General features: G+C 35.8%; 1 long non-coding RNA gene across 3 annotated transcripts; it reads right to left on the reverse strand.

Moving 5' to 3' along the window:
- Positions 1–24,352: 24,352 nt before the first annotated feature.
- On the reverse strand, positions 24,353–35,758 carry LOC131037189 (uncharacterized). Of its 3 annotated transcripts, XR_009358954.1 has the most exons (6): positions 35,354–35,757; positions 29,784–30,116; positions 29,592–29,683; positions 29,213–29,419; positions 28,924–29,103; positions 24,353–24,867 (listed from the first exon to the last, which is right to left on the reverse strand). It is a non-coding gene; the product is annotated as an uncharacterized LOC131037189 (long non-coding RNA). The 3 variants fall into 3 exon arrangements; XR_009104188.2 differs by having other exon boundaries at positions 28,924–29,133; positions 29,213–29,683; positions 35,354–35,758; XR_009104186.2 differs by having other exon boundaries at positions 29,213–29,683.
- Between the last annotated feature and the right edge of the window lie 36,331 nt (positions 35,759–72,089).

Here is a 72,089-nt window from a genome sequence, read left to right on the forward strand (position 1 = left end):
AGAGTGAATTGGCAATTCCTTTTCAGAATTATGAAAGCTTTTGGGTTTGGGGAAAAAGTGATTCAGCTCTACTCCCAGCTGATGGAAACTTCCTCCTCTGCTGTTATTGTTAACGGATCCCCTTCCAATTTTTTCAAAAGCTCTAGAGGTTTAAGACAGGGGGATCCCATCTCCCCTATCTTGTTTACTATTTTGGCTGAAAGTTTGGGCAGATTTATTATAAAAAATGTGAAAGAAGGTAATCTCAAAGGCCTGAAACCTTCATCCTCCAACTTAACTTGTACTCATGAACAGTTTGTTGTTGATTTGATTACTATGGGAGAAGCTACTATTAGGGAAGCAAGAAATATGAAAAATGTTATGGACACTTATGAATCTGCTTCCGACAAATATTTAATTGGGATAAGAGCTCTTTATTCTTCATCAATACCCCTATTGAAAGACAAATAAGGATTGAAAGAATCCTTGGATGTAAAATTGTTGAGTTTCCCTCTACTTATTTGGGGCTTCCTCTTTGTATTAAGCATTCCAAGAATTTCTGGATGAAGCTAGTTGATAGATTCAACTCTAAATTGGCTAGTTGGAAAGGAGATATTCTTAGTCAAGTGGGTAAGGTAACGCTGCTCAAAGCTACTCTTCAAAATTTGCCTATTTATGCCCTTAGTCTGTTTAAAATCCCTATAAAGTTTGCAAAGGTAATTGAAAGAATCCAAAAAAAGTTCCTTTGGTCGGGAGTGGAAGATAAGAATAGAATTCCCCTTATTGCTTGGAACAAAATTTGTTCTCCTAAGGCTTCTGGGGGGCTGGGTTTAAGGAATATTACTTCTATGAATAATACCTTCTTAGCTAAACAAATCTGGAGAATGAAAGGGGAGGAAAGAGAATGGAATTTATGCTAGAAAAAGAAATATCTCTATATGCAACCTTCTGAGGAAGAATTTCTGGATAACTCTTTTTCTATTGAAGGCTCTGCAATTTGGAATGCAATTCAAATGGCTAAAAGTTGGGCTACTGCTGGAAGAATGTGGAAATTGGGGAATGGAAGAATTATCAGATTTTGGGAAGACAAATGGCTATTGGATAAACCTTTGGAGGATATTCCAATCCTTAAGGAATGGAAAGATTGGTTCAAAAATAGGTATGGTGGTTCTGTTAGAGACTATTGGAGAAATGGGAAATGGACTGAGTTCAACCAGCAATGTCTGGGATTAAAGTTTCTTGAGATTCTGCTCTCTTCAAAAATTTTGAGGGACAATAAAGAGGATAGTGTGATTTGGAGGGAGACTTCAGATGGGAATTAATCTGTGTCTTTAGCAGTGGCTATCCACAACAAAGTTTTGGAAGAGATTCCTATTTGGGCTAAAGTGTGGATAAAGAAGTTAATACCCAAAGTTAATGTCTTCTTTTGGATTTTTATCCAAAACAAGGAGCTGACTCTTAATAACCTCCAAAAGCGTGGATTTGTTTTTCCTAATAGGTGTTCTCTTTGTTGCAGGGAAGAGAAGTCTTCTTGTCACATCCTCTACCAATGCACTTTCAACCAGGAAATTTGGAAAATTATTTTTAGTAGATGGAAGCTAAGCTGGGTTTTCCTGAACTCTTTGGGGGAGTTCTAGCAGCAATGGTACTATCCTAATTCCAACTCTAAGAATGTTGAGCTATGGAAACTTACTCTCCCTAATATTATTTGGAATATCTTGAAGGAGCGTAACAATAGGATTTTTAGGGATAAAGTGCTAACCCTGAAGTTGTGGTGGATAAAATCTATAGAGGAATATTTGAATGTTTAAATGGAACTGATCATGGTTTAGCTACTAAAGAAGACTTTGATGATAGATGGAACCTTTCTAATATCAAATCAATTAAGGATAAGGGTAGGGATGGTCTTGTGTGGTGCTTTTGAGCTCAGGGATGTATTAAGGCCAATTTTGATGGGGTGCCTAAGGGGAATCCGGGTAAAGCTGGTTATGGAGGCATTGTCAGGAATTTTGCTGGAAGTTGCCTTGTGGCAGTCACTGGCCCTCTAGGTAATCAAACTAGTCATTATGCAGAAACCTTTGCAGCTTTGAATACTTTGATTATTGCTAAAAACCTAAATCATGATAACTTATGGCTAGAGGGAGACTCTCTAAACATTATCAAGTGCCTGAAGGGTGAAACAGAGCCATCGTGGTCTATTGAAAATATAATTTTTAAAGCTAGAGAAATTATTGCTAGCTTTAAAGTTATTATAATTAAACATGCCTTTAGGGAAAAAAATTGGGTTGTGGATGGCTTGGCAAACCTAGGCGTTAATTCTAAAGCTCAAAGTATTTGGTACGGGGAAGGTAATATTAATTTTAATGTTAAAGATCTTCTAAGAAAAGACAGATTCATGGGGAAAGATGGATCACACAATCAATTATGAAAGTTGTAATGAGTAATGTACACATTTATAGAAAGGTTATGATTCCTTGGCAAAGTGGCAGAATCCTAATCAGAGATAATAATCCTCCGCATACTTTGTGGGTTAACATTTTCAAAATTTTGAGAGGCAACTGGAAGGAAGCTTTGAAACTACAAAATAACAGAGCTAGTATTTTGAACTTGAAAATGGGAGGGGATCTAAGGAGAGAGGAACCAGATAACATCTCTAGATGGAAGGAAATGACAAAGGTATGGACTAAGCTGGAAAAAGGGTTCATGACGAATTTCATGGAGAAGCTGGTCGATTATGATAAAGGTAGGGTTAATCTTGCAGTCACCAAAATCACTGAAAACTGTATTAACGGGTCATTCAAATTTCATGGTGTGAGGTTTAAGTTGGATGCGGACCTCATAGCGATAGTAACAGGTATGCCCCACTCAAGTCTTAATGTTTTTAGAGATTTGAAAGTTTCTAATAATGCGGTCAAGCTTTTTCCGTGCAAAGAGAAGGAGAGGGCAAAAGTTGGTAAAGCTACAGGGGGATATTATGATGCTTCCAACATTAAGAAAATTTGGGCCTCTGTGTTGAATGCTATCATGGAATACATTACAGTGGAGGGTCATTTCACTAGGGCCCACACATACCACTTTGTGTTGTTAAATCATTTCAGGCATGAGAAAAGAATTTCTCTACCCTACTATCTCTTCAGGTCTCTGTCGAGCTCTCTTAACAAGCACAACACGAATCCTTCAAATCCGGTGCTTCATTGTGGCCTCATTTTGCTCATCTATGAGCACTGCAAAATCCTTGCTATCCAGGAAAATAAGAGATTGTTTGTGTCTCCAGGGAAAGGCAAGAGAAAGGTGGAGGAAGGCGGGCCCAACAAGGAAGAGTCGACTCAGCAAAAAGAGCAAAAGTGCTAATAGGATGATAATTCAAGAGGACAAGAATGATTCAGAGGATACCAGAAAAGATGGTAGTGAGATGGAAATGGATGAGTCTGGAGGGGAGGAAATTTGGAAAGAAGGGGATGTGGGGGAAGAGGAAGGAGAAGTGGAGGATGTGTCCGACCAAGATAGTCCTACCCACAGTGTTAGTTTAGGCCACGACAATAGCCAGCCAATGGAGGAGAAGGATGATAAGATTAATGAGGAAAAAGAAATGGATATTGAGAAGGAGAAGAATAAGGAATTTGAGCCAGAACTGGACAAAGAGAATCCAAGCAAGGATAAGGAGTATGCTAGAGAAGGGTTATTTCTGGATAATCTCAAAAACCTATCTGAGGCCAGATTGGGTTTTGACAAGTGGACTTATGAAGTTATTAAGAATCTGGAAAAAAAATGGGAAGCAGTTGGAAGAGAAAAGGAAGAAAGATGAAAGGGACCAGAAGAAATGGAAGCAGGACATGGAGGAAAAAGCTAAGAAAATGGAAGCTCGGATTGATAATCTGAAGGAAGGAAAAACTGCTATGAAAAACCTGTTGGTTATGATTCCGGATATCTTGATAGCTGTTACTAAGAACCTAGAGGAAATCTCTAAGGTCCTTGAAAGCTCCAACACTCCCAAACCTGTCGTGGACCTTGATATTGATGAAGATGCCATCAAGATTGGGACTGCGGAAAGTGATCTTGGTGGAGCGGCAAAGAGAACAAGAGCGAGCATGAAGAAAGTTGTTGTGGCCTCTTCTAAGGAAATCCCTAAACTTAGGGATAATATTAAAGAATTGTATGGGATTAGCGAAAATTTGGCTAATGCCCTGAAAAACATTAAGTAGTTCCTTTTCTGTGTTTTGTTTATTTTGGTTGGTCGTTGTTGGTTCTGTGGGGCTTTTTTGCTAGATTTTGCTAGTATCTTTGCTGGTTTTTTAGCTGTTTGTTCCTTCCTATTTCTTAATGCTCTTTTTTCTTAAGCATCTTTTGTAAAGGGTTTCGAGGCCCCTTCAAAACTTGCTTTTACTGTAATCAAAAACATAAGCATGAAACAACCTAATAGCTTCAATTCTTGCCACCAAAGCAAAAGTCTCCTCAAAGTCAATTCCCTCCATCTGAGAATATTCCTTACAAACAAGTCTTGCTTTGTTCCTAACAACTTCACCTTGTTCATTCAATTTGTTTCTGAAGACCCATTTGGTTCCAATTATATTTTTATCCTTAGGTCTGGGAACAAGCATCCATGTATTATTCTTCTCAACCTGGTTCAATTCTTCTTCCATTGCTTTAACCCAATTTTCACATTTGCATGCTTCATTAACATCTTTAGATTTAACCTTAGAAATCAAGTAATATTCTTCAACAATTATTCTTCTAGTCATCACACCTTTATTCTTATCTCCTATGATCTGATTTTCTAAATGATTCAACCTCACATACCTAGGAGTCTTACTAGGTTTTTCTTGATTTTCAGACTCTTAAGTTCATTTTTCTGCACTAGCACTAGTCTCTCCTTGATTTTTTGGCTTTTCTGGATTGGTCTTAATTTAATTATGGGTTTTCACTTGCTTTCCTTTATTGAAGCTATTATTTTGATCATCAAAATCATATTCGCGAGATCTTATCTATCTCACATTGCCTTCATCAACCTTCACATTAGCACTCTCAGCTATCTTTCTTAATCTCTTATTATAACACTAGTAGGCCTTGCTCTTAGTAGAATAACCAAGAAAAATTCCTTCATCATATCTAGCATCAAACTTCCCTAGATTTTTATCTGTTTTGATATAGCATTTACTTCCAAAAAAATTGAAATATCTAATTGTAGGAAAATGACCAAACTATAGCTCATAAGGAGTCTTACCGGTATCACCTTTGATATGCACCCGGTTAAGAGTGTATACAACAATACTCACAGTTTCTCTCCAATAGATATGTAGAACATTTTGGTTCGAGCAGCTTCCTAAATTGGTCTATTCTTCCTCTCCGTAATGCCATTCTACTAAGGATTTCTAGGTGCAAATAATTGTCTCTTCCCTCCATGCTCTTCACAAAATGCATTAAACTCATCGGAAGTGAATTCACCACCTCTTTCAGATCTCAGACACTTTAGCTTTAATCCCGTCTTGATCTCAACTATAGATTTGAAAATCTTGAACTTCTCCAAGGCTTCAGACTTCTCCCTTAAGAAAGTAACCCACATCATCCTTCAATAGTCACCAATCAGCAACATGAAATACATGTCTCCTTGCAAACTTCTTACTCTAGAAGGACCACATAGATCAGTATGCACAAGATCCAATAATCCATTAGGACAATACTATTTTCTTTTAAAAGTAACTCTTGTGTGCTTCCCTAACTGACATTCTTTGCAAACCAGATTAGTAGGCTTTACCAACTTAGGAATATCTCTCACTGCTTGAGTAGAACTTATCTTAACCATGCAATCAAAATTCACATGAAACATCCTCCTATGACATAACCAACTTTCATCAATCTAAGAAATCAAACAACTTTTACCACCAGTATTCAAGTGAAAGATATTACCTTTAGTCTTTGTCCCTAATGCAATCTCAATTCCGGAACCACTTAAGATTCTACACTTGTCATTCTTGAATTGTAAATCATATCTCTTGTCAACCATCTATCCAACACTCAAAATATTGTGCTTTAGACCTTCTAAATATAAGACATGTCATCAGTATTATGCTTACCATAAAGATAAATGGAACCTCTACCACAGATTATACCAGCAGAAAACAACAACAAAAATGAAAATGCAAAAACAAGTAATGCAAATATGACTTAAGAGCATAGACACGAAAATATGTCACCCAGACGCAATTTCAGAGAATTGAACCTGCAGAAAACTAACAAAAAACACAGACGCAAAGACAAACAACTTAGATGAGAAATAAAAGCGCAGACGCAAAAAGAAATGTCGCAAACGTGCAATAACCTGAAATCATTGTTGATCCGACCTACAATTAACAAAAAAGATAGAAAAAAAATAGCCAACAAAAGAAACAAAGGGACAAGAGTCCCACCAGACATGATGATGACAAACTATTGCGGAAAAAAAAAGATCCAACCACAAATAATCTTAGTTCTACAATAAAACATTCACCATACACCAATGAAGAAACCTAAGAACATGCAAATCAACAAATTAAACAACAATACCATTCACATGCCAATTAGAGTTTGATCTTCATTGTCTCCTATCTCTATTGATCTTTTTTGATATATTTGCTCTCAGATTTCGTATGTGCACAAGAGCTCAACAAAGAACGGATTGTGATTGTGAAGTCGCTTGATTGCATAAAGTATTGATTAGGGTTGATAATGATAACACCGTCTTATATAGAAGACACTTTAGAAAATGGAGGGATATGATTAAGAGGTGAAAAGATAAATGGCCGGCTAGGATTAAAGGGTAGGTAGAAGAAATAATAAAATAATGAAGGGGATAGGTAGAGGAAAATTAAGAGATAAATGACATGTGTCATAGAGGAAAAATATAATGAATTAATTAAATAAATAAAGATTTATTTAATTAATAGAATACTTAGGATAAAATAATTAAATAAATAAATTTTTTATTTAATTAGGGTAGGACAATTTTAGGTGTCTACATTTTGCCCCTCTTTGAGACAATGCAGCTTGTCACGTTGTTTCAAAGAAGATAGAATAAACTGATACAAAGTTGGCCCAAGACGGGAATTATATACCCCCTCAAGAGATTGGATGGAAATATTATAGACAATCCCTCTCGATAAGAAAGAAAAGATAGAAAGGACCGATAAGATAGGGTGACAAGGTCAGATGGGAAAAAGCTTGACTCAGGAGGGAAGAAACTGACATGGCAGACTAGGGTTAGGCAACCTATATATGTAGAATAAAAGAAAAACATCCTCATTTTCATCCATAGCACTCAGGAGATCAGAGAACTTAGAGCACATAGAGAGAAGTTAGCAGTACAAGAGATATGGCAGAGAGAATCCATTGATTCGATCGCCTCTGACGATTCCAACGACCAGATGACATGGGTGTGTTGGTAAGTACCCTGACCTTGCTTCGTATGTTTTTGTATTTATTGCATATTTAATACATTTTAGAAGTAGATTAGCAAAAACGTGAAAGTGGTGTTTTTAGGTTAAAACGCGTCTAGGATTATTTTGAACACATCTGTGATAAACAGTCATGTTTAGGTTAAATATGAATCTAATCACGTCTATGTGCACTTTTTGGCGTGTTTGTGATGAATAGGCATGTGTGTGTCTGAAAAGAGCGTCTATGCAAAGTAGCATTGCATCTATGTTGGTAAAGAACATCTGTGGTACCAAACTATGCATAAGCTAGGTAAAATTGTGCCTATGTTGCAGAAACACGTCTATGTCTAGAAAAAGGCCAAAATTGCATACACTGTCAATTGGATAAATTGTTGAGAGGACTCACTCAAATAGGTGCCCTAGTGAAGACAAACTGGAAACAAGGCTCGAACTAACAATTTTGTGATTAGCAAAAGTTACCAATTGGATAAGCTGCTAAGAGGATTCACTTAACAGGTGCCCTAAAACATATAGGTTTGTTAAGCCGATTATAGGATAAGTTGTTGAATTGATAAAATCTAGCGAGTGATCTAGCAAAAAAAGATCAAGTGCAATGTGATAAACACATACACTAGGACACAACACCATGTGATAAACATAAGCACTAGGATAGATAGGATATGACACGTAGCACTATGTGGTGAACATGAGTACCACTAGGATTGACACGATTTGTTCGATTGGATGCAGGACTTGCCCTAGCTAGAGTCACGAGAGAGATTCCCATTGACTTGGGGATTACAACCAAAGTTGACTGACGATGATCATGTCGCTATTGATGCTATAAGACTAAGGCATGCTATGTTTATGCTAGAGATTCAAACAAACACAAGACTGTTGACTGCTCTTGGAGAGAGGTGGCACTCTGAGACATTTACATTCATTTGCCAACTGGAAAGATGTCAGTCACATTAGAAGATGTATACAAGATACTATGGGTACCGATTCATGGAGATCTAGTAGTATATGACTAGGAGGGAGATAGGGATGCGCTCTAATGAGTCTTTGGAGACCCAAAGCTAGAGCTGAAACCAGGACACTTGAGCTGGGATGTCATGTATTCCAGTGGACAGACATTGGCAACAGTGTTAGGGGGTATGATCAACAGATATCTATGTCTCGATAGAGTGACACACAGACTAGCCATCGGATGGGGGAGGACACTAGGGATCATACTCACTGAGAGGATGAGATTGGCATGGGGGCCTTGTATACTAGCCCATCTATAACATGAGCTAATTAGTTTGTATGGCTCGGTGGTTGTGGGTTAGGGTGTGGTATGACATTACTTCAGGTATGGTCCTATGAGCATATCATTGTGATGAGGCCTATCCATTTCTGATTCAGAGGGTATGGGCAAGCATATGTCCATTATTATAGCATGATTACTTCTCAACCGTGGATTGGGAAGTTAAGAGTACTAGCGGCGCGTTATCGATGACATAGACAGTGTTACACGGTGGTCGTACATTGATTGTGAGGCAGATATCTCATTGGGAGGACTCCATATATTTTGGATAGGCATTTGATAGACACGGTCACTTGACAGTTCGATAGGAGATAGTGGATTCCATGGAGGTCGAGAGAGTTTGCTTGGACAGTCAGAGAGTAGGCACATTGGGGGCCAATTTTTTCATACGATGTAATAGTTACCCACTTTTAAGAGATGGTACCTATGCCATGGGATATGCTACTAGATGTAGTTGACATGGGGATGGATGATGAGTATACAACATATTTTGAAGCACATCCTTTTCCTAGGTTGATAGATCTAGGGAAGCCGATACCACCTGTAGAGGATGATGATGATGATGAGGATGGAGGTGGCCAATAAAGGAGGTGGAGGAGAGGAGGAACAAGGAGGATTATCCGGGGGAGAGGAGGACATAGAGATGGAGGGAGGGTAGAGGGAGAAAATGGAGGTAGAGAGGGAGGTAGACCACTAAGGCCACTCAGGGGTAGGGGAGGACAACTATTACGGGTTCTAGCTTAGGCACATGGATAGGTATAGATTGGATAGAGGCAAGGACAAAGATAGGGTGCACTAGAGTAGGGTGGACAAGTAGAGGGAGCCCAGGGAGGAGACAAGGAGGAGGATGAGCTTCTCATGCTTTGAGAGGTCACATAGGGTCAGGTCGATGAGCTTGACGATCTCAAGAGAGAGGTGACTCGATTGAGGTGATAGTTTGGAGAGATGTTGAGCGAGAGGGACTAGGCCATACAGAGATACACAGATGCAGATGAGGCACTGAGGGAAACACAAGCTACAACGTCAAGAGACTCAAGGGAAAGGTTTGAATATTGCATCAGAGCAAAAGAGGAGTGTTGACTTTAAAATTTACTTTGAAAGCAAACAACCTTATGGGAAATTCAATGATGGGGGACAAATTGTGCAATACTCACTGAATAACCTCCAAGTTTAAGAAGTTGGCTCTTCCTTATGGTTTTGAGAAAAGGGGAAGAAGAAAAATTAAAACAACAAGATCTAAACTACTGAGACGATACGCCAGAGTATTTTGTAAAAGAATTAACAACATATAAAACCCAAAGACATGTGGTTTTAAAGCCCATTCAACAATCTACATATCCGAACAGAGCCACAATTAAGATACAATTAAGGTTCCTTCGCAACATAAAGAAATATCAATCATGCATCTACCAGATAACAAGTGCAAAACATATTTTAATCAGCAAAGTCTTAGATATATATTTCTAAAGTCAACAAAATTACAGGGAAAAGCACAGAGAACCATCAAAGCATACTAAAAAGAGGCATCACAAAGGTCGCAGGCACAATTTGATTAACCTTTTTCAGGAAAACAGTAACAACTAAAAGGCTGAAATTCTATCTATGAAAACTTAATTGTTCTTCTTGAAAGTTTTGAACCCCTCAAACAGGGAAAAAAAATGCATAAATAGAGCCCACGGCCCTACTAACAGCTCAAACATCCGCCAGCCATGTGCAACCACCCCTGAAACAGAAAAACCATGTCGTGGCATTTCGCAGGAACACACCCAGCAAAATGGCCCCCGAGGTTGTTACTCCCACTCGGCTGCGACGATCTTCATACCTGCCTGAACAAAAAATTATGTGCTAAGCACAACCTAACAAACAACACACCCTGAAGAACACATGGAAGCTCAGAGGAACCTTCACAGAAAAGCATCCCAACATAAATATTACCCACAATGTGGAGATGCCATGTGTCTCCATCTTTCTCAAGCTACAGGGTGGGGTCCAAAAGAAATGTCAAGTCACCAAAACCGATCCATTTGTCACCTTTGCGCTCCTTCAGACTTCAAACATAATACATGGGTCGTCAGGGGAAACGCCGAGATGACATTTGGCCCGTATGTTGAGCACAGCTGGAAACTTAAAGAAGGAAAAAGGCACCCCAATCAAAATTTCTCCTGTGGACTTTAACTGAAAATAATGTGAACAAGGAGATAGAGTATTGGAGGAACTTATATCATGCAACAATTCCTCCACCTCTCAGAGCAGACAACTGTTGGATATTACTATTGCTAGGATATGTTGTTGTCATTGATGTCAACATATTCTTATGTTTTGGTGTTGTAGAGAGCTATTTGGTGATACAGTGATTGCACTGAGTTGATCTGGTTGGTTTATCTATTTTCTATGTTGAATCAACTAGATATACTTCATTATTTATTGATTTCATGATTCTATGTGGTGATTTGATCGAGTTGTGGATTCCGGTATGGAGATTGGTTTTTCAGTGTATAGTGTTGCAGTGTTCTGGTGTTTGATTCGTTGTGCTCCGATATGATTATATCTTGTTTTGCAGATTTGGGAGAGTGTTTGGGATGTTCGTGTGTATATTCATTTTAGATGGTTCATGATTTAGTGCTCCACAAGTTATCTTTCTTGTCTGAGTTGCTTGTGTTGAGTGTTCTTGAGTGTTAGCTTGTTGATCAATGAAGATTTGATTAAGTGGTGTAGGTGTAGCTATTATGGATGGTTCTAACGTTCTTGTTGGTGTTTCCTAATCATGTCCTATTTGTTTTGGTGGTCCGCATTGATATTTGTGCGTGTTATTGAAGATTTTTTGGGTCCAATGATATTCTTCATGTTATGCGGTATTTTCGGTGGTGTAACATGTTGCGGTTGATGTTGGCGAGATTTTTGTGGTGGTGCGTGTTCTAGGAGTTGATTTGGGTCCATTCTATGTCATCTATAATATTGTATTGGTCTGGTGATTGATTTATGTATTGTGTGATGTGATTTTATAATTATGTGTTGAGGGTTTGGCCGACGTTGTAGTCAAGGTTGATGATTTGTATAAATAGGTGTTATATTCATGTAATTTGGGTATGGTGTTGAGTTTGCATTATCAGAGAGTGGTGTATGTGCGAATAAGAGAATTTATCTCTTAGTGTGATGTATTGAGAAGAGTGTGTTGCAGGGCAGACAATTGAGGTTAACCAAAACTGTCATCAAGCATTAGGAAATGTTATTATTTCAGTTCTTCTTAACCAGATTGTACTCTGAATATTGTTGTAAGGTAGTGAACCTTCCCTGAGGGTTGTAGCCTTCTGGATCATCATATTTTGAGCAGTGAACTCTAGGCAGTGTGAATGAATGAATGTGCATTCCCTATTGTAATATTTACACATACTACTACAGAGTATCATTTCGCACCATGGTTTTTCCCTTGACCGGGTTTTCCACGTCAAAAATCTTGGTGTTATGTGTGTTGTTGTTATTGTGTTTATCTTTATTCTATTGGCATGATGATGATGATTTTTTTGTAAGAGGTTGATTGATGAATTGGTGTGTTGTCATTGATGGCAACCTTGTTTTGTCAATCATCTAAGTCATTTAGTCCAACCAGTAAAGCCTAACCAGCAGAAGAAGCAGTTAAACAATGAACCGGTAAAATAGTGACAGAGCTATGATCAAGCAACTGGTACAGAAGATTGTTGAAGAGTTAATTGTTGCGGTTTGAAACACATGTTCATGACATTGGCAGGATTCTATGACCAGAACCGCATCAGTAGATTCAATGGAATGGGCGAGTTAAGATGTTCTGAGCAATCAATCAAGAAGAACAGTTAACCGGTAGAGCAGAGTCACTTAGATAGGTAAACCAATAGACATAATGTTTTATTTTTGAGTTAAGTTGTTTGTGGCCGACATCAGGAAAGTGTAATGTGCAAGATTGACTAGATACAATGTACCTAGGAAATTGTTCCAAGGATTCTTAGCTAACTTAGCAAAGCTGTTTATAAATAGGAGTATATTATGTGATGATGTATGAGACATGAGATCTATAGTACGAATTTGATTATGCAATGAAAGAAGAAGCTCTATATTAATGTTTAGTCAGTGTTAGAAGCATATTTGAAGCGGATCTAATCAGGCACAGAGGTGCTAACAACAAATCATTCACTTTTTGTTCCCTAACAGTTGCAGCAAGATAAAATCCTCTAACAAGGTGAATCCTAACAGGGTGTGGTAGGATCCTCACAGGTCCGAAGTTTAAATCCCTTAACAAGGTCACAAATTAACTTGTGCTATTTAAATCCCATTGTTAGGAGCTAATAGGGCTGGTCCTAACAGGCCTTATTGTAATAGCTCTTAACCAGGCTAAGACACTTTTAACCGGTTGTGCTCATAACAGAGCATTTGTAAAACCTTAACCGGCCAGATCCCTATTTTGCAGATAGTTGATCTTATGGGTACCAATTCCCACCATAGTTTTTCCTATTTGGGTTTCCACATGAAAAACATTGTGTTATGAGTTGCATGCTTTATTAGGTGTTAGCTTATGTGGTTATTTTTCTTGCATGCTTGTTAAGTTTCAAATTGATAAAAATGGTGATCATGTTTGTGTTGTTGTTTTTTCTTTCCCTGATTCACCCCCCTTCTCAGTGCCTTATAAGTTTATCAATTGCTATCATAGCCTAATTCCTCTAAGGCTTAACCACTTGGGAAGGATCCTTAAGGCTATCATGGGGGATATGAGTTATAGAGAGCTTTCTAACTGGCTTGCAGAATACAAAGAAGCCCTGGGTGAATTAAGGGCCAAGTATAAAGCTTCATTGGCTAAAAGGAGAGAGTTAGCTGAACAATTATATGAAATCAGTGAAAACAGCTCATCTGAAGAAGCTAACATTGATGCATTGGCTAATGAGGTGGAAAATCTGAATGATGAAATGATGATAAGTCAAAAGTGAGGAGAGAGATGGAAGCCCTAACTATCAAGATGAATCAAGAGTTGGAAGCCAGGAGGGCTACTGAAGACAAGATCAGAGAGAGAAGGATGATGAGATCTCTAAGCTGAATTAGGAGATTGGTACTCTGCATTCACATCTTCATGAGGAAAAAGAAGAAAAATAAGAAATACAGGTTGATCTAGACATGGCTATGTCTCTTAGAGAAACTCTTATGAAGAAGAATGAAGATCTTATTAAGGATTTGGTTGATGCTAATGAGATCCTAGCTAAATAAACCAAGAGCTCTACTATGCTTGATGAGCAAATCTAGTCATAGAGGTAGAATGGAGATACACATGGCTTGGGATACACTAACTTTGAGAAAGAATAGACTTCCGGTACTAAGGACATCATGCATGAAGGAAAATTTGCACCTAAGACAAAGAAGAACATCGGTAAGAAACCCTACAAACCAGTATGTTTTAATTGTCATAAGCTAGGTCATACTGCTAATGTTTGTAGAAGAAGATTTAGTTCTTCTTATGGTTATAGATCTATTACTTATGAAGGATATAAGCCTAGAACTTTTGATGGCTATTGTTACACTTGCAACAACTATGGCCATAGAGTTGTTGAGTGCAAGTCTGGAGCAAACATTCAGAGACCTTACATGAATCAAAGATCTAATGGTGAATGTCAGAGATCTTTCAATAACCAGAGAAAACCTACTTGGCAGAGACCTTATGTGAACCGGTCCAATCCTTATGAGATGGAGTATAGACAAAATGTGACTTGTTCAATTTGTCACAAATTTGGATATGTTTCTTTGAACTATCGGAGAAGAACTAGTAGAGGCAATGTTGGACCCTGGAGAGTATCTGGAATGGCTTGTTTTCATTGTCACAAACCGGGACACCTTGCAAAGTTTTGTAGAGCAAGAATGAACCAACCATTTAATTAGTCTGCTGACCAGAAAGGTAAGAAGAAGGTTAATGTGGAGGAAACCGGAGAAGAGGTGAACAAGATCTAGAGAAAGAAAAGTTATGAGAAAACTGAAGACAAATCACCTGAAGATTCCCATTCTTCACCTAATGTGGAGAATGCATCACCGGTAAACTAAGCTGTTATAAATCTTAGGGGGAACCTATTGTCAGATCTATTTGTGGACCCCTAAATGACCGTGCGGTAAGATAAATCTTCATATTGTGATGCTTTATAATGTTTTGAAGTGATTTTGTGATCAAACTAGTAGATTTGATGTGATATGAGAATTGGTAGTGATTTTTAGGGTTGAATGAAGTTTAGGGTTTGTTCAACCGGGTATAGCATTTAATGTTGTTGGTAAAAGGTAAATACAAGGATGTTTTTCAATTTCATCTATTACCTTGCATTTTAGAGAGTATTTGGAGAGTGATTGAGGCAGAGAAGAGATTTTGATTACTGCATTGGCAAAGATTAATAGTGGATTGAGAAGATTTGTGGATTTATGAATCGGTGAAGTGCATTCAAATCGGAAAGTGCAGAAACCCTAGCTACGAAGGAGGAAATTATTTGGAATTTGTATCTATGTTTTATATTTTAAGATGGATACACCACACTTTTTTGATATAACTGAAAGGCCTTGACCAAAATTCAAGAGGCATCCACTCAAGTCAATTGAAACCGATCCTGCTAGAGCCCTATCCAGTGTACCGTATGGTGTGTTGCATGTTGAAGATGTTAGATCTCGCATGCATTGCAAACTGGAATATTTGGGAACGCTTGCAATCTTCAACCAACTCCGAACAATGTGTGACAAACAAGGTTTTTTGAAGGATCAATTCCGAAGGGTTGTCGACAAGGGTTTTCACCATGCATTAAATTTTCTTGATGAATTTGAAGAAGACCATATCAGATATGTGTTGAGAAAAATACATGATCATTTTATGTGGCTTGATCGACCACATGAGATTACAAAGGATGCTATTGATGTTGTCACCGGACTGTGTGCAATCAATGAAGTTTTTGTGCTGAGGTCAATCCTGAAGAATGATGTAACTAAACTGACAAAGTCTAAATGGGATGGACATGCTACGTCAATAAATGAAATTGAAGACCCTGAGGTGAAATATGCATCTATGGTGATCAGATACAGGGTTTATCATTCTAGAAGAACAAATAGTATTCCCAGAGCTGTGATTCATACTGCCTACCAAATGTTGAAGGGCAATGCAGACTATGATCTTTCAAAAGCATTAAGAACCCAATTGGTACTGAACCTTGAATCAATTAAGAAGGATAAAAGGCAAAAATTCAAGTTTGGATAGTTGATCATAGGTTTGTTTCTACTTTCAGAACTGCTTTCCCAGTATCGATGATATACAATGGTCAAAAGATACACCGACAATGTCACAAATCAAGAACAACATCAAGATGATCGATAATGAATTTGATAAGGTCGTGTGGGGATACTTTAAATACTTTCATAAGAGGATGCATGAAAGAGAAAGAATACCGGAATACGTTGTTAAAAGATATGAAGATTCTATTTGTTTCATGGTGGCTACTGACACATGTCAGATGGAGGCACCAGACCCTAGGAAATCATGAGTGATACAAATGGGTTATGAAGTTGAAGCTGATTTACTAATTGCTTATGCTGACCATCTCCTAGCTCAATTGGTAGACCCTAATGCAACAAGGTTTGGAACATATAAGGATAAATGTATTGAGGTGCATTCTGAGCTTGCCAGACCATTCATTTCATAGAAAGTTAGAAAAGAGGTGGAAGAATTTGTTGTTTCACATGGATTTACTAAAGAGGTGATTGTTGAGGCTAGAGCTAAGTTCGAAGCAAAGAAGGTTACTGAATCCTCTAGTGCCCCAACCAGTACTAGTAATGATAGACAAACAAGAAGTACAACTACTAACGAGAAACCTTCTAAAATTCAATTCAAGAGAAAGGGGAAATAAATCAAGCCCCCTGCACCTAAAGAACCGGTAGTCACCGGTAAGAGGAAGAAGGAGCAGGCAAAGAGAGTTGTATATGAAAAAGAAACAAAGTTTGAAGGAGAGAAGAAAGAGATGAAAGCCAGTGGTAAGAAATCAAAGGTTGTTGGAGCATCTATTGTAAAATTAGTTAAGAAACCAGTAACTAAACTTACTCCTTTTAAAAAATTTGTGTTACACATTAAGGAGTATGGTATATTAGGTGGTTTGAATAAACTTTATGACAAATTCAGTGAAAAAGAACAAAGGCAAATTGAAGATGCAGTAGTTTTGTTAATGAATAAGTTCAATAAAGCTCTAATTGAATTGCAAGGGCAAATACCAAATTCTTTGTACAGTAAATAAGATGCAAGATGGCAAGCTGCAATAAAACAAGATAGGGAAATTATTGAATTTGTTCTTGTAAGTTTACAACCGAAAGCCTCAAAAGAGGAATTGGAAAATATCTTTTTGAATTCAAAACCATTCTTTAGATCAAAGAAAAGGCTTACACGATTACTTGTTGGAGAATCCTAGTCGGTACAAGATGAGACTGAGGAGATTTTGAAAAAAAATTTAGGACTTATTCCTGAAGAAGAGGAACCAGAGAGATTAAAGGGAGAAGATATCCCTAACAATGTGAATATTCATGAAATCATACCAGATGAGATTGTTTTTGCTGACACAACAGTTGATACACACACTGAGCAAGAAACAATCACTATCACTGATGATAAGATAGTATTATTGGAAGTGAATCTAACCGGTACATGTAAAGAAGATGCAAAGAAGGCTCAAAATCAAGATGAAGAAATGACAAAGCAACCATTGAATGAGCAAACAAAAAATGTACAACCCACTGTGCAACTGGACAAGACAGAAGCACAAGCGCCACTAGTATTTACACAAATAGACGATATGCAAACCACTGCACCATCGGTGAAGGACAAGGAGAAGGAAGAGGAGAAATCTGAAGAGATGGCAGAGGAACATGAGAAGGATGAAGAAAAACAGAAGGCAGTGCAAGAACAAAAAGTGACACCTTGGTCACTTACACCAAAGAAGATAATTGATGAAGATGAGGAAGATGACACTGTGAGCATACAAGGACCAATAAACATGCATATGTTGAGTCCTAATGAGTTGATGGAGATTGCATCTTCCATGCAATCTAAGGCACAAAAAAAGATAAAGAAGGCTCAGAGAAAAGAAGCACAAACTATTCAAAGTGCAATAGATATACTTTCCAGTATATTACCAGAGACTAATATTGATAGTCTTCCTACACCTATTGACAAACTAGAACATTTGGTTACATCAGCAGGTGAGCAAATGAAGAGCCTGGAAGAAGCTGCAATCAAGAATGCTGAGAAGGAATATGAGAAGAGAAGGATTGCAATTTTGATCACGGAAATTGATAGAGATAGGGTAGGTCTTTGTGATAATATGGAGCAGATAAAAGATGCACTCTAGACCAAATGTAAAATACTGTCTACAATTTGTAGTTTTTCATTATTTCTTGATGATATAGGGAAGAAGATCAAGGCAAAACAACATGCAATAAAGGTTATGAGTGAATCATTTGATCCTCTAAATGATTCAGCTATAATTTTTGGCCGTTCTATTGTAAGTATACAACATAAGTTGAAGTCATATGAGGTAGAAAAGGTTAAGAGGACTGCAACTCTACATGAGTTACAAACACATATAGTTCCCAAGTTACAAATTTTGCAAAGAGGCTACAAGGAAACATGGACAATCTTACTGACATCGGAGATGAGCACTCTAGACGCCATGGAGGAACTTGCATACCATATCCGGACACACATTGAGATCACATCCTCTCTTTTGGCAACATGGGATAATGACTTGGAGGTTTTGAAGATTAATTTTGATGACATTTTTTCAAAAATGTAATACGCAACCTGTTGATTCTTATACACTTTGCATCGCTAATACAAATTTTGGTCTATTGTATTCATTTTGTTTCATATGTATTTGCTTACCTTTGTCATTGTTGTCAAAGGGGGAGTAGTATATTGGTCAGTTAAATTTTTTTAATAGCATGTAATTTCTAAGGTGGAGTTTTGAGTTTTGAGTTTTGAGTTGTCTCATTTTTGTAATGTGTCACTTAGACAAAAAATTTCCTAAGTGTTGCCATCAATGCCAAAGGGGGAGATCGTTGGCTTGATGATGATTCAATTTTGTTGTAAGAGGTTGATTGATGACTTGTTTTGTGTTGTCATTGATGGCAACCATGTTTTGTCAATCATCTAAGTCATTTAGTCCAACCGATAGAGGAAGCAGTTAAACAGTGAACCAGTAAAACAATGACAGAGATATGATCAAGCGATCGGTATGGAAGATTAATGAATAGTTAAGTGTTGAATTTTGAAACACATGTTCATGAAATTGGCAGGAGTCTATGAACGGAACCGTATCGGTAGATTCGACGGAATGAGTGAGTTAAGATGTTATGAGCAGTCAATCGGGAAGAACAGTTAACCGGTAGAGCATAGTCACTTAGATTGGTAAACCGGTAGACATAATGTTTTATTTTTTAGTTAAGTTGTTTGTGGCCGACATGAGGAAAGTGTGATGTGCAAGATTGACTAGATACAATGTACCTAGGAAATTGTTCCAAGGATTCTTAGCCGACTTAGCAGAGCTGTTTATAAAAAGGAGTATATTGTGTGATGATGTATGAGACATGAGATCTATAGTTCGAATTTGATTGTGTGGTGAAAGAAGAAGCTCTATATTGATGTTTAGTAAGTGTTAGAAGAAGATCTGAAGCGGATCTAATCAGGCACATAGGTGCTAATAGCAGATCAATCACTTGTTGTTCCCTAATAGTTGCAGCAAGATAAAATCCCCTAACAAGGTGAATCCTAACAGGGTGTGGTAGGATCCTCATAGGTCCGAAGGTTAAATCCCTTAATAGGGTCACACATTAACTTGTGTTGTTTAAATTCCATATCTAGGTAGCTCCTAACAGGCCTTATTGTAATAGCTCTTAACCAGGCTAAGACACTCTTAACCGGGTGTGCTCCTAACAGAGCAGTTGTAAGACCTTAATCGGTCAAATCCCTATTTTGCAGATAGTTGATCTTGTGGATACCAATTCCCACCACAGTTTTTCCCATTTGGGTTTTCACGTGAAAAACATTGTGTTATGAGTTGCATGCTTTATTGGGTGTTATCTTATGTGGTTATTTTCCTTGCATGCTTGTTAAGTTTCAAATTGATAAAAGTGGTGATCAAATTTGTGTTGTTGTTTTTGCTTGCACTGATTCACCCCCCCCCACCCCTCTTAGTGCCTTATAAGTTTATCATATTCTTGTTGCAGCTGATCAGATCTAAGATTGTGCTTAAATTGTTTAATCCGGTGAAAACTTATTCACCCCCCTCTCAGTTTTCCTTCATTGTTGTTGCCAACAATTGGTATCAGAGCTAGATCCTCTGAAGAAGCTTGACTACTTGAGGAGATCTAGGATAGCAACCTATGTGTTCAAAAAAAAGAGTTCGAGATTTGATGGAAATAATTACACTGTATGGAAGGATCAAATGGAAGTTAATTTGAAGTGTATTGGAGAAGATTATTGGAAGATTACAAAGAATATCTACAATGTTCCTCAAAATGGTCCGGTTACTGTTGCTAAAATCAAGGATGTTAAACATAACATAAGAGCTAAGGAAGCATTGTTGAGTGCCTTGACCGATTCAGAGATGACTAATGTGATGGGTCTACAGACTGCATGAGAGAACTAAAGAAAGTTATAGACCTTGTATGAAGGAGATGCACAAGTTAAAGTTACTAAGTTGCAGAGTTTGAAAGGAAAGTATGAGACAGTAAAGATGGGAGAAGATGATAACATAACATCCTTTATGGCTAAAGTGAATGAACTTGTTATGAACATCAAATGTGCCAGTGGAACTCTTGAAGAAGATGAGATTGTTGCTAAGGTGTTGAGATTCTTGTCTCGTTCTTACAAAGCTAAAGTTGTTGCTATTGATGAGATCCAAAGTGTGACTACTGTGACAAGAGACATGTTGGTTGGTAAGCTAGTTGCATTTGAGTTGAGTGAATTTAGTGAATCACATGGTAAGTCTAATAATGCATTTAAATCCTTCATATTCATGAAGTTAAAGTATGATCCGAGAGAGAGTTCATCTAGGGTTTCAAGATATGAAAGAGAAATGAGAGAGATGGAAGAACAAGAAAAAGAGTTGGATGAGCTTGAAGCACTTATTACTTGGAAATTTCCTAAGGGAGACAGTAAGTACAATGGAAAGTTACCTTTGAAATGTTTCTCTTGTAATAAGATAGGACATTTTGCTTTTAGGTGTCCTACAAGAATGTCTAGGTATGATAAGCGTGAAAGACATGATAAATTTGATGAGCATGATAGATATGAGAACATGATAAGTATGATAAGCCCTATAAGTCTAACCAGAAGTACAAATATCAGAAGAGATGTTATTATGTTGTTGATGAAGGTGCGACAGATGAGGAATCTGAGAATGGGAATTCAGAAGATGAATTTGTATTTATTTCTATCAAGGAAGATGATCCGGTACTAGTGAATTCTACAAGCTGCATTGTTGAGGAGAAAGCTTTGGTTGCAAAGATTTAAGAAAAATATGAATGAGTAATTGACAACGGTTGTTCACATCATATGACAGGTGATAAAAATAAATTTATGAATATGGAGAGGTATGATGGTGGTATAATAAGGTTTGGAGATGAGAAAGCTTGTGTGATTTGTGGTAGAGGTTCTATCTCTTTTGATGGTAAGCATAATACTAATGATGTCTTATATGTTGAAGGTTTGAAGCATAATATTTTGAGTGTTGGACAGATGGTTGATAAGGGATATGGTTTGCAATTCAAGAATGGTAAATGCAAGATTCTGAATGCCTCCTTTATAGAGATTGCATCAAGGATAAATAATAAAGGTAATATCTTTCACTTGAATGTCGGTGAGAAAATTTGTTTGATTGCTCAGATTAATGAAAGTTGGTTGTGGCATAGAAGGATGTGTCATTTTAATTTTGACTGCATGATAAGGATAATTTCTACTCAAACTGTTAGATATTTAACGAATATTGTGAACCCTTCTAATTCGGTATGTAAATAATTTCAGTTGGGAAAGAAAACAAGAATTTCATTTAAGAGTAAGTTGTATACATCTAATGGATTATTAGATCTTGTGCATACTAACTTGTGTGATCCTACAAGAGTGAGAAGCATGCAGGGTGATAGATATTTCATGTTGTTGATTGATGATTACTCTAGAATGATGTGGGTTACCTTTTTAAGGGAGAAATCAGAAGCACTAGAGAAGTTCAAGATATTCAAAGATAAGGTGGAGAGAGAGTTAGGGTTGAAGCTTAAGTGTCTAAGATCTGATAGAGGAGGAGAATTCACATCCGGTGAGTTTGATTCATTTTGTGAGAGGAATGAAATTAAAAGACAGTTATCTACTCCTAGAATCCCTCAGTAGAATGGAGTTGTTGAAAGAAAGAACAAAACTATTTTGGATGTTGTAAGGACTATGATGATTGAAGGAAATGTTTCACAAACCTTTTGGAGAGAAGTTGTTAGCATTGTTGTTTACACATTCAACCGAGTGCATATAAGAGGTGATTCTGATAAGACTCCTTATGAGCTATGGTTTGGTCATGCTCCTACAATTTAATATTTTAGATTTTTTGGAAGAAAATGTTATATCAAAAGAGATGAGGATATAAGGAAGTTTGATGCAAGATATGATGAAAGAATCTTCTTGGGATATTCTACTAAGAGCAAGGCCTATCGGTATTACAATAAGAGATTGAAGAAGATAGTCGAAAGTGCAAATGTGAAGGTTGATGAATGTCATGAGAAGAAGATCAGAGCATGCAGATATGAGTTTGATGATCAAGATGTTATTTCAAAGCCAATACAGACTGAGATCCTAAAGTAGAATGCTCTGGTAGAGACAATTACTCTTGATATTGTTGTTGGTGAAGAAATTCAAGAGATTGAGAATCAGAACAATCAAAAGACTTTGAGGTATGTGAAATTGAATCATTCAAAAAATCATATTATTAGTGATAAAATCAAAGGTGTGATGACTAGGAGAAGGATTGTTGCTGAGGAGATATGCCTGATTTTCAAGATTGAACCTAAATATGTTGCTGAAGCTTGTAAGGAATTGTACCTGTTTGCATAGAGATCAGATAGTCACAAACAAGGAATGCCCCAATTCACACTAGACTCACAATGTCCTCATATCTTTGGACAAGTCATAGTATTACTAAGAAACAATCCACAACCAGCAAAATAGGTGAACATACCCCATCATCGCCTTTCTAGTTAAAGACAACTCGAAGATAGAATATCTAGTCAGAGACATCCTGAAAAAGATAAAAGGCGTGTCACCAAAAGATAAAATCAAAAGGAAACCAAGAATTGACACCAATATCTAATGAAATCCTCGAATTATTTGTGTTTCTTGCCACATATGTTAACATGTTTGATTTGGTCACAATGTTGTTTTCCTGATAAAGGACTAATATTACTCAAAAACCAATGTTGTTGCCAAAGTCTACTAAAAGATTTGATTTGTTGAAAGCCCACTGCTGATTGTGTCTCACCTGAAACTGACTGAATCCATGAAACTGATACTTTTATTGTGGAGAAGAATGAAACTTTATTGCAGATCGGCAGTGCAAATGATTTTTTATTGTGGATTGTGCACGAAAATAAGGAGGAATGAAAAGACGATGTTCCTCAAAACATGCGATGCTCAAGGTACCACTTCCATCACTAGATTTAGGATGTTTCCCCAAGTACATATTGAACCTCATTTATTATGGAAGGAAAGGGTGAAAGGGGGGTTTATTATGAATGGCTAACGAATCTTAGGTAGATCAATAACAAGCCATGATGGGAATGGGTAAATTTATTATGAGGCAGTAGGTTGTGAGTGTGTGCAAAGTGAAAAGATGAGATTGAATCCTAAAGGAGGGAGGAGAAAAGTCTCTACACACGACGTCGGTAACCCGACTTTCACCATGGTACACTAGTACAAAAACAACAATATATGACTAAAAAAACTACCAAAAATTTCATATAAATAACTAAATTTGATCGTGTGACCATTAGTAGTTTATTGCAGTCATTAATCACGCGGCCAAATTTATGACTAAACTATTTTAGTCATTTATTGGTTGTTTTGATTGATCAATTTGATCACTGATTTAGTCATTGATTTAGTCACTAATTTAGTCATTAATTTAGTCATTGATTGTTGTTAACTGATCATTTATTTAGTCATGATAGTCATATATTTAGTGATTAATTTAATCATTGATTATTGTTAAGAGGTCATTTATTTAGTCACTGTAATCATTAATTGTCGTCAATTGGTAGTATATTAAGTCATTTTTATTCACTGATTTCCGTCCATTGGTAGTATATTTAGTCAAAGTTGTCTAAGAGTATATATGTAAATATAATCATTATTGTGTCATCAACTGGTCATATATTTAGTCATTTTTAGTTATTTCTAGAAGTCATGTCTTACAAAATGATGTGGGAGTTCCCCCACAACCAAAAAAACATACTACACATATAGCATAACCATTATTGAATATTGACATTAATTTCCCAAACATAAGAACATGAGAACAAAAATATGAACTAAGGAAAATTTTCGAAGAGATAGAACCTCTCAAGAAATCAAGCATACACTTCCATAAGCAATAATTTGTTTCAATGTATTAAAATGTGTTTTGTACAATGGTTGCATTTGGAGCTGAATGCTGGCTAACCCATAAAAATAAAATAGGATAGTTCATTTCCCCTCGATAGGATCATTTGATGTCCCCTAAATATTTCTATTGGAACTATCATATACATTATTCTATTAGAGAATTTACAAAATTCCAACAGAGCCATTGCAAATCACATTGAATGCATGTTGTTGAAATGCAATCATAGGCCATCTTGCATTCCCACTTGGGTAATTACCATGATCATTGGTGTAACTGGTTAAGGTATTGATTTGTGAATTCATGTCCTCATCTGTTCGACAACATTCAACACTTAGATAAAATATATTGGCTTCCTTGATACATTTTACAGCTCCTCTAATGGGTAATGTGCTTCTTTCAATTATAGTTTTCACATCATATCTGCTCATATCAAAATTTGTTGCAGCATTAAGACCTCTGAATTTGATGGCGGCAATGGCATATGCTTCAACAACCTTTTCTTGTGTACCTATCAAGTTAATCAAGTGAGACCATGAAATGGAAAAAATACTAGTGTCTTAATTTTTTCCTTTGAAGAGTTATATTATAAAAATATAGTGCCATGTCATAAAACCATACAAGAGTAATAAAACAGAGAGAAGAGATGATTGTCAATATTCAGTCATAATAAACAACAAAGTAATAAGATGCTATGGTAATGAGGAGCTTCTTAGGGAGAAACTCAAGGTAAAATGAGTTAGAACAATGATTAAAAAAAGAGAGTATAAAAGAAAAGCTAAAGCATCCTATTTCAATGTATGCATGGAGATATAAGCTTTAAGAAAAGAATGAAATCACGGTCATAATGCATATCCAAAAAAACAAATATACAGTCAATAGAACAAGGAACAGTCCTAAATTCTATGATGGTGCGACATTAGGATAGGTTTAAGGTTTTTCAAAACTCCATACGACAGCAAACCCTACCAAATCAAAGACAGAACAAAGAAACCAATAAAGATGATGCCTGTTTAGGGACAATCACATGAGGTCATTTAAAATTTTCATAGAGGCATGTTATGATGAAACACAAGGAAATGCAATCACAACTGAAAGAATAGATAAAGGTTTTGACTTAAGGAAGCTGAAAGTGCAATCATAGAAGACTTTAAGTCATTGTCATAATAAGTGTGAAAGAAGTCCAAATTCAAGGCCAAACAAACAATGACAATCCATAGAGACATGTGACTATTAAATGGCATAACAGTGACAGGTGCAGAACTAAAAGACAATATATGATTGTAGACCAACAAAGAGGTCATGATCCCTTTTCTTAGGTATAACTTTGTTTTTAACTGTTTCTTTACCATTTGTCTACCCATTTAAGATTTATATTGACTATTTTTGTTTGATCATGTGTAGAGTAATCATGGGAAGTGTGAGTGATTATTGATCAAGGAATGCCCTATGCCTTGTTGTGAAGATGGAAAAGAGAAAAGGTTTTGTAAGGTTGGAAAAGAAAATTATGCCCTTCTTGAATTTACTTGGATTATGTAGGAAATGTATATAAACTAGAGGTTTCAAGAAACAAAACTGCGGGCCATGATAAGGCTTATCAACTGGGAAACATTTGCAGCACCACAACACTTTCTTTTCAGTTTTCCCTGAAACATTGTGATAAAACCCCTTAATCAGGCTTCAAGTTTACTTGTATAGAGCTAAATGAAAGTAAATTTTAACTTTTATCTTGTTGCGCATGCATCACTATGAATCTTCCAAGTAAGACAACTATACAACAAATTGCATGCCTAGTGGATGAGTCTTTTGTATCCAAATCATTTATACTCTTTGATATTTTATATTGATGAGAGAATATAGAATTGAAAATGGATGGATCTGATCTGATCCAGTGCACAGAAAATGATCTTCTAGCCTCTAGTCACTCATTTTGGATTGAAAAAGACAGGCCTAAATACATCATTTAAATAAAATATCTATACAAATTTAGTCAAAGGATCATAAGCTTCCAGAACCATTATAGCATAAACAATACCTAAAGTTTTTTAAAGGACATAAACAATTTACGATTCAGTTAAGATGGCTAAAGTGTATGGAGGTAGGAATAATATTCCATAGTGTGCAATGCTACAAAATCTTACAACAGTTGACACCCTTTTGGAACAAAGAGCTCCTTACAGAGCATACTGCTTATAGCCAAGGAGGGGTGAAAGCTCATTTCACCACTCAACTTTTGAATACCTTCGAATATAAGGGTTGCACAAACAATACCTAGTCTTACCTGACATTTTAAATAAACATTTAGTCATAAAAATGACAAAAGAACTCAAAAAAAATTATGTGATGTGGTTGAGCTGCCATGCATAAAAAATCAAATCTAGAATTGATAAGTAGCATTTTTTTTTTCAGTGTGTCAAGTTACAATATGTGAGGTTCTTGAGTCAATGGATTCATATTTTATGAATAGTGGTTTGTACAAATCCATCTTTCATGGAAATAAATAATCCATTTATCAAATTCATTTCATCTAGATGATGCTAACAAGAATTTTTATTCAATTTCACAATTGAAATGCATCAAATTTTTCATGATACTTACATATGCACTTGGGCAAGACTCACATCACAGGTTGCTACCATAAAGCAAATTAATTTGCACTTGGGCAAGACTCACATCACAGGTTGCTACCATAAAGCAAATTAATTTGCACTTGGGCAAATGGTTTTGCATAACTTAATATCATTTTTGCACCAATCCTCGAAATTCAAGATAGTTTCTTCCTTCCTCCACATGCCTTGTCTGTGCTCCAATTTGCATGTATATCCATCATGGCTGGATGCTGGTGAAAGGAGGAATATTACGCCTGACAATTTCTTTTGCCTAAAAGTGGTAAAAATAACTTTTCAATAGGTAGATAGGGGGCTACATGACAAATTTATGGCAGGGGAAAGTGCTGGGTGGGGGAAGGTAGTCTGTAATTTTGTCATGGGATATTACTATAGCAAGCTACTTGGAAAAAAAAAGAGAGGATATAACCCTCAACACCTTGCAGGCACAAAAGTTTGATTCAAAAATTCTACAAGTCCCCTTTATTTTCATTCTAGATGTAATTTTTCTTAATTAAGAAAGCTTTAGAGGATTGAGATAGGATGCTGGATGAACTGAATTACAAATATAATTTTTAGAAATCATAAGATACTTGATTCCACGAATTCTTATACAAAAAGTAGAGAAATTTGAATGCAAATCAAAGTTCTTGTACAGGAACGTATGCCATGTAAATACCTAGTACCAATTTATTACAAATGTCTTGACTTGAGCATCTTCAAGCATGAACATATCACTATCTAAAGTCTTCATAGATTCCTTCATTTATAACTTGAAAATGACGTATTGTTAATCAACATGAGATTGTAAAATTTATATTTAAATCCTTCTCACATGATCTCTGCATCACACTAAAATCAGTGTCATAATTCATTTCTGAATTGTGATGTAGTTTCAATCAATCACCTTGTTCCTTGGCATATATATGCTTGCAGAACATCAATCTTAGATCCTCTCAATTTATCTTGATTGATGAGCACTTGTTGTTCTACATGAGTTTTTATACTTAGAACTTGACTCCGTGAGTCCAATTTGGCTATGAGGAAGTTGATTCCATTAAGAAGGTTCCATCAAAAGGATCAGTTCCTAGTATAGGATAAAATGTAAGGAGCTAAGCCTTCAATGCAATGTGAATATAGCAGATCAAGGGTTATAACTATCCAAAAGCAGTCCTAAAGAATATGATAGCAGCCAAAGTGTGAGTTTTTCTCCAGAGCAGTCATTTGATGAAAGTGAAGTTTGATCACAAAAACAAAGAGCAGTCTCAAGAGCAATATTCAGGTCCTTGATAGTTATTTATAGATAGAGGTCCCAACTCACACAACAGATGCATCATAAGGGTTTTCAAACAAGAAGACAATGGAAGAACCCTAAGACCATTTGCAGCCAAGGCTTAGGAAACAGTACATTCATACTTCAGAGAGTTAGGCATAGCCATCAAGGTACCCACAATAATGAAGTCAAAAAGTGTTGAGATCATCATAGCAACACTCCCAAATCAAAGTGCTAAGGAGTGGTATAGTAGTCACCTTACAAAGGTGCAGAACCAGTCATCATGGCAAATAACTACAAATCTTAAAGATTGAGACTGCTATATCACAATCATTAAATACTGTCACAAGGATAGAAAAATAGAGCATTGACAGTCAAAATGAGAGGACACGGTCCCTTGGAGATATGGAAAATACATGCCAAGAGCTACAACAGGTATGGAGGGTTTCTACACACAAGAGTGCAGTCACATCATGAGCACGGACATCAATACAAGCCTGCTAACTGACAATGATTATCTCATTCCAAAGTGTTGATAACAGTCATCAAACAAAGACTATAAAAGACAGTGGCTACCTAGAGTGCATCCAAGGACAATAAAGATAGTGTAGTCCAAACAAACTTAGAAGACTGTGACAACTCATAAATATGGTTTTTCAATTCTTGTGAAAAAGTAAGAGATGAGTACCTGAAAAAATAATGCTCCAGGATGTAAATCTAAGGCTTTCGCAGAGGGATTGGAAATTGTTTAATTTTCATATATCAACTTGGTTATGGAATAACTCCTCACTATTCTCTTGCTCTGTTTTTCTATTTCACCACCCACTTCCACAATTTTACGTTCTCAACTGCAGACCACCAACTTTATCTGATATGCAACAACGACTCTTACAAATTCCTAAGAAAAATAGGCAACATTTGTGAAACACAGAGTAAAAAAAATTCAGATATCAGTGAATTTGTAAACAGGGAATTACCTCATAAAGCCTTGGGCATCCTAGATAGTCAAAAATATTCTCTGTGCAGTTTTGGCCATCATGGCACATTCTTTCAGGGTGGAATTGCAGACCCATTATGAATTTTTGTTCCTCTCGATTGTATGCATTTGGGTCATAAAATGCTTCAATCAAACCATCTAGGCCACATGCCATTAGTATGAATATCTCTGCCAATCTCTTTATTCCCTGGAAATCAGAGAAAAATGTGAGTGGGTGGTGGAAAAAAACTGAATATTTTGTTGAATAAAAGCCATTGAGCTATATATATTTGATGATAGTAGCTATTAACCATAATATCCATATTCATGACGACTCCTAATGAATCTTGAAACTAGGAATGAAGTGGAGTATCTTCTACCGCTTTGATAGGGTGCCTAAACCCATCATAATTATCATAGTTTATATGCTTAATATCAAAACCTGATTTTTCAGACACCTCTTCTCAACATCCTGCAATGCAGCAAGCCTTTATTAAAATTCAATACACAATTATAATACCCAGTTGGTCTATTGTATAGACCTGAAATCAAATCATATTAGATTAGGTTACCTGATATAGGGTTCCCCCACAAGCTACATTGAGGAGTTGAGATCCTCTGTATATACCCAAATAAGGTATGTTCCTTTCAAGGCAGTGTTGAGCAAGCAAAAATTCAATGGAGTCATTTGCTCTGTCAATGGCAGTATCATTGATGTGTAATTTCCTTATTTTATCCAATTCATCATGAGATAAACCATTTTAATTCTCATAGAGGGAAGGATCCATGTCCTCCCCTTCACAAAGAAGAACTCCATGAAAAGGCTCAAAAGCATCTAGCATTGTTGTACAACTCAATGATTGGAACTTCTCTATAGCTGGCTATCAAATCCAAGTGATACTCTCCTGAACATTTAAATGTATGACACCATTTAGACATTTGGTATGGGTATTATTATTTCTATGTAAAAATGATCTTTCCATAAAACATAGTAAATCAGTTATTTCCAATTTCACTTCTTCAATAGACAACCAAACAAACACGGTCAAAGAAAAACCCATTCCAAAATTTCAATTAAAAATTAATGTGAGTTTCCCAAAATAAAATCTTTCGGATAAATTCTTGGAATCCACGTCAGTTTTCTGAAAATAGATTGGATTCATCAGATACAATGTACGGAGAATATATATGTGCTTTGAAGGACCATCCTTTCTTTTCTCCTCACAATAGGCATTCCATGCAAATGAAGATAATGGCAAGAAAATCCATGGCACAAAGACCAGAACATGACCAACAAAACTTCCCTCCTCTCTGAAATTCATTTGAAAACCAAAAGAACCAGTGAATCCAAACATTGAATCCATTTGGGAGACTCATTTTCGATATAAACATCGAACAATAATATTTTAAAAATTCGATGTAAACATCCAATAATAATCATTCAGCAATAACATTTTAAAAAATCGAAGACAACAATTATACCACCAATCATCATGGCAGAGACCTATAAATCTTAAAGATTGAGATTGCTATATCACAATCATTAAAGACTGTCACAAGGATAACAAAATAGAGCTTTGACAATCAAAATGTGAGAAAATGGTCCCTTGGAGATATGGAAAATACATGCCAAGAGCTACAACAGGTATGGAGGGTTTCTACACACAAGAGTGCAGTCACATCATAAGCATGAACACCAATACAAGCCCGCTAACTGACAATTATTATCTCATTCCAAAGTGTTGATAGCAATCACCAAACAAAGACTATTAAAGACAATGGCTACCTACAGTGCATCCAAGGACAATAAAGACAGTGCAGTCCAAACAAACTTAGACGAATATGCCAACTCATAACACTAGCATGCAAGACAGTGATGAGTAATCAGAGACTAGGTATCTTTAGGGCAGATGTATTCAAGAAAAAATTCATAACAGATTGATTTCAGACCTACCAGAGCTTCATCAAACATAGTCAAAGAAAGTTCCAGACAATTCAGAGTCCAAATACTAGACCAAAGCTAGTTGATAAGGTTTATTTACAGTGAGCAGAGGGCTAGGAAATAAGAGGGAAATGACAGATTATATTTAGAACCTTGTGTAGGTCTTATGAATAATTTCCAAAGTATTGTGAGCATAGTCCCTAAATCATCGGGGTCAAACTCGTGCCATAAAAATGGACAATGGCAAAAACATGGTCATTTGACCTTATCTTTATGAGCAAAAAATATATACAATGACTGTAAAGAACAAGAAAAGTGGGAGTTGATATCATATATCTTGATGATAATGAAAGGATACTTCAGCATATTAGAAAGACAGTAAAGATCAATGACTTCATTTAAAGCCATTGGAGCAGGCCTTTGAAAGAGGGCAGCCATTAGCAACTCTATAGTAGAAAAAGTACAGCCATAGTCTCAAGACAAGATTCATATAGAATCCCATGAAGGTTAAAATAGTGATCTTGGAAAATGATAGACCGACCATAGCACAAAAGAGTTTACTGAGAAAGTTGAGTCATGAAGAGAGGAAGCAAGGTTTTTGAAAGTTGATATCAAACTCAAGGATAATAATTGAAATGAAAGACAGAGAAAGCATCTTAACGATTAAGCTTCATGAGCTGGGACAACAAAAACAATATACAGTCACATCATTGTCTAATGAGAAAACCATCAAATCTTAGAGCATAATATATGATGGCATCAAGGGTCTCAGTCAAAGGTTGAAATGAAAGCCACAAAGAAGACTAGGATAATGACTAGTGAGAAAAAGAGCAAGTAAAAAACTATAAGAAAACCCCGTGACATCAAAATCAAGATAATCTCTTACACAATAAGCTCTAACAGCTCAAATCATAAAGGCCAGTCAAAAGTACAATGATCTTCAAGAGGGAAGACACAACGTTCAATGAAACCTATTCAATACACTTCATTGCATGACCAATGAATATAGCAACATCTTTGTTCTCAGTCAAAACTGTATTTGCAGGTTTAAAGAGAAACATATAGGGCAGTAGGTCATGTACAAGACTGATAAGATACATAACAATAATTTAAAAGACCTCATAGATAATGATTAGCCCAAATATCTTAGATAGATGTTATAATCTCAAGCCACAGTGAAAGTTCACAAGAAGCTACCAACAATCATATCATAGTCCCCAAATTTACATAGAGTGCATTCAAGAACCATTGGACAACATACAAAGATCTAGATGAAAATTCCTATGCAATGAAATGCCAAAAGTACAGTGATTTCATGTTGAGACAGGCAGTGTTTAGAGAAGACTTCAAGTAGAGCAAGGATGTTGAAAGGTAATATCATCTCCCATCACCAAACTCAGTCTCAGAACAGGACAAGGATTCCTGTATCAGCAATTAGATAAGCCACATAAGATGTATACCTAAGATCATTCAAGCCATAAGAGTAAATTTGATATCACAGAGATACCATAGACTGCAGACATAAAGAAGATAGCCATATCAAGATCTCAAGCTAGTGGAGACAGAGCTTCAAATCGTCATCTCACTCCCATAAATCAGACCTAAGGGATTGTCAGAGACAGTCATAAATATGCAATCTTCAAGGCCAAGTAAGTAGTCCACATACACTAGGAAAGCACAGTCTTCAAGGCCAAGGAAGCAGTCTTCTTTTGATGGCAGTGAGAGTATAAAGAAAGCCCACCATGAAGTCCTATATCAGTTGAAGGTATTAGTAAAGAGAAACATTAGGGATATAATCTAAATCCATAATTCTATGAGATGACAAGGACAATATGTATTATTAACAAAATGATGCACAATACAGTCCTCATCAAGAGAGTCAAAATAACCATAAATGCAGCCCAAGAGCCACGGAAGTTTCATAACAAGAAAGGGTCTGAGATAACTATCATAGAGATATTGGGATAAGTCCAAATATTGAGCAATAGTATGCAAAGAATAATGACTCATTCATATAGAAGTACAGTCCCAACCAAAGATATATGTTGAGCAAGGGTTTGAACCAAAGCACATAGTGAGCACAAAGATTAAAGGAAATCATCAAAACCATGAAGAAATATGCATGAAGGACAAATAACAAAAGAAACAGAGGGTTTGGACAAACTTCCATAAGAAAGAAATGATAATATATCAAATATACAATGTATTAATGAAATTTTTTATGGTAACTAGGACGATATCCTCAAAGAATAGTAATAAGTAAAAAAATCTTTAAGAGACAGAGTTATTGAAGACTCCATTCATTCATGTCTGATATTTTTTCAAGATCAAGAGGCAATGGAAAGCACAAATAAGAGAGAACAAAATAGATGATAGGAATAAACTGTATTCTATCAAGATGCAAAATGTGATCAACTAGATCATCAATCGTTGTTCAATAGTTGTTTGCAATGTAGATGAGCCTGCTTATATAGGCAAGGCTATATGGATATGTGAGCACACAAACATTACATGTGGCTCAATAAGAAACAAGGGTAGGTAGGAAATAGGTGTGGTAGGTAGGAGAAACAACAAAATATTCCACATGAGGTGGATCACCCACCGAAGGTGGAATTATCACTCCACAATAAGTGGATATGATAAACTAGTAACAAGATCAACACCATAAAAAGGTGGAAATTATCCTTCACACACTATCCCAATGTGGGACAAACACCCAAGTGTCTCATACCCAAACTACAATGAAATGCATTTCCTAAGTGAACTTAAGTAAGGTGTAATAATATCCATGATGAATAATTATTTACACCAATAATGTCTACCATGGTCAAGATGAAAGTATCAAACAACACTCATGGTGAGTGGTTGCAATTCACTGTAACAGTATAAAACACCAAAGATTGTGGTATCAAAGCCTGTCAAAACAGTCATCGGTAGTAAAGACCCATCAAAACAATCTCTATTTTGAAGTGCGACAAAGATGACAGTGTGAAGATCAGAGACCATAGCAGTCATAGACATATAATAAGTGGCTGACCTAAGGGTTTGAACTAAGAGAGACCATAGCTTCAACAAAATTTAAGTAGATATTACATCATTTCTAATTGATTATTCCATCATTACAAATTAAAATTTAAAAAATAACTACTCAATTTTCTAAAATACATTCCAATTTTTAAATATTTTAAGAATCTGAAATTGTGAAGCTGGAAGTATGGCATTTAGAAGCAACAATAGAATAGTTATAGTTTTCTTGCAAGGTTTGGAATCAAAAGTGAAGTTTCGCAATAAATATTACAAAAGAATTAATCGAACTGTTAACAGTAGAGAAACTAAATCTATTTTGTTATAAAAGATTCAATTGAACTGTTTACAGTAGGAAAACTAAATTTGAAAGTATTGTAAGTTATGATAGCTGAATATTTGCAACGGGCCAAAAAACAATGTCAAAAGAAATGACTCAAAAGTTAAGTCACGTTACCAAAAGAAAGGCAGGTTAATTTGCATAGTCAAGGGTCCATAGTTGATTGAAACATGTGCACTGTTAGTATTTTTCTTTCTCTTTCTTGGAGATAACCCAATACATTTGAGGTCTTTGTCAACAGAGTTGTTACAATGGGCTATTATTGCTTCTATTCCTAATGCACAATGCTATTATTCATTGAGACACACAAATCGCTGAATCTCTTACAACAAGGTTCAATAGAGCCGCACAACATAATCATTTGGGGCAAAAATTCATCAAATATTTTAAATTTAATCTGTTTATTTTAATTATAATAAGAGGGGAAATTACAATGGTAACAAAGATTGAAATGTGTTTATTTAAAAATATTAAAGAACACAGAACGATGTTGAGAGATGTCATTCTTTAGATGCTTATTTCTACTGTTTTTAATTAAAACAAAATAGATGTCTACAAAATGATCTCTTGCAATTATCAAATTACTCTTTTCAAAATGTAAAGATAAATATAACAAATAAATCCTAGAAAAGAAGAAGATAAAATATACAGTTAGATGGTAAATTTATCCCCAAATTTGTTAGAATTTAGAATTTTTTCGAACCCTACTCTACAATTTTAAAAAAACTGCTAAAATTCTCAGTGATTTTAATTACAAAAACATGCAATCCAAGATAAATTCATTCAAACGCCAACACACAAGTGAATGACTGTTCAATTGAGGAAAGAGAGGTTACATGGGATTATTGAAGGGGCCGAATTTGTTAGAATATAATGGCAACAAATCTCCCTTACTGTATTTGTGATTTGAGGCACCACGATTTACTCCATTTATGAATACCATAACCACCACCCAAATCGTGGTCAACTTATCTACGCTCCCCGCCATGATTTTTGGCGCTAACAGAATGAAACCATAAAAACCCTACAAACCCTGAGCTTGGAGGAAAAACCCTGTTAAGAATGTTTTTTTAAAAATAACTGGGAAAAACAATAGTCTTCCTGCCAGCATATTCTTTCTTAATACTCCAAAACATTTGTGAGTGGTTTCTGGGTTAATTGGACTAACAGTGGACGTATCAGCTGGTAGCGACGACTTTTACTATAAATTTATAGGTTGCCCGGAGTGAAATGTGAATTGTCTATGCACAAATTTGAAATACACCTTATTTACTAGAAATTGCACCTTGGTGTACATTGGGTACACCGAAGAGGTGTGGAAGGTTAATTAGGAAAAAAAATGATCTATTTTTTGTATACAATTATGTAATACATGAATTCAATTGGTTGGTCATTTAGTAGATGATATTTGTGCAACAAAGGTCTCAATGGAGAAGTGTTAGCTTCAAATCAACTTGAAATAGAGTAGGAGAGATCAAGTGAATAAGAGAGGTAGGTAGTTCATCGTGTGGATAGATGTCTCTTTAGAGGGATTTGGAGGACTTTGACACAAAATTGGTAAGTTGTGGCTTATGAGCCACAAAAAAACAAGGACCATGGAAAAAATTATGTAACCATGATTTAGAGTTGGTTAGTATCATGCATGCTCTCAATTTACGGAGTCGTTTCCTTCTGGGAAAAATATTTTAAATAAAAATAGATTGTCATTATTTGGTTTACATATTTGGCTAGGAAAAGTGAAAAATAAAAAAAAAGATAGCTAAGTTCAACAAAATTGGATTCATTTTATCATAAATTTTATGCCATAAAAAAATGAAAAAATATGATATTATTTTGATATAAATATTCTATTGAGATACAAAGGATGCCTTTATATTCAATAAAATAAAAATTTAAGGCATATAATTTTATGTTTGAGGTACACCAAATGACATATTATATTCATCTAGGAGTGGCTAAAATGTTGCATATTTTGAAATAACACATTTTTTGGCTTGAAATGAAGGCTATTGTGACTCAATTCGGGGTTCGATAGTTGGAGTGCTAAAAGGTAAAAGAAAAACATGGGCAGTATAGTGGCCTATTGTAGATCCACATGACATTCTAGAACACAAATGGTTAGTGGTTAGCATGGATTTTGATTTAGGTTTGTCTAGAAACTGACATAGAAACAACACTATTCTAGTTGTAGTAGATAGGCTAACTAAAGCTGCCCATTTCAATGCTAGGAATGTTAATGAGGATGATATTATTGTAGAATATAAATTTATCAAAGAAGTGGTAATGTTATGCAACATTGTAGTTGTGATTACCTCTGATTGGGATAAATTATTTACATCATGATTTTGGACCATATTGATGGTTGCCTTTGTAACCAAATTAAATTTCAATTGTGCTTACAATCTAGATATTGATGTACAAACTAAAAGGTCAACTAGGTGTTTGAGGATATATTATGAATAGTTTGCTATAGATCAATCATCAAGGTGGAAATATTTTCTCCATATAGTTGAATTTATATAGAATCACTCATATCTAGATTTGAAGTTTTATACGGAAAAAAATATAAAATGTCATTTGGCTAGAATAGTTTGTATATTGTGTTTCTATTGAGCTTGAAGTACTTTAATAATACCATGAATGATTAGATAATAAGATGAAGGATGAAAGATGTTTCAAATAGGGAAAAAATCCAAGAAAAATTGAAAAGATTGCTTAACGTCACTCATAGGAGGAAATTGAATGGGAAAGATGATTTTTGTCATCTTCCACATTCAAGGATTAGTCTCAATCGTTGATCATCTAAAGTAGATTGTTCATATCAAATAGATGTAAAAATCTTTAAAAGATAATATTTACTTTTTTAACAATATATAATTAACTAGTTATCCATTAAATTTATTATATATGTTATAAAAAATAAATAACAAATAAAATATATATTTAAATCTATAATTTAATTATCTTATATTGAAAATATAATTAATATTGTAAAAATTTAAGAAAATTAATTATACGATAATTTAAAAACTTGTTATTATTTATTTATATATATTTTTGTAAAGTTAAATAATAATATTATTAACAATTTTATAATATATTATAACTAATTAAGTAAATATTATATGTATTTTGATTTAATAAAAATTTAAATAGAAAACAAAATATTATAAAATATAAAACATATATTATTTTAGTCTATATTATTATATATTAAATATTATATTCACTATATATAAAAATATAAATAAGTATTAAATTTTCAAACTAAAATAAAATTATAACTATAATTTTTCCACTGAATTAAAATTCATAATGGAATGGGCAATGTTGTTCTTATTTTTAAATCATTTTCTACTTACATATGGAGACATTTATGTGTCCTTTCTCATACGAAAAGTCATGTTGCATTTCTGCACAGGTCAGTGAAAGTCCTCAAACGAAAGGTGGGAAAATGACCGGCAACAAAAAATGAGCGATCAAGATTTTTTTTATCGTCTTGCCTCCATTCTTGCATAAGTTGAACCGTCGATTCACCAAGTCAGGTTGTTTCCTTCAAATAAGGGAACACCTTCGGTGTAATTAATTAATTTAAAAATAAAAAATATATTTGTTTATTAAAATGAACATTCAAATTACTAAATGACATGAAGAGACAAGTAAATGATAAATAAGTTTATTTTTATCATATTGTATCATAGTGATTAATAAGTTTGTTAGGGGTCAAATTTGGTTGATTGTTAACATATATGAGATCATAAATACATTCTATTTAACTTTATGTTGATTGTTGTATTTATTTATTTGTTAGGGGTCAAATTTGGTTGATTGTCAACATATATGAGATCATAAATACATTGTAATTAACTTTATGTTGATTGTTGTATTTATTTAAAAAATGGTGAATTTAATAAAAAATAGAGAAAATTTTATATCTTATATATGTTAACAATTAGCAAAATTTGACCTAGTCAACAACTTAGTCAAAATTTTATATATCTTATAATAGAAGAGAATCATCTGTAAAATAAATGTTCTTCTAAAATATCATATGTGAAAACAACCACTAATAAAACCAAACCAAATGATATATAGGATTTGGTCAACTTATATATATAGTCCAAGCATAAACCTAATGTTCAGTTGTAATAGAGGAGTAATAGTCATTTATTTAGTCATTTCTATTTGTGTGACTAATTATTTAGTTGTGTTCCTTACCCGATGACCAAATTAGTCATTTATTTAGTCATTTATAGTTGTGCTGCAAAAAATGACTAAAATTTGGTCATTTTTACTTGTCGTGACTAAAAGTTTTAGTCACCTGGTCATTTATTTGCCATATTTCTACTAGTGGTACTTGTCCAGGACGCCACCGAAGTGGTTTTCACCATTGGATGAATTTATTTTTTACTTTTTTCGATGATTTTTTTTTTTTTTGTCACAAGGCACCTGTTTGCCAAGTTTTCACCATAGTGACAATTTTTAATATTTTTTGATTTTTTTGTATTTTTGATATTTTTTGTATTTTTTTGTATTTTTTATATTGGGATACTTTGAAAAACTATGTACAAAACTTGCGAAGGTTCCTATTTTTGATAGGATCCTCCAAAGGTTCTCCATATGGTGTTGAGAGCTGATATGCACCTGATCCATTTGTTGTTGTGATGACGTAAGGGCCAAGCCAATTTGGTTCAAACTTTCCCTTCTTCTTTCTATCTTGTTGATTCTTAGGATTCTCTCATAGCACTAAGTCACCCACCTCAAATGTATGAGGCTTTATCTTATGATTGTAGTTACGTCATTTTTTGATTGAATGATGTGTAGCTCCATTGATTGTCTTCCTTGATGAAAGAACTAAGGTAGAATTACTAACGTGTGAGCTACGTAGGCTCATATGCATGCCACCTAAAGAAGTTGGGCATCCCTGACAACACAACCCTTCAAGGAAGTTCTATTAGAGGTTCATTGATGTAATGTATCACCAAAAGGGGATGGATATGTGGAACAAGTGGATGAGGGATGAAGGCTTATGATTGCAAAAAGAAGTGAAAGTAGCATGACATGATGTAGACTTAGGATCAACAAGTATATCTTTTGACTTGAAATTTTAGAACTTTAGCCCCATAGTTATTTTGGTATTAGGGGAGATCAAATCTTGTTCTTTTTTCTTCATAGGATTTTTATCCTTGACTCTGATTTTGGTAGAGTCCAATAACTTTTGATTTTGATTTGGACTAAAGGACTTTTCTTTATTTTTGACTTTTAGATTTTCTTTTCAAAGCTTGATTTTTAATCCCAATGAGTAAGGGATTTTGTAATTCTTGTTGATCCAAGTCTAGAAGTGAACTGGAAATGGAATGAGAAGATGAAATATTAAGGCTACATGAGTTCTCAAGAGGGCTGGTGATGTATTCAATAGATTCTTTGTTGGAACCACCCTTAGGACTATTGATATCAAGAGCTGCTTGCACCACTAGAGGATATTTGCATTCAAACTTAGAAGCCACGACACTAGGTAGTTCACACCCAATTCCTTGATATTGCAAATTGTTTGTAGGTTATTCATGTTGATAAAATTTCTTAGGAGATAGTGAGAGTTGATCAACATGAAAGATCTACTCACCACATCCCATGTCTTTAACCTTGAATTTTTCTTTGAGCTCACCTTGTTTTGAAGTAGAATCTTTTAATGATTCTGGATCAACATATGTTGATGAAGGAATAGCCTCTTGATTGACTGAAACTATTATTTCTGGTCTTGATCGTATATTGTTGCAATATATGAATGGTTTGGATCACCTTTGACTATCACTTCAACTCTAATGTGAGGGAATTTGATACATTGATGATGTGTTGATAGTACTGCTCTCATTTCATAAATCCATGGACATCCCAAAAGTATATTGTATGTGAGATCTAAATCAAAGACTTGACAAACCACATCCTTTGTAACTAGCCCAACACTTAGAGGTAAGGTGACTGTGTTGGAATTATGTTGTCATTAATGTCAACCAGTATGGGATGACTACCAGTAGGAGAGATGTATGTGCAACATTGTTAGGGAGGAGTATAGGTTGAGATATCTTTGATATCACTTGTGTTTTAGGACACCTGTAAAGTAAGGAAGAGAAATGTCATTCAGATGGATGACCATTGGAGTCACCGGTACACAAGTTAGTGCCTCACATGTGTGGATGAGATGGATAGGCTACCGATACAATGTATCACCAGTAAGGAAAGGATGTCAACTGGTTAGTGATGTGTTGACATGGAGGAGACAAATCAACCAAGTGAGTGGTTGTCAACCGGCAACACTGTGACTAGTGAACAAGTAGGATGAGCAAGGTGCTTGAGTTGTTGTTTGTCATGAAGAGGTAGAATGTTACTTAAATCACATCAACATAGGAGGAGAAGGATGAATAGGTCACCAATATGTTGTGAGGTTGCAGAACAACAAGACTCCCACCAGATGAAGATGCAATCACCATGTGAAGAGACGACTAACAGTGAATGTGCTCACACCGAATCACATGTGACTGTTTGAAGATGTGCCACATAAACAGGGAAGTCACATGAGTGCATTGCAGGTTGCAAATGACATACGTGTCACTCCACTAGTAAGTGGAGCTTATCTCCTATTATGCATAATGTGCATTATAATTTTGTGAGATAAGGAAGAAGAGGTAAAGGCAAGTGTTTGAAGGTGCACACCGGATCTACCGGTAAAACAAAGGGATGCCTTGAGTGCATGAAATCTAGGTTATGCATTGGACCGACAGAGAAAACATGTTGGGATGTTGGCGTAGATGAAGAGTGATGGTTTTGTCATCTTTGACAAACTGGCAGAGATATTATCTGGTCCGATGATGAAGAAGGCAAAGTGGAGCAGCTAGAAATAGAGAATGAAACCGACATACAGATGCCTTAGATGGAATCTACTGAAGGTTGATGACATCACATCATCAAGATGTCTACCATTCAAGTATGAGATATCGACAGGGTTAGTAAACCGATAGAAAAGAAGAATCGGTTGAGTGTTTGGTCGGTGATATTGTCTGAACCAACACCGATCCAAGCTGGCAGTTGGTCAACATGGATGCCATGTGGAGTCAAGGTGGTGGACTTGCATGCAGCGGTAGTTGGAGTGTACATCGACAAGGTAGTTGCAGAGTTGGTCAACATTAATGGAAGATCTCATAAATCATGGGATGTGTTGCAGAGCCGTTGCAGAGGTTTGCGGCTCGAGGTCTGGAGGACAACTAAGAACCAGCTCAAAATGATTGAGGAGATCAAGGCAGATGAAGGAAACCACAAGACCAATCTTGGTGTTTGACCAAGAGATCAACCGATAGGGTAAAAAGCAAATAGATTGCCAAAGATAGAAGGCATGATCAAGAAGGCACATTAATGACAGTGATGAGAATACATTTGTCTGGGTGATCAGATCAGATAGGATCTAATTGGATTTGGTTTTCCTTGAGGTTGATGAGGAAACCCTAACCGCCCATGTTTTTGTATTGGCTTTTGGTGGGAAAACCAGATTATAAATAAGGAAGCCAAAATCATTGAAGGTCTTTACTGAATGGAATAGGATAGAGCTGATGCGAAGTGTTTGAGTGTTGGATGAGAGAGTTAGATCAATCAGAGTGAAAATAGCCATGGATAGCACTGAATAAGGGAGTGAAGGTTAAATCGGTGATAGGGTTTAACAGAGGGTTAACTTGTATGGTTTGAGCAACCGGTATAGTAGCTAGAGTGCATCTGAGAAGATAATCGATAGGAAGACAACTAAGAAAACTGAAGAGGAGAGCACTGAGGAGGAGATCCACTAGAGTAGAGGAAGAGTAGAGGTGAACCGGTAGAGTTTACTGGCACTACAACAGCAAAAGAGCGAGCCGGTGCAGTAGAGAAGGTGTCTCATTGACAGAGTGAGGTATATGAAATGGTTACAAGATTAACTTGTAACATTATGACTAATTTTGTATGTGAAGCTATTATTGTGATCACTGAGTTGTAGCTCAGTGCAGGGGTTGTAGCTCCTTTGGGTTGGTGCTAATAAATTAGCAGGGGTTGTAGCTCCTTTGGGTTGTAGCCCTTAAATCAGTTAGGGGTTGGTGCTCCTTGGGTTAGTGCCCTAAATTAGGGGTTGTAGCTCCTTGGGTTGGTGCCCTAAACATTGTAACAGAGTTTTCATTGTGAGGCTATATTGGAGTAGTAGACTCCAGCAACATTGCTCACTGAGGTTTTTCCCATCTTGGTTTTTCCTTGTACATACTTGTGTTATATGATGTCCCTTTGTGTGAATGCATGAATGTTTAGTTTCCTCACTAACCGGTAAGTCTGCATTCAACTAGAACTATTAATTAGTATACTTTCATAGCGATAGTTTAAGGGAAAAGTTTGAGAACCACTGATTCACCCCTCCTCTCAGTGGTGCATTGTGTCTAACAGACTGTTCCTTTAGATGAGTGTTCTTCGTCATCATATGCTTTGATAGTGATTTTATTTCTTGAATCCACAACTTGTTCAGAGTATCCCAATTTTTTAATAGTATTCAATGTACAAATGTTCATACCTGCTCCTCCATCTATCAAGACTCGTTTGATGCGGCTTTTTTGGAGAAATGATTCAGTATGTAGAGGTGCATTGTGCGGTTGGCATATGGATGCGTCATCATCTTCTATAAATGTAAGGCAATGTGGAGTGGAAAGATATCCCACCATGGCTTGAAACTGGTCCACATTCAAATTAGTGGGTACGGAGGTCTCTCTCAATGCTTTGTCAATAATAGCCTTATGTGAAGGGGATATATGCAAAATCTCAAGGATGAAAATGAGGGCAGGTGTCTTCCCTAACTAGTCTACAAGGTCATACTCATTTTTGGTATATGATGAGGATGTCGTCTTGGATGAATCACCTTGCAAGGTGACTTTACCTCGATGGGTCATGACATTACATTTAGGGGTTGTTGATGATGATGGTCTAATGCCTTTCATAATAACTTTAATCATTTGGGTAGAACCTTAGGGAGTTTTGTCCTTTATAATAATAGTAAAAACATGATTGTCCATTTAAATGTGGTTAACAGTATAATCATAGGACATCTTAGTGTAATTAGCTTGATTATCTGTTTTGGCTTTTCCTTTATCATATTTAGAGAATGGCTTCTTAAACTTCGCATGTTCTTCATTGGAAGTGTGACCATCAACTTCTATGTCGCCCTTGTCAATAAGATCTTGTATGATTTTCTTCAATTTGTGACAATTGCTAGTCTTATGCCCTTTACTCTTGTGATACTCACAAAACTCGTCATCATTCCACCATGCAGGTTTCACTTTTGGTTCGTAAGGTGGATTGTCTGGTATTGTTATAAGCTTGTTTGCAACTAATTTCTTAAATGTTGTCTCAATTGGCTCTCCCAATGGAGTGTATTTTCTTGGAGGCTTTGAAGGCCTTTGATCATTCACTTGATTATTCAAATTGGATGAGCTTGTACTAGGGAAAGTCATCTTTGGTTTTACCGTATTTGCATCTACTACCCCATCATTAACGATGTTCATGTTCCTGTTCTAAAAGCGGGGTTTATCTTTCCCATTTGATTCCTCTTTGTTATCCTTGAATAGCTTAATGGTGCCTTGTTCAATAAGGGATTTCTCAATGGCCATTCCCTTTTCAATGACTTCCTTAAAAGTGGACAAACAAATTTTTCTTAATTCATATCCAATATCCTTGTTGACATTTTGAGTAAACATTTCCACCATTTGTTTTTCTGGGATATCACAAGAGTATCAACTAGCAAGACCTCTTCATCACTATAAGAATGAAGCAAAGGAATCTCCATTTTTCTGTTTGGTATTGCACAAAGGAGTCACTGACACATCTATTTCAATATTGTATGAGAAGTGTTGTATGAAAACTTCTGCTATATCACTCCATGACTTAATTCTAAGTGGGACTTGTGAAAACCATTTCATAGCTTGTCCACCTAAACTTTGTGGGAACAACCTCATCAAGTATGTTTCTTCTCTTACTACCTCAATGCAAGATGTGAAAAATTATCTTATGTGTGCCTTAGGATCTCCCTTGCCTCTATACTTATCAAACTTTGGTGTCACAAAATTTGGAGGAAATGGACGCATTGGAATAATTCTGTCAAATGGATAAGGATGTATGTCTTTCATTGTATACTCTTGCCTTGGTTTATTCATGTCTGCCATTTGTTTTTGCAAAACCTTGCTTTGTTATTATAAATCATTCTTAGGTGGGCCACCAGGTGAAGGAGGAGGGATATAATGCATGTATCAATGATATTGGTCATAGATGTGCTCATATGGAGGAGGAACATAGTTGTAGCTAGTATATGGACCACTTGGTATGGTATTATAATGAGGAGCACTAGTTCTAGGTTGATTATACATGTGATGACCATGAGAATAAGAGGTATCATAAGAATGATCTTGAGTATTTCCCCCAAATCTGACACGAGGTCTCCTTGTGTCATGATTTTGAATGTTCCCTTGAGTATAATTGTATGCATTTGTATGATCTTGGGTGTTATCATGGGCACGAGCATGTGTATTTATCCTCCATGCAAAAGGTTGACCATAGAGTTGTTCATGAGAATCTCTACTAAAATTTTCTTGAGCATGAGTATTGGTAACTTCAGGTTTTTGAAACAAGGATGAGGGTGACTTAGGCACGAAACATTCTCTCCTATTACCACCATTATGTCCTCTAGGATTTGCATTTGTTTGATTTACATGATTTGGATCCTCCTCTGGGATTTATGACATATGAAAATCATGAGGTAGCTTTGTTCCACTTTGTGTCATGACTTGAAAGAAGTATTGTCTATACTTCTCATGATTTCTTCAACCAATATTAAACCTTGGATCTATGATAGTCTCTTCAATGTCTATGGAAGTGATAGATGCATTTTCATTGTCATTGTCATTTTCATTGTTGTGCTCATTATCATTGTCTGGTATATTATTGCGACTCTCAAATGGGTTATAAAATTTATCTCCATCAAACTCATGGGTACTCATGTTGAGAGATCATAGAGCTTCCTTGTCTTCTCTTCTAGACCTTTGTGAATGGGTTTCAACCATGAACTAAACCTTGGATAAAATGAGAGATGGAAGAAAATGTGAAGACTATGGAAAACTAAGAAGGAATATGAGATGGAATTAATCTAGAGTTGTCTTTCAATGTCCAAAAATGTAAGTCCAAGATATGTGTGATCTAAAGCAAGGTGTGTCTTCCAAAGAGATGATAGATCTCTTGATGAGGTAAGTTGACCTTGACTAAAGAAAACCAAGTGAGACCCTAAGATGATAGATCTGATGCAAAAACCACCTAGTGATATGTTGTAGTGTGTTTGCAAGATATGATTAGGACAACAAAGCAACATTGTGACTCTATCTTGAAAGGTGTGTATATGCAAATGAGTGAAAATGGTTGAAAATGTATGACAAGGTTAAGGATTGATTGACTAAAGATGAATCCCTAAAGGAAGCTACCTTGGAAGCTCTTTTGATCTCAAAACCTAAACACATTTTTCTTGACAACTTTTGCAAAAATTTCGTCTCTGAAACACATACGCGTTACTGCTCTATACAGACGTGGTTTTCCTTAGGACTGATAATTGTTTTTTGCACAAACACGACTTTAAGCAATCCAGATGCGGTTTTAAATCACAGATGCAGTTTTGTATGTCTATTGTTTTGACAATGTTCTTTCTCCGATACACATGCATTTCCACCCTGCGCACATGCAGTTTCTCGACACAGACACAGTTTTAACTATCATATATGCAGTTTTGATAAATTTTTCTAAATCAGTCCAAATCTGTAATTGTTGAATGTGACTAGATCTTGATGTTGAATGTCTTGTGGCAGGAAAACATAACAAACAATGAAGACACAATGTATGAAGGTGTTTTTGTCAAAATTGATTGTAATGTGTATGTCCAATAGGCCAAATCCGCACAATTTCCATGAGTCTAGCACAATAAAAAACACATCAAACACTTTCCTATCCTAAGGTTAATATTCTCATGGCGATAACTTCAGCCCACAACCTAGAATCTCCATCGGCTCAAGTGTAGAGACACCTTGAGGGGTGTATTCGCTAATTTTTCCATTTTCATGAGTGGACAACTAGGAGAATCTAGGATTGGAAGGATGATCCAATCACCCTCTCCCCAGAAAGCTACAAGTCGCTTATGCTAAGCCGAGGATTTATGTCTCATCTCACGAGAGCCTTATGGTGATTATCTTGGGGGGGAAACTAGCTATCCCCCTTGCATTGAAATTATCGTGATGTTTGGTCAAAATAGGGTGGGCCAATACTCTAAAGGTGTCTAGTCATGTTTAGAGGCATCTAGTGGCTATACATGTGGTATTTCACTCAAAATAATGAGGCCTCCCAGTCTACAAAGGTTACACTCTATAGGTTTTTACATATCACATGGATACTATGGGAGACTGATGTCGGTATAACACATCGACACCAGGTGATAAGGGACTTTCGTCCAAAACCATAATCTTTTATATAGCAAACCAGAACAAAATACCGCTTGGGTCGTTCTCTCTCACAAGATAGGACGAAGGCCCTCTAAAAGACAATAACAATTTCTCTTACACCCAAGGTCCAATGAAAGATGAGGGGAGAGGATAATTTTATTATCACCTTTAGGGTTCTAATCTAAACATAAATGTGTCAAAGACACAAGGCACTTCAAGAAAGTTAATTAACCCTCCACAAACAAAGAAAAGATTAATGAAAACATATGAGCCTAATTAAACTAGGAAATAAAATGCAAAGAAACACACTAAAAACACCTTTGCAACAAATGATTAGTAGTTTTGATAAACAACCCCCACCTGCAAGCACACAAGTTAGGTTAATTTTAGAAATCCAAATCGAAATGTGAAAGAGGGGCCTTAGACAATACATTTTTCTTCTTTTCAAGACAACTACATCACTTGTTAGTCCAAGCAAGGGGTTAAGATAAAAACCAGATCTACAAAACCTAAGAATCAAAAGTGAAAAGAAAAAATAAAAATAAAAAATGCGGTGATACCAAACTCAAACATGGAAGCCAAACAAAGATGTGATATGACAGATCACAGACACGATGACAAGACTTGGAAACCTGCAGAAAATGGCAAAAATAATAATGGAGAAACAAGTAATGTAAACACAACTTATGAGCACAAACGTGGAAATATGACACTTAGACGCGATTTGGGAGATTTGAACCTACATAAAACCAACAGAAAATACAAACGCAAAAATAGACAACATAGATGCGAAATAAAAGTGCAGACGCAGAAATAAATGTCGTAAAAACGTAATAACCTAAAATCATTGCTGATCCGACTTGTAATTAACAAAAAATCTAGAAAAATACAACCAACAAAAGAAACAAAGGGAAAAGAGTTCCATCGGGCATGCCAAAATGTGTGAGGTGAAAAATGAATGATGACAAACTATTGCAAAACAACAAAGATCCAACCACAAACAATCTTAATTCTACAATAAAACATTCACCATACACCAATGAAAAAACCTAAGAACATTCAAATCAACAAATTGAACAATAATACCATTCACATGCCAAGTAGGATTTGATATCCATCGTCTCCTATGTCCATTCATCTTGTTTGATATATTTTCTCTCAAATTTTGTATGTGCACAAGAGCTCAACAAAGAATGGATTATGATTGTGAAGTCGCTTGATTGCAAGAAGACTTGATTGCTTAAAGTATTGATTAGGGTTGATAATGATGAGATTATCCTCTTATATAGAAGACACTTTATAAAATGGAGGGATAAGATTAAGAGGTGCAAAGATAAATGGTCGGCTAGGATTAAAGGGTAGGTATAAGAAATAATAAAATAATAAAGGGGGTAGGTAGAGGAAAATTAAGAGATAAATGACATGTGTCATAGAGGAAAAAGCTAATGAATTAATTAAATAAAGATTTATTTAATTAATAGAAGAAGTGGGACCAATTAAATAAATAAAATATTTATTTAATTTAGGGAAAGATAATATAAATAAAGAAAAATATTTATTTAAATGAGGAAATAGCTAGAAGAGGATAAATGAATTAATTAAATAAATAAAGATTTAATTAATTAATAGAAGACTTGGGATAAAATAATCAAATAAATAAAATATTTATTTAATTAAGCTAGGACAGTTTTAGGTGTCTATAGAAACAACTTTGTGTTTGTAAGGAGGCAAGGATCTCAAGACTTTAGGAATGATCTCTGATTCTTCCAATACTTCACCGACACATCTGATATTGCACACAAGCTCATTCTCTTTCTGCATAAAAGAAGTAATATTCTCATCTTCGCCCATCTTCAGCAACACATACTTTCCCTTCAAGCCTTGCAGCTTGGAAATCTTCACATAACTGTCACCTTCATACAAAGTTTCCAACTTCTTCTAGATCTCATAAGAAGTCTGCAAATCGATCATATTTATCATTTCATAATCAATCAAAGCACTCAACAATGCTTCCTTAGATCTAATATTGTATTTGGCTTCCTTTATCTCATTTGGAGTTGTAGGACCATTCAGAGGAACGTTATACACATTTTTAGTAATCTTCCAATAATCTTCACAAATGCATCTCAAGTGACACCCCATCTAGCTTTTCCAAAGAGTGTAGTTTGTACCATCAAATCTCGGAGTATCCTTCTTATAAGTCACCATCCTAGATCACCTCAAGCGATCAAGCTTCTTTGAAGGAACCCTCTCTAATACCAATTGTTGGCAACAAGGAAGAAAACTAATCGTCGGGGGGGCGTGGGGGGGGTGAATCAGTTTTCTCAAAATCTTTACTTTAGTTAAACACAATTTCAGATCTGAAAATTAATAGTGAAAGCATAAATCAACACCACATCAATAATACACATAACAATAATGTTTTTGACGTGGAAAACCTGGTCATGGGAAAAACCATGGTGGGAACCTACCCACAATATGATGATACCATGTTAGAAGTATATGAAATATTAAAATAGGGAATGCACATGCATTCAGGTGCACTACTCAAAACAACAAAGGGCTACAACCCAGGGAAGATTCACTATCTTGCAACAACATTTGGATTATTTTTAGAAGATGATGAACTAAGAAAATAACATCTCCTAATGCCTGGTTACAATTTCAGTTAGGCACATATATTGCTCTTTCACACTTCTTCGCACTTCTTTGCACTTCCTTACTCCTTCTGAAATATCAAAGCATTATTTGTACATCACACACACATCTGTAGCATCACAATTACATTAATTTATACATATCATCAACCTATTTTTCAAGGTCAGCTCAACCCACATCAAGCATTACAAAATATAACCATACATGCTACAATAACATATGCAGACAAAAACAATGTCGGCTAATACATGGTATGGACCTAAATCAACACCTCGAACATGAAACACCTCCAAGAATTATCCTTGAATATCTGCAACAAGCTACAATCATCATGTCGGCCAAGAACATGAATAACACCACCGGGACAAGAAAAATCATCAAAAACACGCACAATGATCAATGCAGACCACCAACACAAATAGGACACGATCTAGAAACATCCACAAGCATCATGAATTACCACGAAAACAACCACACGAACACCACTTACTAGAATCTTCATCATTGTTATACCAAACTTTAAGAACATTAACTGCAATTACTGTCAAACTGAAAGATTCACTTGTAGACCTCCAAATCATGAACCATCTGAATTGAGGACACACCTAAACATCCCAAACACTGTGCCAAATTTGCAAACAAAGATATTGCAATGCAGAGTAAAATCCAAAAAACTAATAAACACCGAACAACTAAAAAAATCAACTGTAATACTAGATCTCATAATCAAATCTTTGTGTGAACCATTGATACTTGAGTTGAACCAACTAGAGATACTTAACTCAAAAATCTGTAATCCACAAGAACTCATCTCCAACACACTGGCCAAACCAAATCACTTAATCTAACTGCAACAATGAAATACACATAGGAATATGTTGACAACAATGAGAACACATCACTCAGCCAATCCAAACACACATTTTCACACTATCCCAACAATCTCCAACAACTTAGATATAAGGATCACTGACTGAGAAGAATAGAGAAAGTATTCAAATTGAAGATAGTGATCATGATAATGGTTTTCAAAACAAATAACTTAATTGTGATCATAGAGAGATATAAGGAAAGAGCCCTGCTCGTAAAATGGAGTGGAGGGTCTAATCGAGCAAAATAAATTATCAAATGGTAGTTCATTCATTTTGACAATCGATTGAGTGTCTTGTCTCCTCCCAATGATTTTTTTTATAGAATGCAGAGATAAGGAATTGAAAGAAGAAATCATGTAGGGAGAACCTCTCTTTTTGAAAAACCAAGAATTCTTTAAAGTATAAGGGATCCCTAACTTTAACCAATGGGAATATAAATTCAAAACAAAACCAATGTGGATCTCTTTGAATAGTCTAGCTATCGAATATTGGTCCATAGAGGCCTTAGTTGAAATATGGTTTATCCTAGGCAGTTTCTTGGGTATAGAATAAATTTTATTAAATGGCATAGGGCATCTAAAACCTCATATACTCATAAGAGTCACAGAGAATGGAGAAGTATTTGATGATTTGGAATTGCTCACAACAAATAGAAAATGGATCCAAAGAGTAGAATTGGATAAGAGACAAGTGATAGTTCTGATACTTAATGTAAGTACAGATCCAATAGCCAACAAGATGAGGGGGGGGGGCGTGAATCATACAAACTTAATCTTCCATAAAAACATCAGATTCAACCTTGGTAACATATACTTCAGTAATATAACCAAAACTGTTAAACATGCAAACTCAAAAGCATATAAACATCATAAACCTCATAACACTAGATTTAACGTGGAAACCCAAATAGGGAAAAACCACTATGGGATTTCGGACCCACTAAGAAATATACTCTTCTAGAGTATGCTCAGTTAAAAGCAAATCCTGTTAAAGATTACAAACACGTTGCTAGATGTGACCTGGTTAAGGGATTTCCCTCAGATCTGTTAGGATCTTCACCTTCTTAGAAGTGACCTTGTTAAAGGATTTCAAACACTCAATCAGAATGTCACCTTGCTAGAGGGTTTTACAAATAAGATTGTTAAGTCCACTTGGTTAAGAGATTTTCTGTCACTTTCACAAAATAACAGTAATAAAAATCTATCTGCAACTTCACATCTGAAATGCTAAAGCAGATTCTTATTTGCTCAATATAATCTAGACATAGAACTAATCTTGTCCATCTGCTGAGCTTCTATACTCTGTTATTCAAATAGGTCTTCAAGCTTCTATGCTTGGTAATCACTATGTAGCATCCCTGTGCATACACTTGCCCGCATACATTGTTTATCAACAGTTCCCTATTTATAAACAATTAGCTAACCGCTTAATCTCCTTGATCACATTTCCCATGATCAATCATAGCCATCAGATCTTCAATCTTGTCCAAGTTCAATGCATCTTTCGATCTGAAAATGTTTTACCCCACCTTGGAACTTGCATACATTTCTTGGAACTTGTGCTAGGGTAGTGCGGTTCAATCTGAATTGTAGATCTTCATTCTGACTTTCCTTTGCCTTAGATTCATAACAAACTTCATTTATGGCATACCAATCATTTAATCAATTCCATCTCATCAGCTTCCTTCATTAAATAATGCATGTAAATATTTAATGCATTCTATTATAGCTCGGTTACAACTCGGTTATAACTCAGTGAATACTAAACTTCACTCGGTAGTCATTCTGCCTTCATTAACCGATAGTGATAACCTTAGGGTTTATCGACTAGGTTCCTTAGGGTTTACCGACTAGGTTCTTTGCTTGGTAACATAGTATAGTATTAACCTTTACAATTTACAACATATGTATGATGTTAAAACAATCTAAACATCATGATCTCATCATTGTCTGACTTGGTAATAGTTGCCCATTGAATACCTTATTCATCCCCTTATTCATCATAATATTTCTGTGTCTTTTACCAACATCTTTATACTCTTTAAATTACACTTCTCAAGATATGGCAACATCATACTGAATTAGAAAATCAATTTCTTGACATCAATGACAAAATAATAATATCAAGACAGTAAACATCCTTAATCACTTATATCCATAATCATCAACAACCTTCTCAATATCCTTATTGAAATGCCAACAATCTTCCATTGTTTGTTATAATGCTATATTGCCAACAATCTCCCCCTTTGGCATTGATGGCAAAACCAATTGATTTGACCTTAAAAGATTCGGATTGCTATGATTCTGAAATGCTGAAATGCTCTCCCCCATACATTAGACTTCTCTTCTTTTCTTCAGTCTTCTTTCCAATCTGTAGTCTTCTCAGTTTTCTTCTAGTCTTCTCCCTCGATATTAGTCTTCTCCCCCTTTGACAACAATGCCAAAAAGTAAAGAACTAAAACATAATTTCTTCCTGTATGAAGTGATTTCCTACTGTTGTGTATCAACTGAGTCTCAGTCAGAGCATTTTGTCTTTAATTCCTGTTCCCTGTAATATTTCCTGTACACCTTTAGAAAACATCCTAAAGTGTATAAATCAACATCAACTCCTAAAAGATATTCGATAGATTCATCAGATTGATGCTTTCATCAAACTCGGTCAGTGAGTAGAAGATAGGGGTAGGACCCCTAACTTACTTCTGAGATATTCAAAAGTGTCCCTTGGTAGTGGCTTCGTGAAGATATATGCTATTTGTTCCTTTGTGCTAACATACTCTAACACCACTTTCTTCTCTTGAGCTTCTTCTTCTAAGATAATGATATTTGATAGAGATGTGCTTTGTCTTAGAGTGCATAACAGGATTCTTTGAAATATTAATGGCACTAGTACTGTCACAGAATATAGTTACTGGCTCGATAACTTTCTCATTTATACCTTCCAACAATTGTTTGATCTATGCAATGTTAGTACAATTCAATGCTGCAACAACATATTTAGCTTCTGTTGTTGACTGTGAAACACATCCTTGTTTCTTGCTAAGCCAACTCACTAGTCTTTCTCCTAAAAAGAAAAGCTCCTCCACTTGTGCTTTTTCTGTCATCAATGTTGCTTGCCCAATCAGTGTCAGTATAAACTTTTAAATCAAAATCATTTCCTTTCTGATATACTAAGCCATAATCCTCAGTGCCTTTCAAGTATCTAAAAATTCTTTTGATTGATGTCATGTGTGTTTCCTTAGGATCTACAGAGAATCTTGCAACTATACCTACTACATGTGTTATGTCTGGTTTGTTGTGAACAACATATTGTAGCTTTCCAATCATGGATCGGTAAAGTGTCTCATCAATAGATGTAGATTCATCATTCTTTCATAATTTACAGTTGGTAGTCATAAGAGTACTTACTGGTTTTGAATCCTCCATTCCAAACTTCTTCAAGATTTCCTTTATGTACTTGGATTGAGTAATGAAAATCTCATTTTTCATTTGCAGTATCTGTAAACCTATAAAATACTTTATCTCACCGATTAATGACATCTCAAATTCTTTGCTCATTTCATTTCCAAAGTTCTTGCATAAAGAGTCATTTCCACAAAATATAATATCATCAACAAATATGGCTGAGATCAGTATTCCATTTTCATCATTCTTCATGTACATATTGTTGTTCTCACTTGTCCTTATAAAACCAATCTTAATCAAACAACAGTGCAATCTTTCATACCATGCTCTAAGTGCTTGTTTCAAATGATATAAAGTTTTATTCAATTTACATACCTGATTTTTATTATTGTCTTCAACAAATCCTTCAGGTTGTTCAATAAAAACTTCATCTTCTAATATTCCATTCAAAAATGCAAATTTGACATCCATTTGATATACTTTGAAGTTTTTGAAAGCAGCATATGTCAACAATGTTCTTACTCCTTCAAGTCTAGCAATAGGTGAAAAAGTTTCACCATAATCAATTCCTTCTTCTTGAGCATAACCTTTGCAAACTAGTCTTGCTTTGTTTCGAATGACCTCTCCTTTTTCATTTAGCTTGTTTCTGAAAATCCACTTTGTACCGATTACATTTTTGTCCTTTGGTCTTGGGATTAGTGTCCATGTGTCATTCTTCTTGATTTGATCAATCTCCTCTGTCATAGCATTTATCCAATCTTCACTGTTAAATGCCTCTTTCACTATTCTCGGTTCAAATTCAGATATCAAACATGTGTTCTGTCTCAGTTTGTTCCTTGTCATCACTGGATCATCCTTATCTCCTATAATCTGACTTGGTGCATGATGTCTTCTGACATACTTGGCTAATACACGCTCGGTAGGCTCTGTATGATCTTCTTCATCACTCAATAACTGGATATTCTCTTCATTTTCTTCAACAGTCTTCTCGGTAAGACTTCTCAGTTGAACATAGACAAATTCATCATAGTCTTCTGGTTCCTTGGAATTTCCTTCATCATTTCTTTCTGCAAATTCATCAATTTTCACATTTGCACTTTCTACTATTTTGTTAGATGATTTGATCAGACATTTAAATGCTTTGCTTCTAGAAGAATAACCTAGAAATGTTCCTTCTTCACTTTTCTGATCAAACTTGCCATTTCTATCATCTTTGTGAACATAGCATCTACTTCCAAAGATTTTAAAATAACTTACATTAGGTTTCTTATCATACCAGATTTCATATGGTGTCTTCAAAGTACCTTTCTTCAATTGAACTCGGTTCAAGGTATAAACTGTTGTGCTTATTGCTTCTCTCCAAAATGTTTGTGGCACCTTCTTTTCAATCATCAGTGTTCTAGCACAATCCACAATAGATCTATTTCTTCTCTCAGCTATTCCATTCTACTGTGGAGTTCTCGGTGCAGAGACTTGTCTTTTAATACCATGATCATTGCAGAATAAGTTGAACTCACCAGATGTGAACTCTCCTCCTCTATCTGATCTAAGACATTTCAGTTGTCTTCCTGTTTCATTTGCAACTCTTGCCTTGTACCATTTAAACATTTGAAAAGCTTCTGATTTTTCTTTTAGAAACATTACTGACATCATCCTTGAATAGTCATCCACAAATAATATGAAATATTTATCACCATAATAACTTTGAACTTTCATAGGACCACAAAGATCAGTGTGCACTAGATCAAAAATTCCCTTAGAAGTGTAAGACTTACTTGTAAAGCTTGATCTTGTCATCTTACCCATCTAGCATCCTCAACACATAGCATTCTCAGGTTTTTCAAGACTCGGTAGACCTCTTACTCCATGCTTCTTGCTTATTTTGATCAAATTATCAAAATTTACATGACAAAACCTTTTATGCCATAACCAGGTATCATCCATCTTTACATACAAACACTTATTCCGAGTTGAGTCAAGGTGAAATGTATTACCTTTTGTTTGTGTCCCGGTAGCAGCTAACTTTCCATTCTTGTTGATGCCCTCCTAAATGGCAAAATGTTAGTTCTTGATCAAACAACACAAAACACACAAGACGTTAGAGTTAGTCAATCAAAAACTAAATCTATGAAGGCATTCCAAAGGAGACACTAAAAACATGCTAATGAATCTAACTAAAGAAGTAAGACAATGAGATATCTCCAACTATCTCTTAACATGATATTAGCTCCTTTCTCCCTTGTTCCTCTCCTCTCCAAGTTCCAAAATAGTGTAGCTCTCAGCAGCTTTTTGCACTATGGATGCTTATGGAGGATTGAGATTGTAGTATAGCTCCAAACATGAAATGAAAAGCTAATACTAAAATGATATATTTTAACCAAAAGACAAAAGATTAGATTATTTATGCTAAAAAGGCTCTCTAAAATGTCTATAGCTTAGATGCATACAAGTTTTCAGGATCTGGATTATGAAGGAATGGGCTCTATTTATAGGAAAAATGGAGCAATGGATGGCCAGGATTGAAAGGTTTAATCAAGGGTCAAGCTTGAAAGTTGGGGATCCATGTGCACAATTTGCACCAATGAAATGGTGACAAGTGTCAACATAAGATTGGGTTGAGAGAAGAGGTTGGAGGCATTAAATGCCTGAGGAGACCTCATGGTTATCTAGAAGGTAAGGGTCAAGCCTAAATTAGGATTACCCACTGGATTAGGAGTTAATGCAAGGATAAACCTTTGTGCAAATGATTAAGAGATAATCATGGTCAAAGCATTAAATGCTTGATGAGACCCTTGGGTTGGGTAGAGGTTGAGTCAAAACAAATGTTTTAACCATGTGGAAGGGTTTGGGTTAACCATTAATGGTTTTTGGAGACTTTGGGGATTAAGTGGTTGAAAGTTGGAAGCCTTCAATGGTTATCAAAGACTTTGAGGAATTAAGTGGTTGAAGGTTGAAAGCCTTTAATGGTTATCAAAGACTTTTAGACTTTGAGAAGTGACTCCATTTTGCTTAGGAATGTGACAATAATTAGAGAATGGATTAGGCTAATTAGGAAGGGGTTAGAAGAATCTAAAAGGGGATTAGATTTTGCAAGTAGATTTGGTGGGTGAGGAAAAATAGGATTTTATTTAAAATAAAAATTCATTTATTTCAAAATGTGTGCAAGTTGCATTTGTAGGAAAATGCAAGTGGGGTGGGGATAATGATTTAAATAAATGTTTTATTTAATTTATTTAAAAGAGGAAAAGGGGATTTAATTAAATAAATTGATTTTATTTATTTAATTGATTGGAATTGGATTTTATGAATTAATTAAAATAAATTGAATAATTTATTTAATTAATAGAAGAATGTTTGGGGATGAATTAATTAAATATTTAATTTAATTAACTGATGGCTAGTAGATTTTTAATCAAATAAATAGCAAATATTCATTTAATTAAAATGGACAGATTTGTGTGACTACACTTGTCATGAACTTTGACAATTCCTTTCTGAAATTCTATTCGGTAACCTGTGTTGTTTAGCTGTGCTACACTCAACAAATTATATTTCAAACCTTCAACCCAATAAACATCATTGCATCTTGCATTATCAAGAAGTGTTATAGATCCTTTACCTTTCACCGGACATGGTGCATCATTACCAAATCTAACATAGCCTCCATCACAATCTTTTAGCATAACAAACTTGTGTTTATCACCTATCATATGATGTGAGCATATACTATCTATGATCCAAGAATCATTAGTGTTTATGTGAGATATTAGGGCTTTTTCTTCATACCTCTCTTCATCTGATCCATCTTTGATAGCCACATAAACTACTTCCTCTGTATCAGTATCATCTGATTTATCATCATTGGATTCCTCATCAGCTATTAAGCATGTCTTTCTATCTCTTCTTCTGAAGTCTCGGTGTCCTCTGTAATGATTATCTTTCTGTTTGTCATCTTGGTAATCTCTCTTTTCAATAGAATCTTTGTCAGGACAGTTAGAAGCCATATGTCCTATCTTATCACAATTGAAACATTTCAAAGGTAGTTTTCCTTTATACTTACCTTTGCCTCTCGGTAACCTTTTGGCTAATAGTGCTTCAAACTCTTCTTGCTTTCTGATTTCCTCATATAGTTTGTGTACTTCTTCGATGTTCTTGTGAAATATTTCACTTGCTCCACTGTGATCTCCTTCAGAGTACTTATACTTTCTTTCATTGAAATCATTAGGTTTATCAAGATGAAAAGAACTAAATGCAGATTCAACTTTATTTACCAAAGAGCCACTGTTATCAAAGTTACTTAACTCAAATGCATGTAGCTTACCAATAGTAGCATCTAAAGAAATTGGCATATTAGGTACAGACCTCAATTCATTGATTGCAGAGACTCGGATTGCATAAGCTGGTTGAAGGGTTCTCAACAACTTACTTGTTATATCCTTTTCTTCAATAGTTCCACCTGCTCCTTTGATCTGATTGACAATCTCCTTTAGTCTTGTACTATATTGAGTTATGTTCTCACCTTCATTCATCCTCATAGATTCAAGTTGTCCTCTTAGACTATCTACTTTTTCTCTTTGAACATCTTCATCTCCTCCATATACTGATATTAGCTTATCCCACATTGCCTTTGCATCATTGTAGCCTTCTAGATCATTAAACTCTGAGTCAGTCAATGCAAATGTTATTTCAATCATTGCTTGAATATGTTCTTGCTTTGCCTTTATCTCTTCCATAGTTAATGGATAGGTGCTCGGCGTAACAAAATCATTCTCCAGATAGTATACAACATATTCTCCAACTCCTGATAGGTGCAGCTTCATCCTTTTCTGCCATGTAGAGAAACTTGACTTGTTCAGCTTTGGTGCATCCCTCTTATACATCTTTGGATCTTTAACTCAAGTGCCTTTAAACTTTTCTTCCGGAGTCCAAAGCTCTAATACCAATTGATAGTTTTGATACTTAATGTAAGTACAGATCCAATAGCCAACAAGATGAGAGGGGGGGGGGGTGAATCATACAAACTTAATCTTCCATAAAAACATCAGAATCAACCTCGATAACATATACTTTAGTAATATAACCAAAACTGTTAAACATGCAAACTCAAAAGCATATAAACATCATAAACCTCATAACACCAGATTTAATGTGGAAAGCCAAATAGGTAAAAACCACTGTGGGATTTCAGACCCACTAAGAAATATACTCTTCTAGAGTATGCTCGGTTAAAAGCAAATCCTGTTAAAGATTACAAACACATTGCTAGATGTGACCCAGTTAAGAGATTCCCCTCAAATCTATTAGGATCTTCACCTTGTTAGAAGTGACCTTGTTAAAGGATTTCAAACACTCAATCAGAATGTCACCTTGCTAGAGGGTTTTACAAATAAGACTGTTAAGTCCACTCGGTTAAGAGATTTTCTGTCACTTTCACAAAATAACAGTAATAAAAATCTATCCGCAACTTCACATCTAAAATGCTAAAGGAGATTCTTATTTGCTCAATATAATCTAGACATAGAACTAATCTTGTCCATTTGCTGGGCTTCTATACTCTATTATTCAGACAGGTCTTCAAGCTTCTATGCTCGGTAATCACTATGTAGCATCCCTGTGCATACACTTGCCCGCATACATTGTTTATCAACAGTTCCCTATTTATAAACAATTAGCTAACCGCTTAATCTCCTTGATCACATTTCCCATGATCAATCATAGCCATCAAATCTTCAATCTTGTCTAGGTTCAATGCATCTTTCGATCTGAAAACATTTTACCCCACCTTGGAACTTGCATACATTTCTTGGAACTTGTGCTAGGGTATTGCGGTTTAATATGAACTATAGATCTTCATGCCGACTTTCCTTTGCCTTAGATTCATAACAAACTTCATTTACGACATACCAATCATTTAATCAGTTCTAGCTCATCAGCTTCCTTCATTAAATAATGCATGTAAACATTTAATGCATTCTGTTATAGCTCAGTTACAACTTGGTTATAACTCGGTGAATACTAAACTTCACTCGGTAGTCATTCTGCCTTCATTAACCGATAGCGATAACCTTAAGGTTTATCGACTAGGTTCCTTAGGGTTTATCGACTAGGTTCTTTTCTTGGTAACATAGTATAGTATTAACCTTTACAATTTACAACACATGTATGATGTTAAAACAATCTAAACATCATGATCTCGTCATTGTCTAACTCGGTAATAGTTGCCCATTGAATACCTTATTCATCCCCTTATTCATCATAATCTTTCTGTGTCTTTTACCGACATCTTTATACTCTTTAAATCATACTTCTCAAGATATGGCAACATCATACTGAATTAGAAAATCAATTTCTTGACATCAATGACAAAATAATAATATCAAGACAGTAAACATCCTTAATCAGTTATATCCATAATCATCAACAACCTTCTCAATATCCTTATTGAAATGCCAACAATCTTCCATTGTCTATTATAATGCTATATTGCCAACAACAAGGTGGGGGAAAATGTGTGCTACGCAAACACATGGATCCAAGCTACTTGAAGAGTCACGAAACAAAAAAGATAATCCCTAATCCAAATCTGCTAAGTTACAACAAATGTCAAATTCCCAACCTGAAGATGGCTAAAGGAAAGAAAATAGAGAGATCCTCTGATAAAATGGATCCTTTGCCAACCCAATTCACAAGATTACAAGATAATCTTGTAGAAATTCCTTAATCAAGAGATTGGCTATGGAGAGAGACAGAAGACTGTTGGGGATAAGGAAACATTACTAGGTAGGGAGGAAAGTTGGAAAGTGGAATATGAACTAAAGTAAAATTTACAAATAGAGATTAATGCTACTCACACTCAACAAGAAGAACTGCTTCTATTATTAGGGGATATCTTAACTTTTCAAACTAAGATTAAAAACTAGATTAGAGAGTTACCTTCAAAATGTAAACCAATGGCACCAAAGGAGGATCAGATCCCTGAAAAAACCAGAGAAATTGAAGGATCAATATATGAGGATTGGATCCAGGCAGAGGAAAGAGAAATTAGAGAAGAAGATCCTTTTATAGAGGGGGGGTTCTACTAGCATCGGAGAGCCAAAAATTAGAAGGGATAGAGAAAATAGAGCAGGATAAGGCCATGACAGAGGTGGAATCAAATTGTGAGTTTATAGGGATCATAGAGGAACAATCTCAAATGGTCCATTCCTAAGAGTAAGGGATGGAAGGTAGGGATTTGGAAAAATAGCATCTACTTTCAAGATTAGTGGAGAAAGAGGAGATTGAATTCTATGAGTAGGAAGCATTTAAGATGGAAGAATTTGCAGAAGGGGAAGAAAATTATCAAGAAGCTTTCACGAAACTAGGTATCAAGAAAACTCCCTCTACTAAATCAAAGCTGAATTATGAGATACAAGTTAACAAAAGAGTGGGTAAGAAATATGTACATGAGTTGATAGTCAAGGTTAGAGAGGTAGAGGACTAGAAGAAAATTACTAAGTTATTGGGAATAGGGAAGGGAACCACCCTTCCCCAAGCTCCATGATTCTTCTTTCATGGAATGTTAGGGGCTTAAATACCCCTAGCAAGAGGCATTTGGTCAAGTGCAGGATTTCTTGATCAAAGCAAAATTGATCTTACTTCAAGAAACAAAGCTATCATATCTTGAATTAGAGAACTTCACTAGGTGGTTTAAGCAGTGGAAAGTTGTGGGGGTTAATGTTGTAGGGATTTTGGGGGTCTAGTGATTTTATGGGATTCCTCAACAATTCATTTTGAGAAGCTAGGTTTTGGCAGTAATTGGATTGGGGGGATAGTCAGTAGTCTACACTCCAATATGAAGTTTCAATTGATAATGTGTATGGGCCAGTTCATTGGAGTAGGAAAAGAGAGCTATGGGGTGAATTTGACACTTTCTTTAACAATCACTTCTTGAATCATAATATTATTGGAGGAGATTTTATTGTCATTGTGAGGTAGAAGGATAAAAGAGGGGGCATTACAAGAGCTAAATAATCACAATAGGACTTCTGTGATTGGGTTTCCAGAAATGGGTTAATGGAGATTGAGATGAGTGGAGGAGAATAGACATGGACCAATAGGTGACTAGGGTCCAGTAATATAGCTGAGAAGCTATGCAGATTATTTTTTAAGGGAGATCTAACCTCCTTTAATCACATCTTGGAAGGCTCCATCCTCCTTTGCTCCAGTTCAGACCACTACCCAATAGAACTCCTATTCAAGGGGATGAAAAACCACATAGATCACCATTTAATTTTGAAAACATGTTGTGGAAGGGTGAAAATGTTCTAAATCTAATTGAGATATGGTGGAAGGAGGAGGAATTTGAAGGGCCTAAACTATTTTGTTTCACCTCCATATTAAAGCATGTGGATCATAAATTGATTTCTTGGAATAGGAAACAATTCAAAGATATTTTTGTCACAAAGAAAGAGATAGAAGAGGATATGAAACAATTGAATAAATTTGTGCTTATTAATGGCATGGATCAAACATGTTTTCTTGGGGAAAATGAACTGATGAGGGTTTTTGAGGATATACTATCTAACGAGGAGACATTTTGGAGGTAGGAATCTAGAGAGCTTTGGTTAGTAGAGGGAGACACAAACACAAGATAATTCCATAACATGACTAAGTAGAGAAGGGATCTCAATAGAATCAATAAGGTCAATAAAAGTGATGGCTCATTCATTGAAAATCCCGAGGAGATTTCTTTAGAAGCAGTGGATTTTTTCACTCAATTACTTAATAAATTTGAAGGATCCAATATGAAGAGTAAAACAATATATTGGATCAAATCCCCAAGTTGGTGAATGATAGGTAGAATAAAGATTTGAATGCCAAAATTTCATTTGAAGAAGTGGAGTTGGTAGTCAAACAATTACATCCAGACAAGGCCCCTGGCTTGGGGAATTTAGGCCAATCTCGCTTTGTAACACAACTTATAAGATTTTAGCAAAAATAATAGAAAATAGGATTAAACTAGTGTTGTTTCATATCATCTTAGAAGAACAAATGGGATTTTTTTTGGGAGATCATTTCTGGATGGATTCATTATTGTCCAAGAGGCGATTCATTATTTTCAATGCAATCAAGAGTTTGACATGCTTATCAAACTAGATATTAAAATGTCCTATACTAAAGTGGACTAGAGATTCTTATACAAAACTTTGGTGGCTTTTCAACTTGATAAACAATGGGTTAACTGGATTTTCACTTGTATCTCCACCCTTAGGTATTCAATTTTGGTCAATAGATCATCAAAAGGTTTTTTTGAGGTCTCAAGGGGGTTGAGATAGGGGGACCCTCTATCCCCTTTCCTGTTCATTATAATGGAAAAATTATTAGGAAGAACAATTAGAAGAGCACATGTAGAGGGACTCATTAAAGGAGTATAGGTGGCTAGCTCACTGGAAGAAAACACACATCAATAGTTTCAAGATGATACGATGTTATTGGATAAAGATAAGAAAAATCAAGACAAAAATTTAAAGATTTGCTAAATGATAATATACAATTGTCTCTAGATAGGAGGTCGATCTTGAGAAAGCAGAGACCCTCTTCTTCCCTGTCACACCTAGGAAAGAAGTAGAGGTTTCGAGAGTATTGGTATTTAAAAGAGGCATTATACCTTACACTTACCTAGGTCTCCCAATAGATAGAGGAACAAGGAACACTAAATTATGGGATCCTTTAAAAATAAAAGTAGAAAATAAAATTACTTCATGGAAAGGGAGGTGGCTCTCTTGGGTAGGGAGGATCATTATTGTAAAAGCAATAGTTTCTTCTATTCCAATATATTTACTTTCATGTCTTTCTCTCATCATTGGAATAAACCAATTTCTGGCCCATAAGATGAGGAGTTCTTTTGGTAGGGCAATATTGAGAAAGAAAAAGTTGCTCTAATAACTTGGGAGAAAGTGTGTAGGTCAAAAGAACTAGGAGGTGTTGGTTTGGGGAATCAGCTTTGGAAAAACAAGGCATTAGGTGAAAAATTGATCTGGAAAATGTATCAGGAGCCAATTAAACCTAAAGTGGGTCAAGATTCTACAAGTCAAATGCATGAACAATAATGATTGAACAAACATCTTGAGGGTGGCCAACCCCCCCAAAGGGTTCAAAGTCTGGAATTTTATGATGAGTTGTAGACCAGTCATTACAATACACTTATCTTGGGATGTGATGGATGGGGCTAAGACCCTCTTTCGAGAAGACTCTTGGGGGGCTACTCGAGCATTGATAGTTTAATAAATGTGCATCAAATCAAAGAATATCATAAGCAACATTGGGGATGTTTTCTCAAGGACTATGTTATTCTCTCGAATAATAATTCAACATTAGGTTGGAAATGGAAAGATTTCACCATTCTCCCCTTATCAAGGCCAGAGATTGAGAGGGTATAATACTTGTCCTCAAGGGTAGAATATTAACTATTAGGAAGGGGAGGGATATATTAATTTGGGTGAAGGCTAGTTTTTTTTAATTAAATATAAATGATGGATACAGGGTGGTAGCAAAGGATCACCAACAAAGAGCCACTAAGATCCCAATACAACTATACTAGAATAAATATTGCTTGACCAAGGCTGGAATGTTCTCATGGGAAACATTACAAAAAAAATCTTGATAGCGGAAAGGTTCTAGAAAATGGGTTATAAAGGTCCCTCCTAGTGTTATTTTTAAATATAGTGAAGAAACTGTGGATTGCCTCCTTATGGGGTGTTCTTTTCCCCAAAGGTGCTTGAGATGGTTATGCGCTAAATTGGGATGGATGAGTGCTCTACCTAATGATTTGATGAGTCTATTCAAAGGTTGGCCATGTTGGCAACAAGGTAAAAAACTAAGAGGTGGGCAGAATGAGTTTTCTCAAAAACTTTACTCAACTCAAACTCAATTTCAAATTTGATAAATTATAGTGAAAGTATAAATCAACACCACATCAATAACATATATAGCACCAATATTTTTGATGTGAAAAAACTAGTTAAGGAAAAAACCATGGTGGGAACCTACCCACAATATAATGATACCATATTAGAAGGATATGTTTTTTACAATGGGGAATACACATGCATTCGGGAACATTGCCTATAGCTCACTTCTCAAAAACAACAACAACAAGGGCTACAACCCTAGGGAAGTCACTATCTTACAAAAATATTTGGATTACATCTAGAAGATCATGAACTGATAGAATAGAATCTCCTCATACCTGTTTACAATTTCAGTTAAGCTCATATACTGCTCTTTCACACTTCTTCACACTTCTTCTTTTCTACTAAAAGATAAAAGCATTATTTTCACATCACACACATTCACAGATATAGTAGATACATCCACAACATGATTTTACATTAATTTATACATATCATCAACCTATCTTTCAAGGTCAGCTCAACCCACATCACAAATTATAAAATATAACCATACATGTTACAACATTACATGCAAACCAAAACAATGTCGGCTAAGACATAGTATGGACCTATATCACCACCTCAAACATGAAACACCTACCGAAATTACGCCTCAAACATCCACAACACACTACAATCATCGTGTCGACAAAGAACATGAAGAACACCACCAGATCAAAGAAAATCATCAATAATGTGCACAATGATCAATGCAGACCACCAACACAAATAAGACATGATCTAGAAACATCTAGAAGCATCTTGAATTACCACAACAACAACCACAACATCACCACTTACTAGAATCTCCATCATCATTTTACCGAACTTCAAGGACACTAACTGAACTAACTGTCAAACTGAAAATTACACTTGCAGACCTCTAAATCATGAACCATCTAAATTGAGGACACACCGGAATGACCCAAACACTCTGCCAAATTTGCAAACCAAGATATTGCAACACAGAGCAATACAAAGAAAAATCCAGAATACTAATCAACACCGAACAACTAAAAAACCAAATGCAATACCGGATCTCATAACTCGATCAAATCTCCATGCGAATCTCTGAAACAACTACATATACTTATCTCAAAACCCTTTAATCTGCAACAACTCATTTGCAAAACACTAGCCAAACTAGCTTACTTAATCTGACTGCAACACTGGAACAAAGAGAGGAATATGTTAGCAATGACAACACATCACTCAAACACATATTTGCACGTTATCCCAACAATCTCCAACAGGCCAATCAAGATAAGGTTGGGCTTATTGGGAAGTATTTGGATCATAAGTCTTAGCATACTTCTATAGTAACTATGGAAGGATAGAAACAAGAGAAGATTCGATGACAAGTCATTAAGCCTTGATACTTTTTTTAATAAAGTCGAGGCAACCATAGTTAAAACTGCATATAGCAAAATAGGGAAGCACCTAAAGTAAGGAAATTTCAGCATGGGATGGAAAAATGAGGCTAAGGTGTATTGGGCTAGCTAAAGATACCTCCTTTTATTGGGGAGGTTGGGAAAGATGCTCAAAGTGCTAGAGATAGGGAAAAATGGTAACCTTTAGAATGGGGTAGGTTTAAACTCAATTTCAATGGGGTAATCCTAGCCCCTCTAGAGCCAAATGCATCATTATTCTATGGGATGAGAGTGTTGTTGGTAATTTAGCTATCAGATTAGAATAGAGCACCAATAATATGGTAGAATTTTCTGCTCTCACTTAGGGAAAAAAGTGTGTAGAGACTTGGGAATTAAAGAGGTGGATATTGAAGGAGATTTGATGATAGTAGTAAATGCAATCAGAAAGGGGGAAACTCCAAATTGAAAATTTAATGCAATGATCGACAAGATTAAGGAGATCTTAGTTTTCTTTTATAATTATACCATAAACCATGTCTATAGAGAAGCTAATATGGAGGTAGACACTTTGGAAAACCTAGTTGTAGATGGGGTGGAATATGGAACATTAGGGCAAAGTCATGGGCTCCATTATAGTCAACAAGCCAAGTCATCAAGTAGTAATAGTAACTATATCCACAATGGCCTTTTGTTGATGAGGATCTAGTCATCATTTCAACATTTATGGCAAGGTGACGGTGGTAGTCTTAGACTTGAATGCCAACCCAATTGGAGGTGCAATTAATGCATAACATCACATCAAGAGAGTTTTTGGTGATAACTCTTTCACTTGTTTTATAGAATTCAGTGTCAAAGGACAAGATTTCTCATTGTCATTTGCAAGAGCTTAATAAATGAAAGAAAGGAGGTCAAAGTGGGTGTATTTATGAGTTAGGCTATTTAGAGAGTGGTTTCCTTTCATCTTGACACATTTTTCCTCAACCCTTCCTCTTTTTTATGCTTCCCTTCTGATTCCTACCACAATGGATTCTCCCATCAAGCTTAATTCGAATGGAAGGAAAATATTGTTCATAGGAGAAATAAAGAACAAGAGACTGAAGATGCTATAGAATAAATTCCATGAGCTAATAATTCACACTATGCAAAATATCTTGGGAGGAGAGTTTTTATTTATAGACCACCGCTACAGAATCAATATGAACATCATGATGGATTTCTTAGTCACTGTCCTTATGATATGTGATTCAAAGGAGATAGCCAAATTGCTCTACCAAAAGGTCTTCAATGAAGATTTCCTTGGTGAACTAGACTTGGTATTGGCAAATATGGACAAGGACTTAAAAATATCCAGCCCTCAGTATTAATTTTTTGAGTCATTGTGATAGAAGAGGTGTGCCAAAATGGTCGATGCTCATAATTTGGAGTGAATCCACTCTTGATCTTAGGAAACCCATTATTCATCATCATTTGGATTTCTTGCTGAAATTGTTTGGGGTGGTGGGCGATGAAAACAAAGATTGGATTGAGTAATACAAACAGGATGAAGGCCTTGGTCATGTGGTTATGGATGAGAGTCTTAAAGAAAAAAATTGGATTGTGTTGCAAGTGGATCATGATGGAGCCCTCCCCAACCACAATGTTGATGAGGAAGTTGGTCAAACATGATTTCTTCCATGGTTTTTGGGCGTGACTTTTGGTAGGGTCCTTTTGTTTTTATGTTTTTGAACAAGCAATTGTCCATCCCCAATTTTGTATAAGGACCTTGTAATTATCTATCTCAGGGTTTTATGACCCTTCATCTATCTAGTATGGCCATTTTTTATTGGGTCTATGGGATTGGAGTATGATCATGGGTTCATAGGAATGGCATATGGTTTGTAGGGCATAATTAATTATTTTTGTAATTTTTGATGTAAAAATTATTTTAATTTAATACAAGTGCTCTGCAACTCTATTGCACATTTAGCAAAAAATAAAAAATTGACCTTTAAAATTTAAATTTATAATTACATATCAAATAGTGTGAACCAGTTTATACAATTATTTAAGATTATTTTTTTTTGGAAAATTGCTAGCAATGGGAGTAGCTCCCTTTCTGTTTCCCTCTTAGTTGTTGCCTTTGATTTCAAATCCACAAATCTTGATATTCATAGTTTACATTCACAGTGGTGCCCTTTTCCAGCTATACTTGATTGATATTATACATATGACATCTGATGCTTGGAGGACAAGTGTATCTAATTCGTATAATCAGTGAATGATCTTGGCTTCATGAGTTATTTCATTTGGTTTATGCATTAACCTGGTTTCATGACAATAGTGATTATATTGAGTTGTGGGTATTCATACTTGGCACAATACATGACACATTGACATTATTAGGTTTCGATGCTTTGCTTCATAAGGTTGACATTATCCTTTTGTCAATGCAAGATTATCATATATCATTTTGGTTCCATCATATGAAACCTTCCATCACGGGACAGGTTGATATTGGATACAAGTGCATGGGTATTCATATTGGTTGTTCATTATATTAGATATATCTTACTCTTATTCTTACTCTTGTTATTTGATAATATGTGTACCTTATCTCATATTAATTGTTGATGCTTTATATTGTTTTGTTTTCAATAAGGAATCACTATTTTATCAACTTTTTGTTGATATACTATTGATATCATTATGTAGAAAACATATAAATCATTAATGATAAGGTGTCATTACAAAGTTATGATTTAGAAAGAATGGATATGGCGTTTGGTTACTCAAAGGCCACTATTGGTAGTGGCTATGATATTTAATGCAATAGTTTTGGTTTTGTAAAGCGGAAAATCGAACCCTAGGTGTTCCCCCACTCCAAGGAGAGAGAAAGGAGGTCACTAGGGTTGACGGTTTTCACTTAGGAGAGACTTTACATTCAAAAGAGGGGTTGAAACTCACAAGATCCAATCCCACACAATGCAAGATTGAATTCTAAATGAGTTTCAAGGGTTGAGACATCAAGGATACCCTCTTTTGTAAAGAATGTAGATAGAAGGGTTGAACTAGGAGTGCATGTAAAGTAAGAAATATTTGCTTGTAGATGGAGATAGGGACACGGGATGAAGCTACAGACCTGAAATTAGCAGTAAAATGTCGAGACAATGTTGTCCTGCAAATTTGAGTGAAAGTTGATGGGATGATGGCGCCCGGAGTGCACACGGTCCTCCGAAAAATCTGCGAAACGAAGGGGGATCTGTTCGTCTCTGCACAAGGATTCTAGATCTTCAATTACAGCCGTGTACCTGCAACCTACACACAGAAAAGAGAGGATGATTGGGGGGTTGGGGATTAGGGGTTTGCCTTTAGGTCAAACCCCGGTTTTGGAATTAACCAAGAAATGAGAATGTTGTAAATGTAAGTGTTTGTAATGTAATCAAGTACTGATACCTTGTTGTAAGAATGTTTGTATTCTTACATGCGAAGGTGTAATGATGTTGTATGTTATATGTTGTAGGTGATCTCCTCTTCAATGGTTGAATCCTTGTCTTGAATGCAACACCTAGCCTTGAATGGAGACTTAGAATGCTCAATTGCTTGAAGGGATGCTTGAATGCTTGAATGTTTGAATGTTTGCCTATCGCTTCCGCGTCTTGCACTCGCTTACTTACTTACTACCCTTTCTAGGAGGGGAAAAGTAGTTTATATACTTGTCAATTAGGGTTAGGAGACTAATTTTTCTGACCTTAGGCCGACCTAGGAACATTATTTTCCAAATTGCAAACTTGAAGACCCGATGCCCAACAAGAGACCGGGCCCAAAATAGGGCCAGGGACCAGGGCGTTGGGCGCTATGGTCCCACCTCCCGGGACAGCAGGGTGCAAGGAGGATCAGGCCAAGGTGCGGAAAGGTGCAGTTTTTGATGTCGCAAACAGGTTTCGGGGTCTCCATTCAGGTTCAACGTTGCGCCGCCATTGTGAAGTACAAGGAAACAACATTGAAAGACTTTCACCACGTCAAGGAGGCAAGATACACCAAGCCCCCAGTGGACTAAGGATCTTACGACTTTGATTGACAAAGTAAAAGGGAAGATCACGAGGGAGAACCATGACTGTCAGTAGTAAGGTTCCCTCACTATGAGTCATGCAAGAAAAATACCAAAAATTTTCAAGGCAAAGCTAAATTCGCCAAGAAATTTTCAAGTATCTTGAAGAGATATGAACGGAGTGTATGCCCCCCTACGTTAAAGCGATCGCACACGCCTCATCGGGGGTGATTTCTTTAAGGTAGTGATACATACAAGAAATGAGAAGGGAAAGGAGCACGTTATCACAAGGATTTAGCCCCCAAGTGTGAGATAAGCCCAAGGATAATAGACACAAAACACAAAGCACGAGGTGACTTCGCTTTCCTTGGGGTCAGTATGCTGTATGATAATTCATGTATATCATATGTATGTATGCATAATCGTTCTTCATTCCCCAATCAAGGAAAGTCACCTAGAAGAAGGGAACACATGTGTCTTTTGAGTCAACATGAGAGAGACCAAAAGAGATCTCAATGCTTTGCATCGTCCTCAAGTAGACAACACTAAGGACAACAAATAGAAGAATGAGAATAACACATAGAAGAAGTAACAAAAGAGATCAAGAGAGGAGGAGAGAGTCTGCTATGCTAATGAAACTAGTCTAGCACGTCATCCACCCCCCGATCTTGCTGATCAATATTTCGGGAAGGTAGGAAACACGCTAGAGGAGGAACATCCAACACAGCAGATGGAGCTATCACAAGATCCAAACAAGGGCTATGTTCATGTTCCACGCCACGTTGTTCTTGTCTAGGAGCTAGGATAAGTGCTTTAGAAATTTCGTTAGATAAATGGTTATCAACATCAACATATTCATATTCACTATCAGAAGAAAGAGGAGTAACATTTTCATCATGAATAACATTTTCATCTATATCATCATCAAGATTTATAAAAATAGGATCTTTAACTCGCACAGGATCAAGACCATCATGCATCTTATGTTTAGGAGATTTTGGCTCAATTTTCGGCTGAGGAGAAAATGGAATAATACTAGCTGAAGTTGTTTTTGGGGATTGCAAAGTTTGAGAAGCAGCTGCCTGAGCTTTAAGATGATGCTTTCATCAACATTCACGTGCAGAACGATTTCGTCTAGTCTTAGTAGGAAGTTGAGAAGATTGAGGAGGAGGAATGTTCTCATCCTTATCACTTGGGTGTTTAGGTTGTGGTCTCTTAGGTTGAATAATAGGAGAAGAGGAAGGTCTCTTCTCTCTATAAGAGGAAGGAGGAGGAACTACTCCATATAAAGGAGGAATATTTGGTTTAGGAAGGAGACCAAGTCCATCATGACGAGGAGGTATAGGTCTACCTTTAGAAAGTTTATTAGACATAGACGTAGTCACATCCATAGGGATGGGTTGGGAATCTTCTTAAGGAAAGACATTAGTTTTATCTTTCAAAGGAAGGACTGCCTTCTCAAGAATGATAGGAATATCAAGTTTGGGTGTTCTAGGTTCACTTAGAGATAGGATCATATCTTTTTTCCACTTTTGATAAGATTTGAAAAGATGATCACTCCACGGTGGAAGAGATTGGAATTGTTCAGGCCAAAAATAATCAATAGGAATGCTAGAAGTTCTTTCAGCTGGTTTAAAGAGACTATGATTGACAGTAACAACTTCACCATTATGGGGAAATTTCAAACACTTGTGAATAGGAGAAGCAATAGCTTTCATGGAAGATAGCCAAGGATAGCCTAGCTTCACACGAAATTGTTCGGATGATGGAATAATAGTAAAGT

Source organism: Cryptomeria japonica, chromosome 9 (genome assembly GCF_030272615.1).
Source record: "Cryptomeria japonica chromosome 9, Sugi_1.0, whole genome shotgun sequence".
Classification (NCBI taxonomy): domain Eukaryota; kingdom Viridiplantae; phylum Streptophyta; class Pinopsida; order Cupressales; family Cupressaceae; genus Cryptomeria; species Cryptomeria japonica.